The 55,790-nt window shown below is 54.0% G+C and overlaps 2 protein-coding genes across 5 annotated transcripts; both read right to left on the bottom strand.

Moving 5' to 3' along the window:
- Nucleotides 1–11,060: 11,060 nt before the first annotated feature.
- On the bottom strand, nucleotides 11,061–24,820 carry CARD19 (caspase recruitment domain family member 19). 3 transcript variants are annotated; one of them, XM_081151169.1, is made up of 6 exons: nucleotides 24,743–24,820; nucleotides 14,869–15,006; nucleotides 13,417–13,570; nucleotides 12,269–12,328; nucleotides 11,955–12,026; nucleotides 11,061–11,346 (listed from the first exon to the last, which is right to left on the bottom strand). In XM_081151169.1, the coding sequence occupies exons 2-6, from the start codon at nucleotides 14,965–14,967 to the stop codon at nucleotides 11,234–11,236; spliced, it is 498 nt and encodes a 165-aa protein (XP_081007295.1). In that variant the 5' UTR covers nucleotides 14,968–15,006; nucleotides 24,743–24,820; the 3' UTR covers nucleotides 11,061–11,233. The 3 variants fall into 3 exon arrangements, with proteins under 3 accessions (XP_081007295.1, XP_081007294.1, XP_081007296.1); XM_081151168.1 differs by having other exon boundaries at nucleotides 14,869–15,011; nucleotides 24,743–24,814; XM_081151170.1 differs by lacking the exon at nucleotides 12,269–12,328 and having other exon boundaries at nucleotides 14,869–15,011; nucleotides 24,743–24,814.
- An 8,750-nt stretch (nucleotides 24,821–33,570) lies between these two features.
- SUSD3 (sushi domain containing 3) lies at nucleotides 33,571–54,924 on the bottom strand. 2 transcript variants are annotated; one of them, XM_081151180.1, is made up of 6 exons: nucleotides 54,820–54,924; nucleotides 42,208–42,396; nucleotides 40,474–40,621; nucleotides 38,632–38,778; nucleotides 34,226–34,316; nucleotides 33,571–33,756 (listed from the first exon to the last, which is right to left on the bottom strand). In XM_081151180.1, exons 1-6 carry the CDS (start codon nucleotides 54,905–54,907, stop codon nucleotides 33,703–33,705), a joined length of 717 nt encoding a protein of 238 aa, XP_081007306.1. In that variant the 5' UTR covers nucleotides 54,908–54,924; the 3' UTR covers nucleotides 33,571–33,702. The 2 variants fall into 2 exon arrangements, with proteins under 2 accessions (XP_081007306.1, XP_081007305.1); XM_081151179.1 differs by having other exon boundaries at nucleotides 34,027–34,316; nucleotides 54,820–54,923.
- Nucleotides 54,925–55,790: the final 866 nt, after the last annotated feature.

Genomic DNA, 55,790 nt, shown 5'->3' with positions numbered 1-55,790 from the left:
GTTGGTTGGAACATAATCCCGATACGCCAAGGTTACGGGTTCAATTCCCAGTCAGGGCATATACCCAGGTTGTGGGATCCATCCCTGGTCGGGGCGCATACAGGAGGCAACTGATTGATGTTTCTCTCACACATCGATGTTCCTCTCTCTCTAAAAATCAATAAACATATCCTCTGGTGAGGATTGAAAAAAAATTTTTTTAAACTTCGGTTGCAACCTAGAAACGAGTTCATGGACTGCACACGATGGCCGGGCCAGAAACCAGCCTGGACGCGCTGTTGCACGGCAGACCCACCCTGTGTCGCCAGGCTTACCACTGGCTCCTTTAGACCAGAACAGAACCTAAGGCCACCCCTCCTCTGGCTCTGGGGCTCCCGGCACTTCCTCAGACCTGGTTCAGGTGCTGCCTTTCTAAGGTGACTGGCCTGGGGTGCCTGTGTCAGGGCTGGGGAGGTGTGGCTGGTCCCCACATCACCTGTGGGGGCATTTGGGGTCAGAAGCCTAGGCTGAACCCTCCTCAGGGGTTGGGGGAAGAGGGGCAGGCAGGACAACCTTGTGGGGAGCCTCCACTGTCCTCAGGGCACTTCGCCTGGTGACCCCTGACCTGCCCCTCATGAAAGTCCCAGCACTCACCATTCCTGCAGCCTGTGTGCCACCCGTCTTCCCTCCATACCCACAGTCGTGACCCACCCCATGGTGCCTGGCACTGCCCTTCAGTCAAGCCTCATAGGCCAAGGAGAGCAGGGCTGGCGCCAGGTGGGCCGAGACCCTGCAGAGACCTCCAACAAGGGCCAGGCGCTGTCTCTGGGGTGTCTGGCCTGTCTCAGGCGTTCTCGCCTCACCCGGCTGGAATGTCCAGCTCCCTCCATACACTCCCAAAGGCCTCTAGGGCCTGAGCCCTCACGCTCTGCCCCATCCCCTCCACCAAGACCCTGCTGCCCAGCCCTGTCACCTGGAGGGGCAGGCCTGGCCTCATCTGGTACCCTCCAGGTGCCTGGGATGCCTGGAACCCCTGTGGCCTTTGTCCCTCCATCACTTCTCCTCCCCACACCCACCTGAGCCTGGGGTGGCTCCAACACCCTGTTCTCTCCATGTGGTCAGGTGACCCTGCCCTCTGGTCTGTGGGGCTAAAAGATCAACTGGGCACAAAATGATGGGTAAACAGAAGTCCTTGTGGCTGAGACATCCAGTCCTGGGCTTTGCTTTTAAATCTCCAGGAATAAGCACAGGAAATGGAGAACAGGGTTGAAAAAGTGCTGGTGACTGCGGAGTGGGCCACAGGGCGCTCCGCTCCGGTGAGCACCGAATGTCCCGAGAAGAGGGCTCTGAAAGGTGACCCCGCGTGGGATGAGGTCCAGGGAGAAGCAGGCGAGCGGAGCGGGCAGGGGGGACACAGGCTGCGGGCTGGGAGGGGCAGGCGCGCGTGTGGCAGCCGGCCGGGCCGAGGCGGCCCCAGACTCGCTGGCTCTCCTGCTGCGCCATGAGCACCCGTCCCCCCCTCGGTTCACAGGAGGCGGCGGGTGGGGCTCCCAGCTGTGAACTGCCCCACCCGGCCCCGCAGCCGCCTGATGTGCCCTGTGGCAGCCCCTCGCGCCCAGCTCTACCCAGGGCCTGGCACAGGCGGACGCCACCCGCGCCTCGTCCCTGGGGTGGCCTCTGGCCCACAGTGTGGCTGGCCAGCAGCCACGAGGGAGGGATGCCAGCCTGTGTGCTGGCCTCATGAGGCAGCGCCTCCCACGTGGCCAGCAGATGGCTTGGTTCCGTCTTCGGCCAGGACCGGAAGTCTGCCCGGACCAGCCGGGGGACCCCCAGAGATGGAGTGAGGACTGGCCACCACGCCCGGCTGGCTTGCATGGGTGCCGGGGGCACTGGGGACAGGTGGGGGCCGCTTCTGTCTCTAACAGCCCCCATCCCAAGGTGCCCCCACCAGGCACACCTCCCCACCCACTAGCTCCCAGGCTCAGCCTCAGTAGCTACACCAGCCCCCTAACCCTAACTCCAGGACTGTGCCCACCTTGAGCCTTAGAACGTGCTGCCACTTTCTGGGGACAGTGCTCAGCCCCGCTGTCCTCCCCATAGGCCCTTCGATCCCACTACTGGTCACTGTCACAGGAGGCCATTAGGGTTTACTTGGCCTTTAGTGCTGTGCGCTGGCCTCACTGACCACCATGACCCCTGGCGTTGTCTGAGCCCCACCCACCCTTGCTACACTAACCCAAGACCAGGCTGCACCCCAAGAAGGAAGGTCCAGCCCACCAGTCTCCCCAAGGGCAGAGGAGTTCTGCCAGTGAAGGGGGAGGTGGGCCCCCATTCATGCCTGTGCTTCTACTTACTTATGGACCTTGGTCTGGCCCTGGGTCTCCTCCCAGATACCACCACCCATGGCCTGTGTCCTTGGCACTGTGCCCCGCATACAGTAGGTCCTCAATAAATGTCTGAGGATTCTTACTCATTTGTGTGTACTAAGGCCCAGAGAGCGAGTCAGAGCAGAGCCAGCCACCCTGGTGTGACAACTCTCAGGGGCTCCTCCTGGACCCTAACTCTCCACTCCTGCCCAACTCCCCCCCGGGCCCCACCCTGAAGCTCAGCTCTGTCCTTTCAGGGGATATCAGAGACCCCAAGAGTGAGGGAGGGGCTTCAGGAGCAAGGAGATGCACACTCATGTTGGGGAGATGTCATGGAGGGACGCACACACAGAAGGGGGGCTTGGGGAGGTATCAAGAGCGATGCTTGATGCCCGATGACAAGAGGGAGCCTTGTGGGGGCATGAGCCCTGAGGCCTTGTGACCTGGGCCTGGCCTTGGGGAGCCAGGAGTGGTCCGGCAGGGGAGGAAGCCGTCCTGTGGAGCTTGAGGAGGGTGCTGAGTGAGACGGGGTGGGGATTGTATGCTTAACCTCCTCACTGTGAAAGATGGACGGTCGTGGATGAATGGAAGAAGAGATGGTGGATTACTCGATTGGCAGGTGATAGATACAGGGAGATAATTAATTGACTACTTGATCAACAGAGAAAAGAGAAATGGATAAATGATAGATGACAGTGATGGGTGATTGACAGATATAAATGATAAATAGATGGTGGACAGATAGGGGTAGGGGCGAGGAAGGGCTCTGCACCCATGAAGGCCCAGGCAGGGCCCTCCATCCCTCCCAGGACCCCTTGCTGGTGCCTCCTCGTGGCTCAGGCCCCCTGCACGCATCCCAGGGCACCGCAGCTTGTTCCCGCCTGGCCCAGGCTGGGCGTGTCCTCTGGGTCTGGTTCACTCTCCTGGCTCTTCACCCTCACTGGTCACGCTGAAACCCTAGCCCCCGACAGAAGGGGCAGGGCAGGCCCCCTCTCGCCGCCCTGGTAGCCAGGCAGGGAAGGGCCAGTGGCCGAGAAGGTGGCCCCTTGCTCCCAGGCCTGACCCTCTCTTGTTTGCCTCCCCCCTCCCTCAGGTGCCGTCCACCTGCCTTAAACTGACTCTGACTCCTCTCATTCCTTTTGAACATCAGGGAGCTAAGTGTTTTGTTTTTCTTCCCTTCCTCTCAAGCATTTATTTCAGGAGAAAGCTGACTAAGCTGCTGGATCTGTGTGGCACAAGGAGGCTGCCCCAGGCAGCAGGGCCCTCCCTAGGCCAGTGGCCCTGCCTCGGGGCTCTCAGCCGGGAGATGGGGCTGACGCTGGGTGGGATAAAGATCAGGGTCCCAGCTGCCACCTGGCCAGCGCTGAGGGCAGGCCCCCAATCCCTAAAAGGTGCCCCTTCTTGCTCCTATACAGGTGAGCTGACCTGGACTCCAGGGGCAGGCCTAGGGGCAGGCCGCTCTTCATCTCCTGAGCCCCCTGCAAGCCTGACCCCTCAGATGCTCATCTGTGAGTCTGTGAGTCCCAGGGCCCATCTGGCAGGAGCCTGACCCGGGGCCTAGTCAGGCCTGGGGTTTGTGCAGAAGTTTGGGGGGGATGCAGGGAGCATGGGTGGGCAGGGCTCCCGCTGAGCCCGGCCTCAGAGTGCTGACTCGGTGGGAGCTGTAAACACCAAGCCAGTTCCAGCAGTGTCAGCGCCCCTGCCCGGACCCCACGCCCGCAGAGGGTACACCACGCTCTCGCCAAGGGGAACCCTGTGTTGTGCAAGATGCAGCTGCATTTCAGGCTCTGGAAACAAGAGCTTGTAACTATATCTCTCCTGGGCAAGAGCCACTGGACCCAAACTCCCTCCCGCACAGGGACGCTCATTAATCAGACACAGGCCCTTCACAGAAGACGCTCCCAACGCCCCCAACTCCCCGCTACCCGGCTCCTCACCCGTCACCGAGGGCCTATGGTCGTTGATATCAATTCTACGGTGAAGAAGGAAACTTTATTCAGTGCAAACAGCTCACTTGTGGTACAGCAGGGCTGTGGAACAGCTCGGTGGGGTTCCAGCTCAATCACGCAGCTCGGCTGTGGGGCCCCAGGGTGGGGGGTCCCGGGGAGAACGCTCCGCTCCGGCCCAGCCGGGCCTGTGGGTGCTTCAGCTCCAGCGGGAAGACGCAGCCTTCGGAGGCCAGGCGGTGGGTCGGAGAGGCGCCGTCCTACAGAGCCGGGGCCTGCCCGGCCAGGACTGGCCCACCCTCACGCCGGGAGGGCTCTAAAGCCTCAGGGTTGATACGTCCAAAGTCACTGTCCAGACTGCTCAGGACGGAGCTGCCTGGTCGGTGAAGGTGTTGGCGGGGAATGTAGGTGCCAAGGTCGGACTGGATGGGGGAAGCCTCGGTCCTGCTGGCTGAAACAGGGCTGCTGCGAGGCTGGGCCGCGGGGGTGCCAGCGTGGGAGCGGGCGGCTCAGTGCAGGCCTCTCCCTCAAGTGCGGCTTCCCAGAGGCCCTGTGTAGAAAGGGAGCTCTGCGCTTTAAATCTGAGCCCGTTAGCAGCCAGGAGTCCCTCGGCAGGTGTCCTCTTTCTCAGGGCCCACGCCCCCTCCACACCCCACACCCTCGCCGCACTCCCTCCTTCCTCCCCTCCCTCCCTTCTGCTCCTGCGCCCTCCCCCGCTCCCTCCCTCCCGGTCCCCAGGGCGCCCTCACGCCCCCTCACCCACTCCTCCGCCCACACCCGGGGGCGAGACCTCCCCCACCCAGGACCTCTCCAGCCTCTGCACAGCTCTGGAGGCGGGAAAGGCCTCCCGACACTGTGGCAGCCACGAGGAGCTGGTCGTGGGTAGCTGGAGGACCAGGGCCGCCCGTGGCTGGGTGAACGTGGCAGACTGGCTGGCGCGGACCCGGGAGCACAGCCCGCGGCACAGCCAGGCCGCAGGGCACAGCCTGCTCTGCGACTGTAGCACAGCGGTAAGCATTTGTGTGTCTAAACCTCGCTAAACGCAGAGAATGAACAGCGAAAATGCGGTATAGAAGATTAAAAACGGGCCCTGGCCTGGGGGCTCAGTGGACTGCACACCAGAAGACTGCAAGTTCGATTCCTGGTCAGGGCGCTGCTCCGGGGGGGGTGAGTGGAGTGTGTGCACTTCTGCAGACGTGACGAACACACCTAGGCTGCACTAAGCTGATCGATAATAAACAACCTGAGCTCACCATAACTTTTTTACTTTATAAACTTTTTAATTTTTTTAATTTTTTGACTCTTGTATAACATTTAGCTTAAAACACATTGTACAAACATTTTCTTTTTTTATATCCCTGTTCATAAGCTTTCTTTTATTTTAAAATTTTTAAATTTGCTTTACTTTTTAACCTTTGTTGTTAAAAACTGGGGCAAACACACACGTTAGCCTAGGCCTGCGCAGGGGCAGGGCCGCCAGCGTCACTGCCGGCCGCTCCGCACGCCGTCCGGCTGGGAGGCTCCCGGGCAGGGGCCGGAGCGGAGCCGCCCGCCCGTGACGACCCTCCTCCCGGAACAGGTCCTGAAGGACCCGCCTGAGGCTCTGGTCCAGGAAGGAGGGGTCGCTCTCTTCAGAACTATGTCCACGGTGCTTTGCTTCCTGTCGCTGTTTTTTAATCGTAGATTTGGTTACAAGCGGATCATGTGCCACGAGCGTTCCTCTCTATCGTGAAAGGTTTTCGCCTTGGGGTTCGCGGTTTTGAACTTTTTAAGGAGCTCGCTGAGGTCTGCAAAGGCTCCTGCTAAGCCCTTCACTGAATTTCCTTGGGGCTTTTCTTTCCTCCTGCAGGTTCCTTTCTCCTGCCTCTCCTTCAGCTCTGCATTCCTGCCCAGGTCCAGCAGCCCCCCATGGTCAGCTCCTCAGGACCCACCTCCAGGGGCCCCATGTCATCCGCTTCGCCCAGGTTAAGGGTGTTTGCCATCTCACCACAGCCTTGCGGGACTTCGCAGCCTCCGCATCCTGGGCAAATCCTTTGAAGTCCCGGATGAACCTCTTCTGTGTCTCCTTCTTGATGACACCATCTGCTTCTTGGTGACATCACCCCGAGTCAAAGCAAGGTTCTCGGTGCCGCCACAGACGCTGGAATCCTTCCGGAACTGCATCAGCGCCTTCCTGGGTTGCAGCAGCCAGGGCAGCGGTGCCTCAGGTGGTGCCTCTTAAAAGCTGCTGGTTGAGTCAAAGAGGTGCTGCCAGGGGCATAAACTCCACGTGGACGTGGTATGAAGGTCACCAACGAGAGGCAGATGTCGAGGAGCATCATCAACAAGAAAAGGCTTGGAAAGTATGTCCCTCCAAACAGCACTTCTCCATTTCGCCGGCGTAGCAATTCAGGAGGGCATCGTGGAGGAGGCTGGGTCCCCAGGACTTCTCGTTGCTGCTGTAGGGCCTGGTGGTGCACGCTTCCCGCAGCGCGTGAAGGCCCTGGGCTCTCCCTGGGCCAGATCACAGAGGGTTTCAGCTTGTAGCCTGTGACACTGCCCCCAAGCAGGACTGTCTCCTGTTCATAAAAGCCTCGAAACCTCACACTGGCGTGGCCTCCGTAAGACGCAAGTCCTTTCAGGCATTCTTTACAGAATAGGGAGTTTTCACCCATATGGAATATTTTCTCTGGCAAGTAAGTTTTCTTTACAATCGGCTTCTCTGGAGTTTCCAAAACTTCCTCAGCTGCCTTCCCGTGAGCACTCACGCTCCCAGCTCGCCCTCACATTACGGGGTGAACGTGACTTGAACTGTGTCCTCCACCCAGGGGGGCAGTGAAGTCCACGTCAGCGTCAGGCCGGCCTATCTTTCAACATCGCCTACATTTCCCTTTGGCCCGGAGCGTGGTGCCGGGAGGGATGCGCTTCTGCGCCTGGTCTTCAGCCCAGGCCATCGGGAGTGTCCCCGTGGCTGACAGAGGCCTTCCAGAATCTTCATGAGCCTCGCTGCTCATGGAGCAGGAGCTTCAGCAGCTTCCGTCACTGTTCTTGCTCCTCGAGGTCGTGGCTGTGGAGGTGCCTGACCGGCCAGCAGTAGCATCACTGCCTTCCCCCTCTGCGATCCTCATCAACCCCCTGTAACTCCATCTCCAGGTCACCCACTCGACGCGGCCTCTCACTGGCAACCCTGTGGCACATGTGTTTGCTTAGCAGTCACGGTGACCAAAACAACATGAGATTTAACCCAGCGCCCGAGAAAACGATGCAGTCAAGAGACGTAGACAAGATGCACGAGGCTGCCTCTGGCTTAACTTGGCACGTTGCTTTACGGCCAACTTTCCTAAGCAGAAAGACCATACTCTAAGATAACAATAAAAAGTATAATATAATATATAAACCAGTAACGGTCCTTTGCTATCAGTACCAGATACTACGTGCTGTACTTCCCACGTGACGGCCGCGCCGGTCTGTTCAACCAGCGCCGCCGCGAACTCGTGAGGACGGCGCCGCTCGCCGATGCTGCAATGGCTACGGCATCACTAGGCGGCGGGAGCCTTGCAGCCCCATTACAATCTTATGGGGCCACCGCTGTTGACGGAAATGTAGTTCTGCGGCAGATGACAGTATTCTTACTGGAATGTTAGGAAGGGCTTCCTGGAGGAGGTGGCATTTCCCCGCGATCTGAAGTGTGAGCAGATGGGTGGAGGGATAGTAAGGCATGTTCCCGCCAAGGGAACAGCGTGCTCAAAGGCGCAGAGGCATGGATCATGCACAGTTAACGTCTTTGGAGTGCGGAGGTGGGAAGCTGGGGATGGACGACGAGGTCCTTGAGGGAGGGGGGGTCAACAGGAAAGGCTGTGGCCTGTGGTGCTTTCCACGCCCTGATAGACTCAATTCATCCCGCTCACAAGCACTGACTGACTCGGCTGGCAGGGTGGGGCCTCCTGGGAGGAAGTGCTGAGCCTAGAACAGCTGCCACGGTTTTCCCTCCTCAAGTCGCAGCCTAGGAGAGGCCTTGTGGGCTCTGACCAGCGCAGGGTGAGAGGGGCCTGGCCAGTGGTCTGGGCCACTGCAGGTCTCAGGTCCAGGCACAGAGTCCCGGCACCGTCAGGGAAGGTCCATCAAGGCTGAGGAAGGGTCCAAGAACAGCCTGGGTTCAAGGGCTGGCTTTGGACCTCAAGGGCAGGACCTTGGTGGGTCATGGATAAAAGAAAAAGTCAGCAGGTCACAGAAAGTCCAGCCCAAGCCGGAGACAAGCGCCCTGGATCATCACAGCTCATCAGATGGGTCCCGAGGCCCTGGGATAGGCACTGAGCATGCTCGCTCGGGGAGGGAACCTTGCACAGGGCGCTAAAGAGTCATGGTCTCAGAGGTCTCAGGCGAAGGACAGCTGGGCCCACTTGTCGGTTGGACACTGCCTTAGTCCGTCCAGGCTGCTATAGGAGTCCATAGTCTGGATCGCTTAAAACAAGGACATTTGTTTCCGTCTGGAGCCTGCAAGTGTGAGATCAAGGAGCCTGCAGGCCTGGTGTCTGTTACCTACACTCAGGTGTCTGTCACATTCACCCCGTCTCCTTGTCTTTACCTAGCATATCATTCTCCTTTACCCGGGGGCCTCTGTCACCTTCACTTAGGACTCTGTCAGCTTCACAGGGCATCTCATCCCTGCCACATTTACCCAGGCGTGTCTGTCACCTTTCCCCAGCTGTCTCTCTCGGTAGCACAAGCATGGAGAACACCTCAGAGCTCCTGCCCACAAGATCTTTATCCAGGAACCAGGGTCTTGCCTGATCATGGCAGGTGGAGGGGCTGAAGACTGGACAGGACATGCCAGGCTGAGCCACAGAGGTCCGCCGACCTTGAGAATCTCTGCTGCACCCCGCACCCCGCCGAGCTCGCCCTTGAAGTGGCACAGGGACTAGTACCCAGTCTCGCCACTGTAGCGATGGGAGATGGTCTACGTGGGGCCTCGATGGCTGCAAGGGATCTGAGCACCACTCATCTTCCCAGCCCAGCGCCACGCCCACTTCCCAGGCTGCAGGGAGTGGGCAGGTTCACAGCATCCCTCACCCCAGGCCCTGAGCAAGTCCTGAGGGCGTTGGCCTGCGGCACAGCCAGCAGGACTTCATTCGGCCGGCCCAGCTCAGGGCGGTAACTGCTCTCGGAGCACCAGAAACCTGCGTGCTGTGCCTTCCAGCAAGGCGGTCCATCAGTGGCGCGGTTTCCAGGGACAGCCCTTGTACTGAGCAGTGCTATCCAGCTGGGATCAGGGAGCAGTTCCCAGGTCAGGCACCCACTGCACAGGTGCCAAAGGCCTGCAGCCCGGGAGTGCTGGAGCCAGTGGTCGCCGCTGTCCCAGCTGCCTGGCAAGTGGAGGGCTCCTGAGCAGGACTCTCTCTTGCCCTCACCCTCACCCTCACTTCCCCGAGGGGCACACGAATGAGTGACATGTCATCTGCGCTGGCCACACAGGGCCAAGCACCATGTCCTGGAGCTGGTTCCTCTGTGCCCATCTTACTTCCCACCCCCTTGTGCCCAGAGCCCCATGACATCATTCCTGGAGTCAGCCTGCCTAGTGCTTCCGGAAACCTTTGTGGAAAACACAAACTCATGATTCTCTGGTTGACAAATATGCTTGTTTCCCCAAAAAGACGCTTGGGGGGGGGGGGGCTGACAGAGGGAAGCAAGCAAAAGAGGAACCCTGGGGGCCAGGCTGAGGCCCAGCAGCATGTGTGTCTGTGAACATGTGGGAGGGCGGTGGAACCCCACTCCTGGCTGCTGTGGTCCTGGCTCCGAGTCTCATGTCCCTCACCTGCAAGGAGGGTGCTGACAAGGCACTGAAAGAGGAAAGGTGCTGCTTGGCCAGGCCTGCGGCAGAGCAGGTGGTATTCATGGCAACGTGGCCGCTCGGCCAGCTCCCAGGGCCCCAGGGGCCCGACAGTGAACACCAAGGGCAGCACCAGACCCTCTAGAGGGGGGCCCAGCACTAAAGAGGTGGGGAGGGTGCCGTGGACTGAGGAGGAGGAGAACAGCTGTGGCCAACCCCAGCAGTGCGAGGAGCCAGAGCTCAGGGCCTGGGAAAGCACCATGTTTCCATCTCTAAAATTCCTAGAATGTTCCTTGGGCTGTTTTCAGTCTGGGTTCCCTTTCTCCTGGAACCCCAGACAAGACTCTGTTCGTCTCCAGGCTCCGAAATACTAAGGAACCTGCCATCACCTCCTGTGTGGGGGGAGAAGGGGCCCGTCCCAAAGGGGGTCTAGGGGGCCAGGCAGGGGCGTAGTCAGAGGAAACGGGGCCGAAGGGGGGTCTCCTCAGGACAGGTCATGGAACGGGAAGAGAATGGGGTTCAGCTTGCACCCCTTCAGGTGCAGGGCTCCTCTCCTGGCTGAACTGCCTCCCGCCTTGGCTTGTCTCCTCAGGAAAGCAGCTCCCACCTGCTGGGGTGGCACTGGGGCAGCGCAGGCCCCGCAGAGCCCAGGGCTGGGCTCAGAGGCTGGTGGAGTGCCCATCCAACCCGCCTGGGGCTGGGGCTGGGGCCAGGAGGCAGAGGTGAGGCAGGGGTGGCTGGGGGAGGCGGAGAGCTGTGGAGCCGTGGAGGGGAGGGGATTCACAGCAGGGACACGCCTGGCAAGGCTGCGGGTGGGGCTGGAGCGGGCAGCCAGGTGGGGCGGTGAGGCCCGGGCCACAGTGCTGGGGAGTGTGCCCGAGGACTTCCCCCAGCTCCAGGAGCCCTCAGGGTCAGCTTCTGCTAGAGGCATGTGCAGTCTCGTCAGAATCATGCAGAAACCACTCCTGAGAAAAGGGAGGAGACTCCCACATTTAATATCACCGAGTACCTTTGTAAGGATCAGGTGAGGTGCTTTACAGGAACTGAGGTGAAAATAGTGACTGTGGAGTGACAGACGCATTTAGAAAAGGCGAGGTTATGGGGGCTCTTTGGTGGCGATGGGCGGGGCTGGTCCGTCAGAGGCCCCCCAGGTCCGTCAGGAAGGCCAGCAGGAAGCGGCTAACGTGCCTGTCCACGATGACAGGGCTGAAGCCCAGGACGCGCCGGGCCCTTGGCAGCACCTTGGGGTCTGGAACACAAGGGGGGGCGGCTCAGAACCCACCAAAGATGCCTTCCTCTCAGCCTCATGGCACTGCAGCCCCACACCCGAGTGACGTCACCAAGCAGGCCTGCCAGGCATGGACCCCAAATAACCGTGGCAATCTCAACATGGCCAGAAGGAACAATGGGGACGTCATGCTGGTACTCGAGGGGCCTCAGCCATGGGCCTCTGGTCCATCCATCATGGCCATGACACTGGAGGGGGCCCCAGACTGTGGGGGATGCTCTGCTCCAGGACCCACCAGGCAGGGCTTTCTAACCCCTGGGCCCTGCTGCACTCCTCCTCCCACAAGATGCCATCATTCTCTGATCCCTGGGGGTGGGTGGGTCAGTCACTGAGGGTCAAACGTAGGAATTGGGGCCTATCACCACTGGGCCTGGTGGGCTCAAGCCCCACACTCCCTGTTTCTCCTGAGCTGGGCCACTGTCCCATTACAGGTGAGAACACTGAGGACTGGAGAAGCCGGGGACTGGTGCCTTCCCGCAGACCTGAGTGGGCAGTGTGCGGACGTGTGCGCGTGGGAGCCCCCTCTGCCCTGTCTCACGGGGGTTGGGCTGAGGCTGAGCAGCACCCACCTGGAGGGCAGCAGTAGATGAGGAGTGCCAGCCCCGCGGCCAGGCCGAGACAGGCCAGGAAGGCCACGGGTCCTGGGGGAAACACAAGTGTCAGCGGCTGCTCACATCTCAGAGGGTGGGGAGGGGCCCTCAGACCATGAGGGACAGGCTAGTGCCCCATGCTGGGGTCAGCTGGGTGTGAACATCCCCCCAGTGAGCAACCTGGGGGGTATGTCCACGGGAAGCCAGGAATAGAGCCCAGCTTGGAGAAGAGAAGCTGCCAGGTGGAGAGGGAGCCCTGGGTGGGGCAGAGGGAGACAGGAGGAGGCGGTTACCCCTGTCACTGAGCTCATGGCCCGCGGTGCCCGAGTCCAGCTCTGTGCAATCTGAGTTCTCTGGAAACAAAAGCACAGGGTGCAGTTAGTTGTGGATGAGCCAGGCAGGAAAGTGGACATCTGCCCTCAGGAAACCAAGGGAGCTGCCGAGGTCCCTCACTCTGGGACAGCCTGGCTGAGCTGGAACAGGCTGTGGTGTCACTGAGCCCTCCAACCCAATTGGTGGAGTCAGTGCCCGGAAGGGGAACTAGCACAGTTTGGGGTCCTTCCCTTTTGTCCACTTCCAGGGACCTTGAGGGTCATGTAGTGGCAGAGGGCACTGTTCCCCAGTGGTCATGAGGCACCAAATGCAGCTGGTGCCAGTCAAAGGTCAGACCATGTCCATGTGTTAGCAGGGTGCTTTCTCTCCCCAGGCCTCCCCTGCCAGATGGCCCTTGAGGGCACCGATGAGCCGGGATGTGCTTGACTCCCAGCAGGGCTGGAGGACTATGACGGCTGGTGTGAGAGGACCATCTGGCGCCAGAGCTCAGAGTCAGTCCTGCGGGCCTGTCTTTGGGGTCAGAGACATCAGCCCAGGGTCATGGCTGAGTGGCCTTGGGGCCTCTGACCTCTCCTACGAATCCAGGGCGAGCAGCTCCTCCTCCTGGGGACTGGGGTGCAGAAGCCTCAGGACTGAGCTGCCGTCCTTGCCTGCACCTTCCCCATCCTGGTCCCGTGTCACAGGGACACCCACACACCTCCTGAAACATACGTGCCCTGAACTGGCCATCTGGGCCAAGGACTGTTCTATAGAAAAACACACATTGGGGTCCACCTAGATGAAGGGTGGACACAAGCTCCAGGTCTACCGTGGGGGCCAGTTCACTCAGGCTGGTACAACCCTGAGACATTTTGGTCAAAAAGGGTTCCCACAGTGCACTGGGATGCAGATGGAAGAGGCAGATGCTACCTTTTGTGTAAAAACTGGCACAAAAGGGACAGAGAGAGACAGAGACAGGGAGAGAGAGACAGGAAGACAGAGAGATCTGTGCTACCAGAAATACTCTCCCTACACTTGGGCCACACGAGGTGAGATGTGGCCAGGGGCGGTGTCTGGAGAGGGGCTGAGCAAGTTGGTGCTGAGGCCTGGGACTGGGACATGCACTTACGTAAGGTGTTCCTGCTGGGCAGGTGGCTGTGCAGGGGCTGGGCATGGATGTACAGGGCTCGATAGAACTCCTGGCAATCCCGCTCGCTGCTCCGCTGCAGGTGGCCCAGGAGGTCACAGAGTCGCAGGCGCAGGGATGCTTTGGGGTTCCGGAACTGGGGGCATAAGATACACAAAGGAAAGTCAGGCTGCAGGGGCCTGGGCCAAGGGCAGCTGTGGGACCGGGGTAGGTGGGCTCCAAGGTCAGCCCCGGCACCCCCTCTGGCTCCAGCTTTCTCATGGGTGGGTGACTCTGCCCAGGTGCTCCAAGCACCCCTGTACAAGTAGTGCCCAAGGATGTGCTGGGGTCCCAGCAGGGCTGCTAATCCTCGTACTCCCTGTGAAGGGGAAACAAGTCACCAAGAAAGGCAGCGGTGACAGCAGCAGTGAACAATGAGCCCACACTGCAGGGTTGTTGCAGGGAATCAATGGGGTGATGGCACCGTAACTTCTAGTAATTACAGTCTACAGGAATGTGATTGACGTATTAAAATGACCACGGGTTAAGGAGAAAAGAACTGGCTTTTTTGATGTATCTGATGGAGAAATGTCTGGTTCTAAAGGTCAGGGGACAGGGCACGTGACACTGGCCGCCAGGACCTGGAGGCTGTGGCCTGGTGCTGCCACCTAGTGGCATCATGCCGGTCCACATGGAGGGACCGCAGATGAAAGCACAGGTGCTGAGGAGTTTCCTCTTCCCCGCACAAACGTGGAAAACTTTTCAAATTGTTTTTACAATGAATGCGTATTAGACTTTTAATTATGATAGTAATCCAAACCTGAGCTCCTACTTTTTAACTTCCTGTACTACTTTCATAACCTGAGAAGTGTCTGAGCCAGTAGCAGGTCCATGTGCGTTCCGATTCTGTCGGGGATCACCTTGTCCCCAGGAGAGGTCACAACCCTCCAGACAGCCCTACATGCAGCCCCATTTACCTTGCCAAGGCAGGAAGCTGCCGCTCCAGGGGAAGGGCTCACTCAGTCACCTAGCTGGGAGGTAGGCCCTGTACCCCAAAGCCCTGCAGGTATAGCAGCAGGCAAGGTTACCTACTCTTACCCAGTGTCCACAAACAGGATGGGCCAGGTTGCATCTAAAATGTTTGTCCATTTTGAACTTTTGGAAGAGGCAAATTGAAGAGCCTGGCCAGTATCCCTGCTCCCTTCCCCTTGCCCCATTCCCAGGTTTGTCACTTTGTGGCATGTTGTCACCTCTCCTGTGATACTCCCAGCATTTCTGGAAGGGGTCAGCAAGCACAGTAACATATAAAGAGACGAAGACTGAGAGAGTTGATGTTCTGGGTCCAAGGTCATTCTAAAGAGACAGGTTTTCACGTCCAGGCTCTCCTTCCTCCCACTTTCTCCCAGGCCAAAGAGGAAGGAACAGGGAGGACATGTCAGGCCCACCCCTCAGCACCTTTTCCGCATCCTTGTTGCTGAGGATCTGGGGGTAGTAGCGGTTCAGCTGGAGGATGATCCTGTCCACCTGCTGCTCACTCAAGCGCCCACGGCCCATCAGGAAAGGTGTGTCCTGAACCAGCCGGTCACAGTAGGTCTGCTCTGAAACAGAGGCAGAGAGCACGGAGGGCCTGAGTCAGCATGGCCAGAGGAGGGGCAGCAGGCCCCGCCACCAAGATGCAGCCTTGGCTCGAACTCCTCACAGCAAGGCCTCCATGCTCAAGAGAGACACACCAGCTGTAAGCACCTGGACAACTATTGACATCCCAGCCTGTATGGGCCTCATGCACAGCCCAGAGCCCTCCATGTCTTGCCAGCCCCTTGGCCTGAAGACAGGTTGGGGAGCAGGTGTGGTGAGACCTATCCAGAATGCTGAAATGCGGGACAGAGCCTCTGCCCATCTCTTCTATGAAAATAAACACAGGGGCTAAGGGTCTGCTGTAGACAGGCCCCCAAAAGGCCCTCTGGAAATATACAGGCCTGGGGAAGGACATGGGCAGCCTGGAAAAGGCCCGACCCACAGCTTCCACAGGCATCACTGTCATACGGACAGAAGCACAGGGCTCAGGGTGGCCTGTAATGGCGTGGCCACAGGATCATGTGAGTAACAGGTAGATAGGATCACCCCTCAGCCTGTCTGCAAGGCCTTGAGAAGCTGCCAACAGCAAACCAGTGTGCTTGCCCAGGGTGCTAGTGAAGGGTTTGCCTTTTGTCTTTTCTTTCAGGATCACCATTAAAACATCACTGTGTGCCCGGCCAGTGTGGCTCAGTGGTTGAGCGTTGACCCATGAACCAGGAGGTCATGGTTTGATTCCTGGTCAGGGCACATGCCTAGGTTGTGGGCTCGATCCCCAGTAGGGGGCGTGCAGGAGGCAGCTGATCAGTGACTCTCATCATTGATGTTTCTATCTCTCTCTCCCTCTCCCTCTCTCTAAAATCAATAAAAAACATATCAAAAAAACACACATCATTGTTGTACCTTCTTTCCCACTATAAACGTTCTTTAAAATAAGCCTTTAAAGAAAAAGGGTGGGGTAGAGGTCGGCAGGTGGGGGACACAGGGTGTCCAAGGGAGGATCCCAAGTCCCTGTGGAACCAGCTGCCTGAGCAGGTGCACCACCTTATTTACCTACCTGTGGCAGCTTGTCCCATTTCCCAGTGGACATGGGCGGGGGGCGAGGGGAGCAGGCAGAACTGTATAGAAGAGTTTTTATGTGATTGGAGTTAAGTTAGTATCAATTCAAATTAGATTATTATAACTTTAGGAGGTTATGTGTGATCTCATGGTAACCACAAAGAAAATATCCACACAATACGCTCAAAATGTGTTACTACAAAAAATCAGCTAAACAAAAAAGAAGGCAGTAATGAAAGAAATGAAGGGCAAGAATGCTACAAGACATGCAGAAAAGAAATAGCAAAAGGCAGAAACAAGTTATTCCTATCAGTAATTACTTTAAATGTAAATTAATTAAAATCTCCAATCAAAAGGCAGAGGTTGACAAAATGGACCTGTGATGTTGTGATTTGTAAGAAATACCTATTTGGTCTTTGTCCTGCTTCCTGGCACACAGCTCCTGAAACCCTGGAACTTCTTAAATAGTGAACCATGAAGTTTTTTGTTACTCATAACAAGACATTTCAGTCTCACCTGAATTAGTATTAATGACGTGACTTTTGAAAGCCCTGAATAACCAGAGTGTGGCAGCTGGTTGCCAGGAGAACCAACCAAGTAAGCAGAGGGTTGAAACTTTCAGTCCCACTCTCTGGGGAGGGGAGAGGAGCTGGCAGTTGAATCATATACCACTGGCCAGTGATTTCATTAATCATGCCTATGTATTGAAGCGTCTATAAAACCCCAAAAGGATAGAGTTTGGAGAGCTTCTGAGGTGCTGGGAGGATGGCCCACCCAGCAGGGGCATGGAAGCTCTACACCCCTTCCCACATGCATTGCCCTACATATCTCTTCCATTTGACTGTTCATTGGTATCCTTTGAAATACCTTTTGTAATTAATTGGCAGTCATAAGTAAAATGTTTCCCCTAAGTTCTGTGAGCCAATCTAGCAAATAATCAAACCCAAGGAGGGGGTGGTGGGAAATCCGATTTATAACCAGTTAGTCAGAAGCTCAGGTGAAAACCTGGACTTATGATTGGCATCTGAACTGTGGGCAGTGTTCTGGGACTGAGCCCTTAACCTATGGGATCTGATACTGTGTCCAGGTAGATGGTGTGGGAGTTGAGTTAAATTATAAGACACCCAGTTGGTGTCCACCACAGAACTGGATAACTGTTGGAGGTGGGGACAAATCCCATACATTTGATGACCAGAAGTGTCAGAAGTATTGAGAAGTTGAGGGTTTTGTGTAGAAGTAGAGAAGAAACTGTGTTTTTTCCTCAGGATTAAAAATATATATGACTCAACTATATGCTGTCTTCAAAAGACTCACTTTAGATCTAAAGACATAAATAGGGTTAAAATGAAATGGGAAAAGACATTCCATGCAAAGAGTAACCAAGAGAAATTAGGTGCTATACTAGTATGAGAAAAAAGACTTAAGTAAAAAATTATTATATGAGACAAAGAAGTATATTATATAAAAGGGATATTCACCAAGAAGATATAACAAACATATATGCACCAAATATCAGAGCCCCCAAATATATGAATCATTGGCAGAATTGAAGGAAGAAATAGGCAGCTTTATAATAATAGCTTGAGACTTCAATACACCACTTTCAATAATAGACACAACAACCACACAGAAGATCAATAAGTAAACAGAGGATGTGAACAGCTCCATAAACCAATGATACCTAACAGACATATATAAACAGTACTCCACCATACAATAACAGAATATACATTCTTCTCAAGTGCACATGGAACATTCTTCAGGATAGACCTCAAAACAAGTTTGGCCACAAAACAAATCTTAATTGATTTAAAAACACTGAAATTATACAAAGGATATTTTCTGATCACATGGAATAAAACTAGAAATCAATAACAAAAGGAACACTGAAAAATTTACAAATATGTGAAAATTAAATAACAGATCAAAAAAGAAGTCACAAGGGAAATTAGAAAATTCCTTGAAACAAAGGAAAATAAAAACACAGCATATCAAAACTTAAGGGATGTAGCGAAAACAGTACTGAGAAGGGAATTTATAGCTGTAAATGCACACAATAAAATAGAAGAAATATCTTAAATCAATAACCTAATGCTACACCTCAAGGACTAGAAAAAGAGCAAACTAAACCCAAAGCAGCAAGAGGAAGGAAATAATAAAGATGAGAGTGCAGGTAAATGAAATAGAGAAAAAATAGTAGAAAAAATCAACAAAACCCTAAGTTGGTTCTTTGAAAAGGTCAACAAAATTTATAAACCTTTAGCTAGACTGACAAAGAAAAAAAGACTCAAATTACTAACATCAGAATTTAAAGTGGGGACATTACTACCAATTTTACAGAAATAAAAAGGATTATAAGAGAGCACTATAAACATTTGTATAAACAAGTTAGACAACCTAGACGAAATGAACAAATTCCTAAAAACACACAATCTACCAAAGCTGAATTATGAAGATATAGAAAATCTGAATAGATGTATAACTAGTAAGGAGGTTAAATCAGTAATCAAAATTGTCCCAGGACCAGATGGCTCCACTAGTGAATTCTACCAACACTTAAATCCTTCTCAAACTCTTCCAAACAAAGAGAGGAGGGAACACTTCACAACTCACTCTTTGAATCCAACATTACCTTGATACCAAAACTAGACAAAAACACTACAAGAAAGCTATAGACCAGTGTCGCTTATGAATAGTGATGCAAATTCCTCAACAAAATACTAGCAAAATGAATTCAGCAGCACACTTAAAGGATTTATTCCCAAAATGCAAGGATGGTTCAACATATGAAAATCCATTAATATAATAGATCACATTAATGGAAGAAAAACAAAAGATCATCTCAAGTGATGCAAAAAAAGCATTTGACAAAATTTAATACTCTTTCTTGATTTAAAAAAAAAATCAATAAATTAGAAATAGAAGATAAGTTCCTCAACATAAAAAAGGTCATATAGGAAAAGTCTACAGCAAACATCATACTCAATAGTGAAAGACTAAAGCTTTTCCCATAAGATCAGAAATAAGACTAGGATGCCCACTCTCACCATTTTATTCAACATAGTGCTAGAAGTCCTAATCAGAGCAATTAGGCAAGGAAAGGAAATAAAATGCATTCAGTTAGAAAGGAAGAAGTAAAATGATCTCTGTTTACAGATGACATACCTTATATTTAGAAAACTTCAAAGTTTAAAAAAAAGACACCTGTTAGAACTAAAATATTCACAGCAAAGTTGCAAGATACAAAATCAACACAAAAATCAGTTGCATTTCTATACACTAACAATGAACAACCAAAAAAGAACAAAATTCCATTTATAGGAGCAGCAAAAAGAATAAAACTAAGGAATAAGTTTAACCAATGGGGCAAAAGACTTGTACACTGACAACTACAAAAAATTGCTGAATGAAATGAAATAGAAACAAATAAATGAAAAGATATCCCATGTTCATGGATTGGAAGACTTAATATTGTGAAGATGACAATACTACCCAAAATGATATACAAATTCAATATAATCCCTATCCAAATACCAATGATGATTTTTGCAGAAACAGAAAAAGCATCATAAAATTCATATACCAAGGAAACTTCATAGCAAAAACAATCCTCAAAAATAACAAAGTTGGAGGACTCACACTTCCTAATTTCAAAACTTACTACAAAACTACAAGTCAGAACAGTGTGGTAGTGGCATAAGAACAGACATATAGACCAATGGACTAGAATAAGGCGTCCAGAAATAAACAGTATTTTGAGTGGAAAAAACAGAGTGAAAAGATAACCCACAGAATAGGAGAAAATATCTGCAAAGCATATATCTAATAAGAGAAAAATATTCAGAATATATAAAGAACTCCTACTTAATTCAACAACAAAAAACTCACAAACAATCCAATTAAAAAATGGGCAAAGTACTTGAATAGGAATTTCTCCAAACATATACAAATGGCTACTAAGCACATGAAAAGATGCTCATATTGTTAGTCAATAGTGAAATGCAAATCAGACCACTATTAGATATCATTTCATCCTTATTAGGGTGATAATATATATACATAATTTTATATATATTAATGTGATCTATTATATTGATGGATTTTCATATGTTGAACTATCTTTGCATTATAGGAATAAATCCTTTAAATGTGCTGCTGAGTTCAGTTTGAATATGTGTGTGTGTATGTATGTGTGTGTATATGTATGTATACATACACACACACATACACATATATATATATATATATACATATATATATATAGAGAGAGAGAGAGAGAATATGAGGGTGTAAAAACTGGAATTTCTCATGCTTTGCTGGTGGGTATGTAAAATGCTGCAGCCGCTGTGGAAAAATAGTATGATAGTTTCTCAAAGAGTTAAACATACAGTTGTCATATAATTGACCAATTCCACTTATAGGTATATACCAAAAAGAACTGGGCCCTGGCTAAGTAGCTCAGCTGCTTAGAATGCCATCCTGATACACCAAGGTTGCAGGTTTGATCCCCAGCCAAGCACATACAAAAATCAACCAATGATGCATAAATAAGTGGAACAACCAACTGATGTTTCCCTATTTCTCTCTTTCTCTCTCTCTCCCTTCCTTTCTCTCTAAAATAAATAATTAAATAAAATGAAAGAAAGGATTGAAAGCAGAGACTCAGATGGACACTTGTACATACGTCAATGTTCAGAGTAGTATCATTCACAGTAGCCAAAAGGTGGAAACCACCAATGGATGAGTAAACAAAATGTGGTGTATATATGAACGTTATTCAGCCTTAAAAAGGAAGGAAATGCTGACACATGCTACAGCTAGGCATTGAAAACACTGTGCTAAGTTTAAGTAAGTCAGGCACAAAAGGACAAATATTGTATGATTCCACTTATATGACATATCCAGAATAGTCAAATTCTAGAAACAGAAAGTAGAATGGCAATTATCAGGAGCTGGGGGCATGAAAGGAAGGGGCGTTATTGTTTATTGGGGATAAAGTTTCTAAGACGATAAAAAAGCTCTGGAAATGGATGGTGGTGATGGTTTCAGATTCTGAATATATTTAATGCCACTGAGATAGTTAAAATGTTACCCCCCCCACACACACACAAAGGTCGATGGATAATTAAACTATGGTTCATCCATACAATGAAATATAATTCAGTGATAAAAAGACCTATGAAATCATGAAAAGACATGGAGGAAACTTAAATGCGTATTTCTAAAAGTGGAAGAAGCTAATGTGAAAAGGCTACATACTGCATAATTCCAACAGAAAATGCAAAACTATGGAGACATAAAAAGATCAGTGGCTGCCAAGGTTTAGACAAAGGGAGGGGCGAATTGATGGAGCAAAGGATTTTTAGAGCAGTGAAACTACTCTGTATGACACTGTAATGGTGAATACAGGACATTATACATTTTCAAAACTCAAAGAATGTACAACACAAGGAGTGAATCATAATGTAAACTATAGTTAGTATTAATCTATCAAATTGGTTTTATCAAGTGCAAAAAATGCACCGCACTAATGCAAGATGTCCATACTAGAAACTGAAGTGGGGGCAGGAGGATCCTCTGTACTATTTGTTCAATTTTCTACAAACTAAAATTGCTCTAAAATAAAACCTAGTAATTAAAAAGAAATCCTCTTTGGAAATTCCAGTGTTGAATTTTAAAGAAAAGAGGTGGGGTGTTCACAGAAAGCAGATGAACCCGATTGGATGGGGTTACCTGGGAAGCAGCGCAAAGAAACTTTCTGGAGTGATGGAAATGTGCTGATATGGTTGGTTCCATGGTGTATACACTTGTCCAAACTTAATCTAATTATTCACTAAAAATGAGTGCATTTACTTGTAAGTAATTTATATTTCAGTAAAGTTGATTTTTTTAAATGGGGTCATTGTGTTGGAACAAGAGGATCTCATCCCTGATTTCCTTTGTGGGGCTGACTAAATAGACCATTTGTCTTCCTCATCTTGCTCTCCCTGTGCCAGCTCATACGGGTTGGTTTTTTTATCCTAGAATACAATTTTCTAACTTCTAAGTTCTCCCAGCCCCTGAAAATCTACCTGAAAGACAGACTTGTCAGCAGCCCCATCATGGTGAGAAAGCTGCACACAGGATGCTGAGGGACCTGCCACAGCCACAGGAGCAGGGCCCTCCTGCCATCTGGCTTCAGCACTCTCTGATTACAGAGTTAGGGACACCAGCCAGAGTATGCCCCACAGCTCGGCACTCTGTGGGCTCTGTGGGACAGATAATCTTCATCCTTCCATCAGCCCAAGCAGAACCACCACCTCTATTTCAGACAGGGAAACTGAGGCAGTGAGTATACCTCAGCCAGCTAGGGAGTGATAGATCAAGATAGGGATCCAGGCATAATGTCGGGGCCAACTCTTGACATCCAAATTTTTTGCCCCACTAATTGACTTACTAATGGTACACTCAGCTGCATCATGTCTGTTCCTCACCAGGCCCACAAGGGAAGGCCCAAAGCTGTCCTGTCCAGTATGTGCAGCTGTGCACTGGGACAGCACACAGTGGGCACTCACTAAAGAGTTCTGCAATGAATGGATGGAGGTCTGAGACCCAAGGGCGAGAGCTGTTGGTGGACCTAGGCCAGCACCCTACAGCAGCTCCTCCAGCCCTGTGGGCCAGTCGCCAGGCGGGACTCCTGCTGCTGCCAGCTCTGAATCACCTGGCACAGTGGCACAGCCTGTGGGATGAGGGTCCAGGTTCTGCCACACCTGGTGCTTCCTATAATCGCTGCCATAAACTGTGCATGCAAACCACACCCAAGCGGCCACTCAGAGGCATGAAAAGGCACAGGAAAAGGAAACCACTTTGGTCTCAGGTCTTGATAAACAGTCCCAGATGGGTTTTACAGGATAGGGGAAGAAAAAGGTTCTGGCACAAAATTCACCAGGACTTTGCCACTCCCTCTGCCAAGCCCCACCTTTGTGCCCAGTCGGCACTAGTACTACAGACTTCCAACTCATTACCCCTGCCTGCACTAGTGGCCTGGTGGGAGCCGGCCCCATCTGCTCTCACCTGGTCCCCCAGGCCCCTAAGCCTTCCCACATGGCAGCCCCCCACTGCACCACGCTGCCCAGGAACCCTGCCCCAGGTCAAGAGCACTGTCCCTGTGGTTTCCACCTGGCTAACTCATGCTCAGCTCACTGTCCTCCCCCTGGAGGCCTTCCTGAGTTTCCCTGGCCCTGCCCACTGTAATTCAGATGCTTGGACCTCAACCTCCCCTCCTGAATGGAATCTCCTATCGCAAAAGTCCAACCTGGCCTTGGGCATGGAAGAGCTGAGACTGCGCACTCTCCGGCACACCACAAGGCAGGGAATGGTTCCACAGCCGCAATAACATCTGCAGTAACATTCTGCCAGTCCCTGCCCTGTGCAGACACAGCAGGTCCCACCCACTCACTCCAGAGCCTGTCACAGAGGCCCCGGAACCAGCATGAGGCAGGCCCCTGTCAGTGCACAGGGGCACTGAGCCATGGATGACAGGCCTACAGTCTTGCAGGGCTGCCCATTTGATGCTCCCAGACCTGTGCTCTCTGGGTCTCAGTTCCTCATCCCAAAAATGAAGGGCTGTGTGGGGAGGGGTCTCTAGAAGTCCAGCACACAGAGACAGAAGGAGAGAGGGCATCAGGGGGCTTGGGAAGACACAGGCCTAGTCCCAGTTCTGCCACTGGCACTTGGCACCTGCCCAATCTGAGCTTTTGTTTCCCTTACCCATACACAGATATAATATTCCACATGTCTCCACATGGTGCTGCTGGGTGGGAAGTGCCCACTGCAGGGCCAAGAGCACGTTAGGTGCTCAGAAATGGAAGCCACAATAGAAAGGGTTCAGAGGAATGACAGGGCAGCGGGTGGCAGGTGGCGTCTCTTCTGGCCTAGACTGGGACACTGGTGTCCTGGAAGTCACCAGGTTCCAGCCCATGAAACCCTACCTGTGCAAGATCCATTCTGAGACTCCAGCGAGTTCTGGGGAAGAAGGACAGGGACTGCTAGGGTCTGCCTGACCCCCTGGTGCACCTCTAAGTGACTTGTCCCATGAGGCAGAAGAGTGGGTTCCTCAGGGATGAGGTGTGGCTTCTGGGCGCCCCCACATCCCCTGACCACTCTGCCATGGGTCCGCGACGGCGCATCACTCCTGGGGCTTCTCCAACAGGGGAAGGTCCCACTGGGCTGGGCTCAGGAGGGTTCGGAGAGGCACCGGGGGACTCTGGGCTGGAAGAAGCTGAGGGGCGGGGGCAGCCCAGCGTGGAGCACCAAGCCTTGGGGGGCGACGCCTGTGTCCCCCATTCCCGGAGCCTGTCCTGGGCTAAGGGGGCAGACAGGCGCCAGGGCCTGGGTCCCGCACCGCCCGAGAACGCAGCGCCGCTCGGGCTCCGGGCGGCGGAGGACGCGTGTGAACGAGGCCCGGACCCGCCCGCCGGCGCCCAGCCGCTCGCTCCCGCCCCGTCGGGCGGCGGCCTCACCCGGCACCCCCGGCCCAGAGCGCCCCGGCCCCGGAGTCCCGCCGGCCCAGGGGGCGGCCCCGGCGCGTGGTCACGGGCAAGGTCACTGGCCCACGCGGCCGGAGGGCCCTCGGGCCACCTGGGCGGCCGCGCCCTGAGGACCACCGGGCGGCGTGCGCGTCCGGACTGCGGGCGCGGCCCGCCGGGCCCACACTCACCCGTCATGCCGGCGGCGCAGGTCCACCCGGGGCACCGGCCCGCCCCGCAGCCGCCAGCCCAGGGCGTCCGACCGTCCGACAGCCCGCCGCCCGCTCGCCCGTCCGCCCCGAGCGACCTCCGCCCACCGGCCCGACGCCGCCCGCCCTTCCCGGAAGGCCCCGCCCCAGCGTCACCGCGTCGTCCCGCAACCCTGGCCCCGCCCCCCGGGCCCGCGCTCCCCTCGCTCCGCCAGAGGGCGCCGGAGCCTGCGGAAGCTCCAAGTGCCAATCTCCCTTGAGCCCCGCCCCCCCCACAGACCCCGCCCCGGCCCCCGCCCTCCAGGCCCCGCCCCGCGCTCCTATTGGCTCCGGCCCCGTATGGGTCCCGCCCCCGGCCCCACCCCGCCCCCGGCCCCACCCCGCCCCCGGCCCCACCCCGCCCCCGGCCCCACCCCGCCCCCGGCCCCACCCCGCCCCCGGCCCCACCCCGCCCCCGGCCCCACCCCGCCCCCGGCCCCACCCCGCCCCCGGCCCCACCCCGCCCCCGGCCCCACCCCGCCGGGCTGCCGGACGGGGTCCACCCCGCTAGGCGCTGCGGGCAGCGAGCCGCCCAGCCCGGCGCCCCGCGCCCCGCGCCCCGCGCCCCGACGGGAGCCCTGAGGCCCAGAGCCCTGGCCGGTGTGGCTCAGTGGTTGAGCCTCATCCCGTCGCCAAGAGGTTGCGGGTTGGAGCCCCCATCGGGGCGCATGCGCGGCGGGGCGTGCCGGAGGCAGCGGATGGATGTTACTCTCTCAGGCTGAGGTTTCTTTCTCTACTTTCCTCTCTCTCTAAAAATCAATTAAAAACACATTTTAAAAAACTGAGGCTCTGAGAGAGGAAGTGACTTACCTGATGTCATGCAAAAGGTCATATCGGGGGAGGGGGGTTAGGGGTGGGGCACAGGGCCAGGCCCTGAGAAAAAGGTTAATGAGCATCCAGTGCCCCAAAGGGATCAACCGAAGAGGGCTGCCCAGTGGCGCCCCGGCCCAGGGGAGGAGCCAGACCCAGCGGTGTGCCCGAGCGGAGCACTGCCCTCTCCCGGGCCCTCGTCTGCAAAAGTGTGCCCTGACTAGGAGTCGGTTAAGTTGCCTGAGCCTCAGTTTTTCTGTCTGTAAAATGGGTGACCTTGGGCAAACATCTCCTTCCCCAGAGTCCACTCCCCTTCTGTCACAGGCTCTGGCACCCATCCAGGAAGCTTCGGGCCTCAGGGCTGGTGCAAAGGCCAGGCAGGGCCTTCCCAGAGCCATTACAGACAGTTTTGGTTTTGTACCTGATTCCTTTGCCTGTGCCGGCTGTTCCCCATGAGCATGTTCCCCATTTGAGATGCTGGGGCTGGACCTGGAGTGGGGCCCAAGCTCAGTATTCACTTCTTGGACAGCACAGGATGCTCAGGTGCCCACTTCCATGCACCCCCCCCCCCCCCATATCTGTGCCTCAGGTGTCCCCTGTAAAATAGAGCTAGGGCTGACCATCAAAGGTTTGGGCAGTTGGGGCATCCAGAGAATGGGTGCACTGTCTCCTGGAAACCCCAAAACCCCTAGGCCAAGTCGTGGTGGTCACTACCTGGGAGCTACCCACTCCCCAAATACTGAAGGTGCATCTGGCCTGGCTTCCCCACAAGGCCCAGCCTGAGCCCTCACTCCTTAGAGAACCCTGCACAGGCCTTTCTCAAGCGCAGTAGAACCAGCCTGAACTCTATTACCCCACACTTGTCACCCTGTGTCATGGCTGCTAGCATTTACCTTTCAGTTCATTTCACCCTCTAGAAGTACTGTCAGTGCCATAAGGGTGGGATCTGGATGGAAAGGGGACACAGTGGGATCAGCGAGGGTGGCAGGCTCCCAGGCCCATCCAACTCAGGGAGCCCAGACCCCTTTCTGGTGGCCAGCATTCCACCATCACGGCTTCTTCTGCCATCAGATGGAAGGGGAAACAGGCATGGAGAGGTGGAGCTCCTGGCAGGACTGGACCTCCCAGGGGCAGGAGTTGCTCTAAGGGCCCCAGAGCTCACAGATAGAGACCAGTGCCTCTCAGATGGGCACTCAAAGCCAGCAGGGGCAGAAGCCTGTGGCACAGCTAGGCTACCAGTCTGGATCCCTACCCCGGGTGGCAGGTGGGCATATGCAGCACCCCCAGGGTCAAAGGGCGGTCCCCAGACATTCCCCTCCTTAGCTAAGGGGCACAGAGTCCTCCCCCCTCATTTGCTCCCTGCCCCACTCCCTCTGCCACAGAAGTGAGTGCTTGGGCCTGGAGGCCCAGCCATTCACAGTGGGAGGGTGTGTGGATCCTGGGGACCCTCACCTGTTCCACTGAGCACTGTGGGTCTCACACGTGGAGGGAACCAGATGGCCCTGTGTGCTGTACAAACTGAGGTTGCTCCCCACCTGTCCTTGGATGTCACAGATGCACTGGCCCTGACCCTCAGCCTGACAGCTTCCACCTGTCTTTTGCTTCTTTCAAATTTTGTAACCACGGCATGCTTTATATGATCAGAAAATAAATACAGTTTTAAACCACCAGGGAAAGCTTATGCAACATGGTGTCTGCACTTGCGATTCCCCTGACTTTCTCAGGGCCTGCTCCCTTACTCAGGCCTGTTTTCAGCCTCCCCTCCAACAGATCATCAGTCAAATAGCAAAGAAACCAGGGAAATGTTGGCAGCTCATCTCTCAAATTAATAAAGAGCTCCTAGAAACCAGAAAGAAAGAGGTCAACACTCCTGTGTTCAGAGAAAAAGGAAACACACCATACTAAACTGCTCAATTCCATTCATAAGAATTTCATGGTTCATAGATCCATCTGGCACAAATCCAAGGGCCTGATTAGCTGCTGGGGAACACTCTGCCACAGGGCTCCTCCCCAGTTTCCTAAATCTCTCCCTGGGCAATTTTTGCTATCCCTCTCCTCACTAGAACATCAGCTCCCAAGGATAGGGTCCATGTGGGCCTCAGTCATACTCCAAGATGGCCCCACAATTGTCACATCCTGGGTCACACTTTTCTGCAAACTCTTATGGCAAATCAGGCTGGTCTGTGCAACTGGTGAAATGTGGCAGCGGTGATGGAGTGCAACTTCTGAGGCTGGGTCACAAAGCTCACTGTGGCTTTGGCCTTTCTCTCCACTTGCTCTGGGGACACAGAGCAGAGCCCCACGTGGGGAGGAGGCGCCCAGCCATTGGCCAGCACCAGCTGGCCGTGAGGGAGTGAATCCCATGGAAGTGGACCCCCGGTCCCAGTGAAGCCTTCAGATGAGAGCACAGCCCCAGCCAGCCTCACCTCGGTTTCACAAGAGACCCCAAGCTACAGTCAACCTGCCAAGCCTCACCCAAAACTGTGTAAGACTATAAATGATTATTGTTTTTGAGCCACTACATTTGGGAGCAGAGGCCTAGCTGAAGTCAGGGAGCAAGTCACATGATAGCTGGGGAAAGTATTCCAGAGGAAACATGCACACAGGAGCCCCAGGCGTGGATGAGCTCTCTGTGCTTGAGTGGCAGCCAGTGTGGATGGAGTGGAGTGAGCAAGGGGATAAAGTCAGGTGGCGAGGGGTGGGTCATGCAGGCAAGGAAGCCAGGAGCCCCTAGTCTGAGGGATATGAGCTGAGGGAACAGCATGTGATCTGCTCTGATTTATGTTTTTAAAACGCCTTCTGTCCACACAAAAGAATTAAAAGCATGGTCTCAAAAAGATATTTGCACACTCATGTTCACAGGAGCACCATTCACAGGAGCCAGGAGGTGGGAACAACCCAAGTATCGTCAACAGTGATGGGATAAACTGTGGTATATCCACACACTGAAATATTATTCAGCCTTAAAAAAGAAAGGAAATTCTGACCCATACTACAAGGACCAACCTAAGGACATTATATTCAGTGAAATAATCCAGTCAGAAAAGGATTAAGCACTGTGTGATTCCGCTCATACGAGCAGTCGATTCAGAGAGACAGACAGTAGAATGGTGATTGCAGGCTGGGGAGGTGGGAGCAGTTATTGCTCATCGGACAGTTTCTGTCTGGGAAGCTGAGCACGCCCTGGAAGTGAATGGTGGGGAAGGCTGTACAACAGTGAGCATGTGCTTAATGCCACTGACCTTTACACGGAAAAACGGTTACGATGGAAACTTTATGTTATATATATTTTACTACAAAAAAAAGCAATCCTTTGATGGCTGTGTGGAAATTGACTGTGTGTGGGGGGGGCTTGAATGGAGGCGGGGTACCAAGGGGAGACCAGGAAGAGGCTCCTGCAATGGCCCAGGCAAGGGGAGACAGAGGCTGGACCCAGAGCGGTGGTTGTGGAGGAGGGAAGACGGGATGGGTTCCAGGTGAATTCTGAGGTTGAGCCAAAAGGACTTGCTGTAGGGTTGGATGTGGGGTTTGAGAGCAAGCGGAGTCAGGGTGTTTGGCCTGGGAGGGAGCATCCCCAGATCCTCCCTGGCAGGCTGGATTTGGAAGTCTGAGTGCACCCACATCTCTGACTGCTCAGCCAACAGGGCTCAGGCCTTAGGAAGCCTATAGCCCCCTTCCTGTTTCTTGGGACACTTACTCTTGAATCCCAGCCACCATGCAGGAAGGATGCTGAAGCCCCATGTGTTCCGACTGAGCACCCCAGCTGAGGCCCCAGACAGCTGGTGAGTGGACACGCCCATGGAAGATTCCAGTCCCAGCCTCTGCTAACTGCACGAGTAGGGGAGAAGTGCCCGCAAGAACCAACAGAAACAGAAGCGTGAACGGTAACATGGCAGCCGCGGCTTTCGGCCACTGAGTCAGGGTGGCTCACTATCTGGCAGTGGATGAATGGGACACTTGGGGAACCAACTGCTGAGGAATGAACTCATGAAGCACACTCGTTCCTAACCACTATCCCCCAACTGAGGATGGTCTGCCTGGTAATGAGGGCTCCTTTGTGATGTCCCAGCCTGATTCTGCTCAGCCTCTTTTGGGTACAGGAAGGCCGCCGCTCCAGTAGTTAAGGCTGATTGGTGTTTTCTCTGGTAACTTAGCTGTCCCAGCCACTGAAAACCGTGGGTCTCATCAGAGCCCTATGTAAAAGCAGCAGATGCAGGCCTCAGAGGGGACATGTTCGTAATGGTGTTGTTCTTGTCTAGCTGTTCCCTTTCCCTTCCCACACCCCAGAGAGGCACCCTGCTTCTCGTGAGGTCAATGCAGTCAATGCATCGCGGACAGTGAGGTGTGTCCCCTCCAGATCAGATGTGGTGTTGCTGGCACAAGCCCCTGGGCATCCCTTCCCTCCCAGAGACTTGCAAGTGTGACCCTGTCGACACTTCATTTCTTGAATGTGACCTCTCTCTGTTCTTTCCTTTTGATTCAGACTGGCCTCATATAGCACCTGCCTCACCTGCCTCCTCTCCCTCCCATGACCACTCCTTCAGTAGTAAGCTCTCAGGACGAGAAGGTTCTGATGGGCATCCAATCACCTTAGGAGCAAAGCCTCAGGCCAGTTGACCGCAGAGACAGAGTTTCAGTCAAACTAGAGATGACATCTAGGCCTCAGTTGTGTTTTAGCTCCAGGCTCTGAAAAGCAGCCAAATGATGCCATAGCTGACCTCGGGACCAGCTACACTGATCAGCTACCCCCTACCCTAGGGCTGACCAATCAGTAGTGACCATGACCCTGACCATGGCTCTAACTCTCCCAGTCACCATGAGTAATGATTTTCCCCTATATAACCCGTGCCCTGGAGGCCACTGGGGAGCCAGGCCTTTGAGCATTATTAGCTCACCTGTCTCCAGGCGTGGGCCCATTCCTGAAAATAAACCCTTGCTTTCTTTGCTGCAAACTCCTGTTTGTGTCTTATTGGGCTTTGATGTGTGCAGGCAAACGGACCCCTTATTCCAGTGACAGAGGCGTGTGTTGGCACGGACTGCTCCACAGCCTCCACTGCGCAAAGCCCCTGCCTATCTCACTGCACATGCAAGGAATAAATCAGGTTGTTTGAGCCTTTGAGACTGGTAGGGAGAGGGGAGTTGTCATGGACTGAATGTTCATGTGCCCCCAAAATCCATGTAACCGGAGCCCTAACCTCCCATGTGGTTGTATTTGAAGATGGGCCTCTAAAGAAGTGATTAGAGCCCAGCCAGTGTGGCTCAGAGGTTGAGCGTTGACCTATGAACCAGGAGATCGAGGTTTGATTCCCAGTCAGGGCACATGCCGGGGTTGTGGGCTCAACCCCCAGTAGGGTATGTGTAGGAGGCAACTAATCAATAACTCTCTCATCACTGATCTCTCTCTCTCTCTCTCCCTCTCTCTAAGATCAATGAAAACATTAAAAAAAAAAATAGTAATTAGGGGGCGAGGTCTTACGGGTTGGGCCCTGATCCCATAGGGTTAGTGTCCTTATAAGAGACATTAGAGCTCACTCTCATCTCCTCTCCTTCTCTCTGTACATGAACCAAGAAAAGGCTATGTGAGGACACAGGGAGGAGGCGGCCATCTGCAGGCCAGTAAAAGGGCCCTCACCAGAAACCAAATGGGCCAGCACCTTGATGTTGAACTTCTACCCTCCAGAACTGTGAGATAGAAATGGCTGTTGCATTTGCTATGGCCGCCTGAACTGACTGAGGGGCTGTTTGCTTCAGCAGCATAACCTCACTGATCCTAAATGTTATAACAGCAACAGAAGTTCATGTTTCTCAAGTGGAGAAGGCAAGTGTAGGGTGAGCCATTTGGGCTGCAAGGGCAATGCTGCAGGAAGGAGGAACATCAGGCGCTAAAGCCCCTTGGTGAGGCAGGGATTTCAAGAAACAGCAAGAAGAGGGTTTCTCGCTCTTCCCAGCACAAGTTGGAATTGGTTTAGTGGGAATTTGGGGCTCCCTCCCTCACCCCCTTCTCATCTGTGACTGGGTGAAGCCACTGTGCCCTGAAATGTCTGTGGGAAGACACAGCTCTCTCCCTGCTCCTCAGTGGGGTCATCTCCCAGTCCAGCTGAGACGCCCAGGCCACAGCCCAGCCAGGGGTCCAGCATGCTGCACTGCCGAGGCCTCTTGCCCCCGCTCTCCTGGGCAATGGCTCTGCGTCCAGGCTGTACCCTTCCAGCTAGGCACCATAGTCTTGCCTGTCCTCCTGGCCCTGCCCTTGCAACCCCCTTGTGGCCATCCGGACACCTATCTCTGTAACTTTCAGGTCCTGAGAGATGGAGTGGAATGGGGCTGGCCTCTATTTGTCAGTTCACCCAAACCTCCTGTTTTCTGATCCAGCAGCCCAGGGTCAGGCACCTGGGACAAAACACCGCCCTCCCCTTGAAGGCATCCACAAACCCTCATGGAAGACGTCTTGCCCCCCAGATTCCCACCACTTCCTCCCAACGAGGGCTGGGCCTGGCGGGGCTTGCTCACACCGAGCACTGAGGACGAGGGCAACTCAGAGCCTTTTCTCATCAGCGCTGACCCCTGGCAGAGTGGCTGAGCCCTGTAAGGAGCCAATCAGCTTATGACAGTTTTGACAGCCATGTATGCCACCCTCTACAAGATCAAGAAAGCAGGGTTGGCTGTCCACCTCTGCCTGGCTCGCAAGACCCTTCTAGACATGTGGCTAAGGAGCCTTGCTTGCCTCTGGGACAAGCTGGGAGAGCCGGGTCTGTGGGGACCCCGGGATGCGAACCCTGTGCTGCTCTGACGAGGGAGCTCTGACCTGCCAACATGGAGTGCCAGTGGGCCCGTCTCCGGGAGCCTGAGGGAAAGCCACTGCATGCCTGAGCAAGCGCCACACCCACTCTCTGGCCTCAGGATCCCACTTTGGAACCCATCCCACACCACCCCACAACAGAAAGGAGGTCAGCACCAAGCATAACAGCTGAACACATGGAGACACCCAGGGGCCCCTGAGGGCATCCTCATGGGTCCCAGGGCAGATGGCTGCTCCATGCAGCCTGTGTCAGAGCGTGCTTCTCAGTGATGGAAAACATGACAAATGTGGCTTCGGGGGCAGTGCAGGCCCCTGTAGGACTGCCCGCTGTCTTCATCAGACTCCCCTCCACTGGCCCCCGACGGCTGCGAGAAGCCTCCAGGCAGTGGCCTCATAGGGCCATTCGGAGAGTCAGCTCTAGTCAGTGCAGCTCCAGGCAGGAAACAGGGAAGGTCAGGGGGCAAACCTTAGTGAGTTTCCTCAATGGCCGGACAGGTGACACCCCAAAGAGCAGAAGGCTGGGTGTCAGATTTTACTGGCCTAGGAAAGATGTGGGCTCTGCTGGTGAGAGATGTGGAGGGTGGGGCCATTCAGAAGAAGAGGGTGTGTATTGAGCTCCAAGGTCACCTTAGATGAAGCAAATGTCTAGAGTCACACCTGAGGGCTCCCACCAACCAACCCCTTGGGACTGGGGGGCAAGATATGTGGTGTCTTTTTATCTAACTGCTTTGACAGGGACCGCGATGGCTCTAAAGGGCCTGGTGGAGCCCGTGACCAGTACTCCCTCCAGCCAAAAGCGGGGTCTGTCTCCCATGTTGACCAGCAGTGAACCAGCATGACTTCCTGGGCCTTGAAAGGCATGGCTCGCACATGGTACGCTCACCATGAAAACCAACTGCCCTGTGTGAGGAGGCCCAGGTCACTCGAGGTGCCGCCACCCCATGAAGTCTCTGCTTACAGCCAGCCAGCCACCAGCCAGCCGGCCTTCACATGACCGAAGCCACCAGCAGCAGACTACAGCCACCACGGGAGAGGCTCCCTACAAGAGGTACCCTGCTGAGCCCTGGCTGCCCTAGTGGTAATAAAAAGGGACTGTAGTTTTAGACCACTCTACTTGAGGTTTTGTTTTGCAGGGATTGAAAACTGAGCCAGTGACTTTACTTTTGCAATTTTCAGCATCAGAATTGTTTACTTCACGCTCCTCACCCCAACTTTACAGATACTGGATGGAGCACTCGGCTGGGTCCCCGCAACTTTACAGAGACTGGATGGAGCACTCGGCTGGGTCCCCGCAACTTTACAGATACTGGATGGAGCACTCGGTTGGGTCCCTGCCCTCAGGCAGCCGGCCCTGCAGAGGAAGATTCATCGCTGTGATTGCTGAGAATTTGGCTGTGCTCTTCCTCCTTCCTCTAAGCAAAACTAGATGTGCTTAAAATGTCCCCAGTCTCTTTAAAGGTACCTGGCTGGAGTGGGGCTGCACCCGCATCTGTAAACCTCAGAGGTGGTTTCAAGGAAGCCCATCTATAAAAGTTGCTACAGCTGAGCTCCAGGGGCAGGACACTCCCAGCCTTCAGAGTCAGGCATATACCCTTAAGAATCCCTAAACCCAGACGCTTACTTCACTGACCAATCTCGAGCTGGACACATGTCGAGACATAGGTGGCCAGCTGATGGGTTGGCCTGGTCCCCTCAGTGTGGAGGGCAGCTCTGGCCTGGCCCTTGGCCATCCTGGGACACAGACCGTGGGCTGCCTGGGCATTCCAGCAGTGGGCCTGGGGGCAGGCAGGGTCTGCCCTGGGTTCACTGTGCACCATCACCTGGGCCCAAGGTGAACTGCTGCAGATCTGGGGGTCCTTGTTCACACTGCAGGACATACCAGCCAGTTGTCTGGTGCGCTCACCAAGGTCTCTGCAGAGAGAGGAAGTGTAAGCTGCTGAAAGAGCCAGGAATCCATTTAACTCCAATTGGGCCCCAGTTCTCCCTAGTCATGGCCTTCAGTGGGCCTGGGCAGACCACTGCCCCAAGGTTGGGGAACCCCATTTCTCCTGCTGGAGCTGCCCTGAACCTGAGGCCCCTCCATCAGTGCCTTGCCTTGAGCCTCAGGCCCCTCAGTTGTATGAGGGGAATGATCCAAAGAGAGGCCCAGGTCTTGGGGACCTTGCATCTATCAAGCTGTTCCAAGGGTTGGGGGGGGTGGTGTCCCAAGGCTGCGTCAAGGAAGGGACTTATTCAGAGTATGCCACCAGGGTAAGGCTGCCTCCCGAGGCTAGGACACTCCACGGCTGTCCAAGGAGACACCTCTGCTCTTGCCAGGTGGTCTAGGGACCAGATCACCTACCTTCTACATCTTCTGTTCCCTTGTGGTTCCCCTACCCCCAAACCATAAACCAACCCATTCTTCAGGCTGATAAAACCTTGGCCTGACCGTCACCTGGCTCATCCTGTCTCCCCCTTACACTGGCCTCTGCTCCCTGAAAGCTGCCAGGCTGCTCCACCTCCAGCCTTTTGCAGGGCTGTTTTCTCCCCTTAAGATGCTGTTTCTCTCTTTCCCCAAAATTCAGGCTTTCCCAATCTGTTCACTTCAGGCACCATCTCCTCCAGGAAGCTTTCCTGGTTCTCTATTCCCACCCACAGCTAATTCCCAAAAAAGCTCTAGGAAGTAGCAGGAATTAAGAAGTTATCTGGCCTGGCCGGGCGTGGCTCAGCGGTTGAGTGTCGACCTAGGATCCGGGCGATCGGGGTTCGATTCCCGGTCAGGGCACATGCCCGGGTTGTGGGCCCAATCAATGACTCTCTCATCATTGATGTTTCCATCTCTCTCTCCCTCTCCTTTCCTCTCTCTGAAATCAATAAAGATATATTAAAAAAAAAAAAAAGTTATCTGTTGGTTTGATGGATAAGTGAATGAATCAATTAATCAACTGGTGAAGAGGAAAGACAGCTTAGTGGGCAAGTCCAGGCACTTTGGAGCCAAACAGCCTGAGTTCAAACATAGCTTCATGCTTAAGCTGTGCGTGATTCTGGACAAGTTTCTTAAAATGGAATAAGAGCAGTGCTTACCCCTAAGTTAGAACAGGGAATATCTGAAACAGCTTAGGACAGTGCCTGGCACATTTTGAGTCCTGGGAAGTATTTATGAAGTAAAAGCAAGGTTGAGGCAAACCTCACCTTGCTGATGACAATTTCACTACGGATTAGTGGGAGAATAGAGTACCTGGGCCTTAGCTAGGATGGCACAGAGGCCCCTGGGCTGCAGTCAGAGGGTCCCTGCCTGGGAGCCAGAGGCCCCGGGGCTCAGGGAGCTTGCTTCCTTCATCAAGCTGCGAGGTCCTGGGCAGGAGCCACCTTCCCTGGATCCCCATTGAGCTGGGCTCAGAACTGGGGCCTGGGGGATATGTGGGAGAGCTCAGGGAAGGGGCTCTGACCCCAATGCTCCTCCAGCCTCACCTCCTACTTCTTGCCTTCAGCTGCACTGACTAGAGCTGACACTGAGTGCCCCCCACCTCTGAGGAGGTGGCCACACAGTTCCCTACACAGCTCTGTGCTGACCATCAGAGGGAGAAAGAACAAGTCCCTCAGGTCGAAGAGCAGGCGCCTGGGGGGCAGGCACAGGCTCCCAGCAGCACCCCTCCCCGGGGGATCCAAAGCTTCACTGCAGCCAACGAAGCCCCTGCAGCAGCAGCACCGGCCTTGTCGGGACACCATGCACTTTCCCCATCCTGCTGGTGCTCTTCCCAACCGAGACCCAGGACAACCCGCACGGCCCACACTGGGGAGGGCTGCCATCAGGGGGGCTGAAAGGAAATCTGTGTGAGGAGGAGAGGCGCGAGCAGGAACACCCCAACATGACTGAAATGAGGAGGAAGGTGCTTGCGCCAGCCCTGAGTAAGGCTCGCTTCCACATGGTGCACAGAGCTCCTTGCGTTTATGAGAAAGCCTCAGCAGGCCATTCAGCAGAGCAAATGGAAACGGCTAAAACCAGGAATGCGACTGTAAGCAAAGGGCTGGGGAAAAGCTCTTCCTCACTGTTAATCAGAAGGATGATGAAATGCTGATGAAGCCACCGGTGTGAGTGACACCTGCCGTGTCAACCGGGAGAAACAGCATCACTCTGAGTGACGTGCGGCTGTGGGCCGCCTCCACTCCCTTGTGTCGGGTCCCTGGACAAAGAACTTGGTAATAAAAATATTGAGACTATTTGGCCTAAAGAGCCTGTTCCTGGGATCACCCCAAAATGTCATCTCAAAAAAGAAAAGCAGTCTGGCTGGCGTGGCTCGGGCTGAGCATCAAACTATTAACGGAGGTCACAGTTCGATTCCCGGTCAGGGCACAGGCCCGGGTTGTGGGCTCGATCCCCAGCAGGGGGCGTGCAGGAGGCAGCCGATCAATGACTCTCATCATTGACGTTTCTATCTCTCTCCCCCTCTCCCTTCCTCTCTCTGAAATCAATAAAAGTATATTTAAAAAAAAGGAAAGCAGCTCTAAGCACCAACATCTGCCCAAACCTGAGCACAGTCAGGGAGGGTCCCACAAGTACTGGAGGGTCTGGAGCAAGGCTCCGGGGTCTCTGACCACCAGGGAAGCATGGCGACCTGTCACATCACATGCAAAGTGCTTGAAGCAGCGTGACTGCTGTGGCCACCAAGAGGCAGGCCTAATGTCTGAGGCTCAGGGGAGGGAGATGGGGATCAGCGCCTCCTGCAGGGCATGCCGAGTGCTGTATGCAGACCTGGGACCAGGCAGGCCAACGCCAGGCCCCCCTGTGTCTGTTTCCTCACTTGTGCAGCAAGAACAAGAGCAGAATTAATAACTGCGGCTGGCGCTCACTACACCCTCACCAGACCCCAATCTCAACAGGGGTGGGGGTTGAGCACTGCCAAGATCCTCGCTGTACAAATGAGGAAACTGAGGCAGGCGTGGTCTCCCACCCTGGAGCAAGCACCTGGCTCCTGGGAGGGTTTCTGGGGGACAGGTCCTCTGCCTCCATAAGGCAGTCTGGTTTCTGAGCACTGCCCTCCACCCAACTCGTGAAGGGGCGGCCAGCCTGGACCCGGGCAGAGAACGCACTGGCCGGGCTGGGTTGTGTTGGGAGAAAGGAGCAAGAGGGCATGAGCGGGTGCAGCCAGCCTGGTAGGGCTCCACCAGGGAAGGGCAGGGGCCCACAGGAATTACATCCAGGCGATGCGGGGACAGTGACTGCTGAGGACGAGGCGGGACAGGAGACCTGACACACTAGGCTCTGCTCCCGGGCATTCATGAAATTTCCCCAAAATGAAGCTTTAGAGAAGAATATCCCTGAGTTCATAGTGATACAAAAACAACAGCAAAGTAAAATGAAAAGGGAAGAAAAACAGAGCCCATCCTCATTCCTCAGAGGAAAAAATGACAGAACAACAGAATTAAAGTCACTATTTCATAAGCCCAGGGGAAAGAAAGGATTCCAGCAGGATTCCCTGGACTCCGAGGCCCGAGAAAGAGGCCGTGGGGCAGCAGTGACCCCCTTCAGAGTCCCTTTTTCATCAGCTGACCTGAACTTGCCTTGGCCAAAAGACCCCAGTCTGCATGCCGTGGGGGCATCTGACCCACACCAGCACCACCTACGGCACCTGCGACAGACACAGCCAGAGTGCCAATGCCCAGCAGTCCAGAACATGGTCTCTGTGGGGGACTGCTGGCCACCAAGACAAAAAGCCTGCCCCCATTTAAGGAGCCTAGAGACCTGGCTGCTGGTGCCAGGGGGATCTGGGGTGAGAGGGTGCACACTCAAAGCTGGTAACTACACTGGGAGACGCATCACAGTCCACATTCAGCCAGATTCGATTCCCTGAGCCAGAAAAGGGTGCATAAGAGAATATCCTGTGTGTGCTGAAAGGGAGCAGGGCGGGGGGAGGACAGAGCGAGTCCACAAGCACTGTGGAGCCCCGCTGGGTCTGGGTGAAGGGAATACTCATGCTCAGAAGCTTCACCTTCTCCATAAGTTTGAATTCTCAAGATAAAGTCATTGGGGGGTGTCTCTGGGTGCTAGGGTGTGGGGTCAGGACTGGGTGCTAACAGGACCATCAGCCTGTCTTTGGGCCAGGACTTCAAGCCCAGATGAGCCTGCACAGCGTGTGGAGGCAGCCAGTACCTCCGGGGTCCTGGTTCTCTGGTCCTGTCCTGACCAAACCAGGGCTCCACCCTCATCCCCTGCCCCCCTGCCCCCTGCCCCCAGGCCCATGCCCACGTGGTGAAGCTGTGGTTGTCATGTGCCTGGCCAGGCTGGCTCCTGGGTTCCACGCCGCTGTTGTTACTCAAGCCCCTGAGGCCCAGGTAGGGAGCCTGCAGAGTGTCCAGGTCTTCACCCCTGGGCTGGAGCCACAGCTGGGCAGTTCTGTGGAGAGAAGAGATGCGGAGGACATTCAGCTGTGCAAGTGTCCAGGCTGCCACCCTGAGCAGCTGCATGCTCGACTGTGAGCATTTCATGGCCCTGTCGCCACTCCTCAGCTCTGCTGCTAGAGGGTGGAAGCAGTCACCGGTGATCAGAAAATACCAGAACGCTCTACTGCAAAGGCAGGCAGCGGAAAGTTTTAGAGATGAATCACATCAACGGCGGCAGTGTTGTGAATGGAACTAATGCCCCTGAATTCTAGTCTTAAAGATAGTTAAAATGGTAACTTTATGTTATAAACATTTTACCACAATTTATTTACTTTTTTAATATGTCTTTATTGATTTCAGAGAGAGGAAGGGAAAGGGAGAGAGAGAAACATCAATGATGAGAGAGACTCATTGATCGGCTGCCTCCTGCACGCCCCCTGCTGGGGATCGAGCCTGCAACCCGGGCATGTGCCTTGACCGGGAATCGAACCAAGATCTCCCGGATCCTAGGTCGATGCTCAACCGCTGAGCCACGCCAACAGGGCATTTTCTTACAATTAAAAAAAATACAGTCAAACCTCAGTTCTCGAATATCTCCCATCTCGAACAATTCAGTTCTCTACTAAGTTGTTCTTGGAAAAAATGCCTCGGTTATTGAACAAAACTTTGGTTCTCGACCTGACAACCCTTTCAAGCTGATACTTACATGATCAGTCACGTGTGTCTCAGGTGACAAAGAAAATGAGCTGTAGAGTCAGTTTACTGCTAACGCTTGCATTATTAACACCTCAGGAAATTTTGCTGTGAATATTTCTGTGTGCTTTTGCTTTTGTTGCTCCGTATTATTATTAAATATATACAGTAAGTCATCCTGGGTCCTAAGAAGGTTAATGATAGCTACAAAGTGCTAAGGAAAGTTGGAAGAACAATGATAGATTTTAAAAAAGAAATAATCGCAAAGGATGGTAGAGGTGTTCGCCTGTCTGACTTGGCTACAGAGTATGGCGTGGGGAAATCAATGATTAGCACAATTTTAAAACATCAAGAGGCCACCAATGTGCTGAGGTTGCTAAGGGTGTGAAGGTGCTCACAAAACAACAATCACAGGCAATTAAGAGAGGTTAACACAGGGGAATCATTTAGGGGTCTGGAGCGGGTTAATTAAATTTACATTATTTCTAATGGGGAGAAATGATTTGGTTTACGAACAAATCACTTCTCAAACAGCCTTCTGGAAGGAATAAGTTCAAGAACAGAGGTTCCCCTGTACTCCAACAAAGGACACACTACAGTGAAAAGGCAGCTGGTGGAGCCAGAGTCCACCTGTGGGCTGTAGATAACCATAACCCCACAGCCCTGCACACCCAACACGCAGAGCACACACTGCGCGCAGGTGGACAGCACTGCAGGGTGACAAAATCCCATTGTACCTGCAGCCCAGTGCCCTCCAGGGCCGCGATGCTCCATGACCAGAATGCCAAGCCCCACTGCAGTGGGGAGACCCTGACTGACCTTGCCTGCAGCCATCCTGAGCTGTGAGGGCAGCTCCTGGCAGGGTGACCACGCTGCTCATTCCCCTGGACACCCTTAGGAGGCCTGGAATGGCCTCAGGTGTTGGCACCCCTTGGGTGGTGCTCCTGGCTCCAGGGAGTGGTCAGGCCTCAAGGCCATAGGCTTACCTCCAGCAACGATGTTGTGTCCACCATACCTGTCAAAGCGCCGCTGCTCGGTCCTCTTCAAGCACTTCAAGAGGCAGCAGGTGAGGAAGGCCATGGACATGAGCAGGATGATGGCACAGCTGACGATGGAGGCGATCACAGCCACCCTGAAGCCGAAGGTCTCCTGGGGCATCACGGCTATGACAGAGACAAGACCAGCTCTTGGGCGTGGCTCAGGTACAGCGGGGTCACCCAGTCTGCCCTTAGTGAGCCCCATTCTACAGGGGAGGCAGGGAGGTGCAGGCTGCTAAGGTAAAGGTCTGTGCAAACTATTGTAGGAGTGAGGCTATCAGGGAAGACTGCCTCCCAGGAAGGAGGTGTTTGAATAGGGTTTTGGAGTGTGTGTAAGAGTCCATGGTGGCACACTGGGGGAAGCTCTGACAGGGGCTCAGTGAGGCCCCACTGGCTCTCACCCACTGCAGCCTGGGCCCCTAAGGCCAGATGACAGCAGAGAGCTCTCGGTCTCTTTTCGCAGTGCCTCAAACTAGCAAAACTCTTCAGGGGTCACTTTAAAGGAGGCAAAAAGCAGGGAAAATTGCGATGTTTGGGGTCAAAGGGCCTTTACCACATATCAGCAATGTGACCTCAGCTATGGGTCAAGAACTAGTTCTTTCAGGGTGTTCTGGGAAAACAAGGCCCAGGATCCTAACTTGATCAATGTCACCTGCTTTCCCCTATAGCAGACACTGCTCACATCCCTAGCACTCTGCCCTAGCTGGACGCTGGCCATTCAGACTGAAGACTATATCTCCCAGCCTCCTTTGCAGCTGCATGTGGTCACATGGCCATGTTCTGGCCCGTAGGGAATAAGAGGAAGGGGTACAAGACAACTTCTAAGAGCTTTCTTTGCTCTGCCCCATAACAACTGCCTAGAACACAGTTGCCACTATCCTGGATCATACAGTTGAGGTCAAACCCAACAGAGCCACAACATGGAAGGGGCCTGGGTCCCCAATGTGAGGCACCATATGCACCTACGGCTGCCCAATTTGAGGGCTATGGATAAGAGAAATCTCCCATAGCCATGTTATTTCATTTAACTTCTGTTATCCTGGGTTTTGTATTTCTAAGAATCTAATCCTACCTAACAGATACCCTCCTTCTCAGAGATTCACCCAGCACATGAGTGTTTTAAAGACTCTGAGAAGTCCTGCAGTCTATTAACGTGGCCTTTTCCTAAATGTCTTGACTACTGAGCCCTTTTTTTCACACAATACACGTGGCCTCCCTTTGAAAACTGATGTGCTGGGTATTATCCTTAACATTCTGTACTACAAATACAAATAGAAAACCATCTCCTCCCCTAGACTGAGGATCCAGGGCCAGATGCATCCTCGCCCTCAGTGTCCCCAGTTCTAGAATTCTTGCCATATGTAATATCCTATTAAGGCTTGCCACGTGCATGCTTAGAAATTGAATGAATGAACAAATGTGGAACAGGTAAGTGCTAGCTCAGACAGCACAAGTAACCTCTCGGAAGTGGCAGGCCAAGTCGGTGGCAGATCTAGGATTTGTCGCAGCTGGTAAGACTTGAATTCACTATGGACGTGAAGCGACCAGGGGCCACCAGCACTGGGAGCAGGACCCTACACAGAGGCCCAGCCAGGACTTGGCATCTACTGCACCTTCTCTGTGGACACCATGTTGTCAACATGACAGCATCAGGCTCCCTCCCACCCCGGGCAACAGCTTATCTGGAGGCAGCTCAGGGAAGCAGGCCTCACACTTGCACACAGGGGTCCCTGAAGACCACTTGGCGATGCTCCCCTTCCAGGTACAGGTGAGGAGGCCGGATCCCATCATCTGGTGTCCTAAGGGGCAGTGGAACACGATGACAGACCCCACAGAAGTGCCATCACCGCGAAGGACTTGGAGGGTACCCCTTGGGGGCGGCTGCACTTGGGTGCATATGCCTAGGGAGAGAGAGGGGAGACAGCATGAGGACCCCATTCTGGAAGGCAGGGGCTCGGCAGGAGCCGCAGCCTGGGACGGGCACGCTGCCCCGGCGGCTGTGCGATTGGTGCTCTGGAGATCATCCAGCCACCCAGACCAGGAGTGGCATCCACAGAGCCAGTGGCGTAGGAAGAAATGCAGAACTGATCCCTACATTAAGTAAACTCTCAATGTTCTGAGGACCACAGTGTTGGAAAAAGAAACATGCTGGAATATTACTCAGCAATAAAAACGATAAAATCTTGCCACTTGCAATAACACAGATGGATCTAGAGAGGATTATGTTAAATGATATAAGTCAGGTAGAGAAAGACAAATACCATATGATTTTTCTTATATGTGAATCTAAAAAACAAAACAAATTAATAAATGAAAAACAGAAATAGACCTACAGATACAGAGAACAAGCTGATGGTGGCCAAAGGGGAGAGGGGTGGGAAGATGGGTGAATTCTTTTTTTTTTAAAGAGACAAATTGATGTTAAAAAAAATAATTCTGAGCACAAACCTACTAATCAAACAGTTGATTTTATAGTTATAGGGGAAAATTAAAAAATAAAATGCGTGTGCAAAGCTTGGCACACAGAGAAAAGGAAAAGAGAAGAGAAACACGTATCAGGAGAGAATGAAGGCAAACGTCCAACGGTAGCAAATACTCAGGATCAGGAGCTCACGTCCAGGCTGCTTACCAAGTGCTATTCTTGCTAAATGTTAAAAGGTAGCACAATATTTTGCAGACCAGCTGTAAACAGAGTGGCCTTTTCAGGAACCCAACCAGATAAGTGTACCAACTGTAAAGAAGAAATCAAAGCATAATTAACCAACTAGTGAACGTCAGCAATGGCTACCTAAGCCTTTCCTTAGGAGACAGAGCTTTGATATGAATCTGGTCTCCTTCACTTGCTCCAGTAAAAACTACCTTGTGCCAGGACAACCACGTCCTGTTCTTGAGTAGAGCACCCTGAAAACCTTGGGTTTGATCACACAACCATAGCTCCAAAGGCAGAGTCAAGCGGGGGAAACGCGGGAGATGGACAGATGAGACTGCATGAGAGGCAAAAACTTTTGTTACTCCCTAATAATTGGAAAACAAACTCAGATACAAAAATTAGAAAAGGTATTTGGAGAACATAGGACAAGGTTTCAACACCTAAGTTTATAAAGAGATCTTACACATCAATAAAAGTTGAACATCCAAATGAAAAAGAATGGATGGTGTGCGGGCAAAAACTTCACGGGAGAGAAAAATGGCCAACGCACATGACAAAAAGCTTGCCTTTACAGCAACTGAAGAAACGCTAATTAAAATGAATGCTAATCTTTTACTCCTCAACTTGGCAAAAAGTTAAAAAAAAAAAAAGAAAAAAGCCAAGTGTCAAGTGAGCCGGGTCTGGGAGCAACTCCTTTGGGACTTGGCTGATGGGTGCAGATCCCAACCCCTGGAAGGAGTTTGGTAAATGAATTAAGAGCCTTATGTTGTATATGCATCTGAGGATTTAGCCAAAGGAAATATTATTAACCTGCTGCCAGAATTTCTACACCAGATGTTCAACTCAGAACAGTGAGAGTGGAGACCACCCACGTCTCCCGCTGTGGGGATTGGTGCAGTAGGTCCAGGTTCATCCTGAGATGTCAGCAAGGCCGTCCGAAAATTTTACAACAGCATCTTCACAGAAGGACAGATACACTCCGGGTGAAGTGGCAATCACAGCGTGTTTACAACACAGTCATGACAACAGCTGCAGGTGCCCTGCCTGCCAGGTCCCCGCCGGGGCGGGGGCGGGCGGTGAGCGGCCCGGCCCGCCCGGCCCGTGTTGGAGTACACGGAACGCAGCTGTGTGGACGCTCCTGGCCTGCCTCCCGGCCCAGGCAAGAGGCCCTGCCTTCTGCTTTTCCAGAAGGTCCTGATTTTGAGCATGGCCTGTGTACTACCAGTGCAGGAAGGCACAGTGGCTTGTCTTGGAGAACAGGGACACTGGCTGTGCTGGTGTGTGGCCTGCGCCAGTGGACACACCAACCCTGAGGTGCCCTGCAGGGGTCCAGCGCCCAGCGTCCTCTGTGGGGGGGAGGGGACAGAGGCAGCCGACCAGGGACATTTACCTGTCCTTGTGATGCTCCAGCCAGGACCGCCCCTGCACACCAGGCACAGATGCCCTGCTGCCCACTCGGCCTGCCACACCCCAGCCAGGCTCTTGTGCTCCAACCAGCTTCTCCTGTGCCCTCCACCCCCATTTTAACTTTGGTTACCAAACCCTCTATTCTTTACTTGCTTTGGCTCCAAATCTTATAACTTAACTGGACTGTTAACTCCACAACCAACCTATCAGTGTACACAAGACATCTGTACTGCGCTGCAGTGTCTCTCAAAACCCACAAAGCCCTGGAAGCAGCTATGGAGGCTCCACTGTGGATCACAAAGCACCTGCCCCACACAGGGTGGGGCCAGAGCACCCCCAGGACTGCCCGAGCAGGGGATGCTACTCTGAGGACGCACACATGCCCTTGTACTCCCCATGCCGGTGCTTCACACTTTAGCTCACAACGAGCCCTGGCCCGGCCACGCAGCCCTGCCCCGCAGGGTGAGGGGTTAACGGGGCAGCCGCAGAGCCAGGCTGCAGCTTCGACCGTGTATTCTGCCCAAGCCCCTCACTGTGGGTGGTAGCAAGGAGGGCCAGGCTTGGCTGTGCTTGGCCGCGCTGCATGAGTCCACCCCGCCTCTGGCCCGCGAGGAACCTGGAAGGCCGTGCGCCCTGGGGGCCCCAGTGGTTTGTGCAGTCGCAGGGGAGCTGACCTCCGGGTCAGCACAGACACCAGTGGGCACCTAAGGGATGTCTGCTCAGTTACAGCCCCATGAGGAAGGTGGCCATCGCCGCCTCACAGGTGGGGAGACTAGGCATGGCAGAGCCGGATGATACACCGGAGTCACCAGCCGGAAGGCGGCAGGGGAACTGCGCCGGGCCCTGGTGCACGGAAGCAGCGTGTCCCAGCACGGCTCCGTCTGCAGACACTCGCCATCACCACCACCAGCGGCACTGCTGCTGAGCACGGGCTCTGCGCCCACATTCCTGACCACAGCGGGCACTCGGGACGACAGGGAAGCAATCATTATCATCCCCACTTTAACACGGGGAAACGGGCTCAGAGAGGTGGCTGGCATGCCCCATGCCCACGATAGAGAGGGGGCAGCTGGCAACAGGTGCAACTTAAGATTCCCACAGTAACAGAATAAGAGGTAGATTTGGGGGCACTCCAGCCTACTACAGGTGTATGGGAATTTGCAGCAGAGAGTGTCCCTCCCATATAAACAGCATTTACATGTTAATAAGACACAGCAAAATTCACAACAGAGCCCTGGTCGGGTGGCTCAGTTGGGTACGTCATCCTGTGCACCAAAAGCCTGCGGGCTTGGTTCCCGGTCAGGGCACACACCTAGGTGCAGGTTCGATCCTCAGTCGGGGCACATACAGGAGGCAACCAATTGATGTTTCTCTCTTTCTCTGTCTCCCTTCCTCTCTCTCTAAAATCCATGAGCAGCTTGGTCAGTGTTGCTCACTGGTTAGAGCAACGGCCCATGGAACAAAGGGTGGCGGGTTCGATTTCCAGTCAAGGGCACGTACCTGGGCTGCAGGTTCAAACCCTGGCCCCAGGAGGGGCGCATGCAGGAGGCAGGCAATCGATGTGTCTGTCTCACATCCATGTTTCTCTCTCCCCCTCCCCCTCCCACTCTCTCTTTGGGTTAGGATGAAAAAAATTCACAACAAAAGAAAGGTTAAGTTAGGAAAAAAGGTAAACAGCCCCAAACAAGGGTGCAGGATAATTACTTAAGAAAATTAAATAAACAACATCCAAATCAGAAAGGAAGAAGCAAAACTTCTCTATTAGATAACATGGTCTTATGTCTGGAAAATCCCCAGGAACCTGCTGAAAATCTATGGGAACTAATCAGCGAGTCCAGCAAGGTTGCAGGGCACAAGGTCAACGTGCGAAAGCCTGTGGCATTTCAGTACAGCGCCAGGAACAAACTGAAAATGAAATTAAGAAAACAATTCCACTGACAAGAGCATCAAGAAAAATATATTACTTATACTTTTTAGAAATAAATTTAACAAAAGAAGTACAAAACTTAAAACTCTGAAAACAACATAACGTTGTTAAGGAAATTAAAGACCTAAATATGGGAACATGCCCACGCTCAGGGCTCGGAAGATGGCAACTGTCTGGTTCTGCTGATGCTCAGATTCAACGCCACCCCTAGCAGAGTCCCAGCGGCTGCCTTTGCAGAAATTTTCCTAAAATTCACAGGGAAATGCAAAAGACCTAGAACAGCCAAAACAAAAATCAGCTTGAAAAAGAAGAACAAAGTTGGAGGGCTCACACTTCCGTATTTCAAAACCTACCACAGAGTATGGGGGTCGAAACAGAGTGGTCCTGGCAGAGAGACAGACAGGCGGCGAACAGAACAGACCTCGCCACAGCCACACGACCTCTGACGAGGGTGCCAGGGCAACTCAGTGGGCAGGGGACTAGTTTCCAGCAACCGTGCTGGGACATGCAAAAGAATAAAGTTGGACGGCTCCTCACATCATATACAGAAATTAACTAAAAATGAGTCAAAGACAGAAATATGAAAGCTAAAACTCTAAAACTCTTAGAAGAAAGCATAGGGATAAGTCTTCCTGACCTTGGATTAGGCAATGGTTCTTTAGATATACCAATAGCCAAACCACAAAAAAAAATAAACTGGATTTCATGAAATTAAAAACATTTGTACTTCAAAGGACACGATCAAGAAAGTAAAAAGGTTTGCAAATCATATATCTGATAAGGAACTTATATCTGGAATGTATAAATTATTACAACTGAATTATAAAAACACACATAACCCAATTTTTAAATGGCCAACATTGCTGAATGGACATTTCTCTGAAGGTTTTCCAATGGACAACAATACCCACATAAAAAGATGCTCAACATCATCAGCTTCAGAGAAATGCAACTCGAATCCCCAGGGAGGACCCTGCCGAGCCAGCTACACACAAAGACCAGGGATGTGCCGAGACTGGAGCCTCGCAGGTGGTGGGGTGGGAAGGCAAACTGGGGCAGCTGCTTAGACAGTTTCTCCAACAGTTACACGGGCATTACCACAGAACACAGCAACCCCTCCTAGAAATATAAGCAAAAGAAATGAAAACACATGTCCACACAAAAACTTGTACACAAATGTTCCCAGCAGCATCATTCACAGTAGCCAAGAAGTAGAAACAACCCAAATGTCCAGCAACAGATTAAAATACAGTCCATCCACACAATGGAATATTATTTGGCAATGAAAAGGAATGAAGCGCTGACACACACTACACTGTGGAGGAAACTTCCAATTGCTACGGCCAGTGCATGAAGCCAGTCACAGAAGACCACACAGTGCATGGTCCTGCTTATGGGAAATGTCCAGAAAAGGTGAATCCACAGAGACAGACAGTTGCTGGGGGGAGGGGGGAGGGGATGGGGAGTGACTGTGCTAAGGGGGGTCTTCTTTCTGGGGTGATGACAATGTCCTAAAATTAATGGTTGCACATATCAACAAATGTCCTAAAAGCCATTGAGTTGTACACATTAAATGTACATATGACATGTGATTTACACCTCTGTAAAGTTATTACAAAACTCCAGGGAAAATATATATGTCAAAGAAATACAAATTTGAAACCTAAAACACTATTTTTGGCCTCTAAGCTTGGTCAAGATTAAAAAGACCAACAGTCCAACAGACTGCTGATGCTTCATGGGGGGATGGTACATACCCCAGGGGTGAGGGCAGGGTGGGCCTGACAGGCTGTCTTGCACTACAGCAGGGGGCTGAGATGGGAGCCCCAGGGAGGCCAAGTGAGGAGGACCCCTGTGCCCCCATCTAGACATTCCCAGGAAACTTGGGCTTACCCTCGCTGGCCCTGGGTCACCAGGGCTCAGACGTGCACTGGGATGCCAACTCTGAGCTGCGTCTGGGCTCTTAATCAGCCACACTGTCTCCACGGGGCCAAAGCAGGAGTGAACACATGCAGAGTGAACGGACGGGCGGATGGACCTAATGCACGAGAGCTATGATTAGCACTGCCCCAGGAAGAACCTCCTTTGTTCTCCAGGACTGTGTACTTGCACATGTGCTGTCCTTCCGGCCAGGAAGGTGGACATGGGTTTTGGAACAGGGCAGCCACAGGCTGGCCATGTGGCCCTCCCCCAGGATCCTCAGGCAGGCATCACTTCCCAGTCCTCAATTTAGAGCTGTGACTTCTCCATTTTTCTGTAACTAAGCACCTTTTATTTCCTTTAGTGTACACTTAAAATTTATTTAAGTATAGTTGGTATACAATATTGGTTATATTAGTTATATTGGTTATATTAGTTTCAGGTGTATAATATAGTGATTTGACATTTTTCTACCTTACAACGTGATCACCCCATTAATTCTAGTACTTCTCTGTCACTGTGCCAACTTATCACAATACAACTGACTATATTCCCTTCCTCTCCTACCCACTCTCCTTTCTGGTAACCATCCCTTTGGTCTGTTTCTATGAGTCTGTTTTTGTTGTTTTTAGATTCCACATATACATGAAATCATATGGCATTTGTCTTTCTCTGGTGTATTTCACTTAGCATAATAACCTCTAGATTCATCCATGTTGTCACAGATGGCAAGGTTTCATTCCTTTTTATTGCTATAAAATATTCCATTGTATATCTGTATCATCCCTTCTTTATCCATTCACCTATTGATGAACATGTAGGTTGCTTCCATAACTTGGCTGTTTTATTAAATAATCCTGCAGTGAACATAGAGGTGCATATATCTTTTTGAATTAGTGTTTTCATTTTCTTTGGATAAATACCCAGAATGGAATTTCTGGGTCGTACGTTATATCCATTTTTAGTTTTTTGAGGAATACCCATACTGTTTTCCATAGTGGCTGCACCAATTTACCATCACACCAACAACATACAATGGTTCCCTTTCTCCACACCCTCGCCAACACTTGTTGTTTGTTGATTTGTTGATGGTAGCCATTCTGACTGATATGAGGTGGTACCTCAAAGTGGTTTAAAATTGCATCTCTTTGAGGATTAGTGACATTAAACATCTTCTCATACGTCTATTAGAATCTGTATGTCCGTTTTGAAGAGGTAGCTATTCAGGTCCTCTGTCCAATTTTCAGGTTATTTTTGGGTTATTGAGTTGTACAAGTTTCTTATACATTTTGGATACCAACCCCTTATTGAATGTATCATTTGCAAATATATTTTCCCATTCAGTGGGTTGCCTTTTTGTTTTGTTGAAGGTTTTTAGCTGTAAGCACCTTCTTTCTTTCTTCCCAGTCCCATGCGGGCCTCAGGGAGGGGCGACCCTGTGGGGGAGGTTGTCAGTAAGGGTGAGAATTCTGGGGTCGATTGCGGCTGTCTGCCAAGGCCCACACCAGCACCTGGTGAATAAAAGATACTGTACAACCAGCACTTGATAAAAAAAAGTAAGAAGCCTTGAGGGATGGAAAGAGAGATGGCCAGAGATGTGGGGAAGCAGGCTTAGTGATGTTAAAGGTAGGACCGAGCTGGGGGGTGTGGTTACAAAAATGATGGAGAAAGCCTTGCCCTGACTACCTGATATGCCCACACTCACAGGTCCCAGGTGGTGGCGTCCTGATCCCCCCCAGGGCCCAGCCCAGACCCCTCCAACCTCTGCTGAACTGGTGCTACCTGACCTCCCATCCTAAAGAGGGCGTTCTTCTACCCAAGTCACAGATGGCAGCAGAGGCTCCAGGAACCCAAGCATGCCTGCTGGGTGACTGGCATGTGCAGCTCTGGGCCTGTGACCCACCTGCAGGTGTTGCAGTGAGCAGGCTGCGATGGAGGCTGACCCAGGTGATGTGCAGCCCAGGCCCCAGCGAAGAAACTACCACTGTCATCTTAGAAAGAGCGCCTGGAGTGTGCAAGGCAGTGGGAGAGGGCTGGCTGGCACTGGGAGGCGCTGCAGGCGGTTCCCCACCCATGGAGGCCACTCATCTGAAAGGACACAGCTAACCCTCCCCAAGACGCTCGGAGCCAGTCCCGCTTCTTAGAGGCCACCCCAAGGCTATGCCCCTTCAGGAGCTGGGCATGGAGCCAGCCTCTCGGCAGTGCTGGGGGTGGAGGGTACTTCCACCCCCTCCCCTTTTCTGCGCCTCCATCCGAGGCAGGAGCCCCTGGTTCCTAGCAGAAGTATGTTGTTTGAACCAGTCTTCCCAGAAAAAGGAAACCAGAGGTCTAAGAAAACGACCCTGTAAAGAAGGGTAGAGGGAGAGAGGGGAGCCCTTGCCTAGGGCCACCTTGTGCTGAGTATTACCTTCTGGAACCTTCCCCCAACCTGGGAGGCCAGAGTTGAACTCCACTATGGTGGGTCTGCTCAGAACACCCCCCAACCCCCCTCCACACAGGGTCTGACCCTGGTTCAACCACCTCCTGGCTGCAAGTCCTGGACCTGGCCCTCACCTTGCTCAGACTCAATTTCCCCATCTATAAAATGGGATGACCTGCCCCTCAGGGTCATGGAGGAGTGGGACCACCCCATGGAGACCTCAGAGCAGTGCCAGGAGCACAGAAATGCTCCCCAGGAGAGTGATTAAGGCCATGTCACAACCCACCCAGTCCACGGCACCAAGGAGACCTCCCTCCACCTGCTCCCCCACACAGGCGCTGATGGTACCTCCTGCATCCCCCCCTGGGCCTGGAAGGTCAGCAATGACTCCTCTAGGCTGAGCCCATTTTCCAGATAAGAGATTCAGACCCACAGGCCTATCTGAGGCCTTGGATATACTCTGACAGCACCTCCACCAGACCTTTCCACAGAACTCATGACCCGTGCCAGGATAGGCAAGGAGGTGGCATAGTGCCAGGGGCCTATGTGGGCTTCAGTCATGTCTACTCGGGCTCCCTGGAGACCTCAACACCCTCACTGCCCTCTCCTTGGCCTGGAGTCCTGAAGTTCCCTTGCTGGCCCCCTCCCAGCCCACCTGAGGATCCAGCCCATCCCTCGCTGAGCCCCTGATATCCTCACTGTACCCCTTCCTCAGCCTGGGGTCCCCTGGGCCCTCAGACACCCCTTGCTGGCCCCAACAGCCCCTCCCACACTTGGTACCTAAAAAGCAAATCCCATCTCCTCCCTCCCCTGCTGAAAACCCTCACAGATACTCGGCTGCGCCTGGACACCCTTCCTAGCTCCCCCACCCCCTAGCTGTCATTTCCCCAGCCCCACCTGCCTGGCGCTGGCCTACCCACCTGTACTCCATGCTGTAGGACACAAGATGCTGCATTTCCCCCAGCACTCCTGGGCTGGACCAACACACCCCTCAGCCTTGGCTGAATTTTTCCTGGGCACCCTTTATGACCCTCTTTTTTTATTATGTGAAAATAAACTTCGAATGAGAAGAAACAGAAAAAACAAAAGGAATGAATTTGATGCAAACAAGAGGCGAACCAGAAAAAACCCCATGGGCTCACCGAACAGTGAGAAGCGCAGACCCACCCATCAGGCAGCCCTGGCAGGCCTAACACCCCCTCTCCCTTCAACCCCTCTCCCTCCCAGCCCCAGCCTCCCCCAGCCAGCCTGACCGGTGGAGGTGAGAGCGAATCTTGCTTGTTAGTCTTTTATCTAGGAACCTGGACCACAGGCCTGCTCCTCTAGTCCTCCCTCCTAGAGCTCACATGGTCCCCAAACCTTGACCTTATCAGCTGGGTAAATAAGTTACTTCTTACACTGGCCACAGCAGGGCAGAGGCAGGCCACTGACCAGCCCACCCAGGGCTTGGTGCCTAGCCTTGTCCCTGTGAGACCAGAGAGTCACTTCCTCCCTCTGAGCCTCAGTTTCCCCAAATGGAAAGAACCCTCAGAAGGAATTTCTCAGACAGAAAGTATGACATGTGCACACACAGGTGCTCTATAGAGAGTGGAACCCCCAAGATCCCTGCAGTATGGAGAGCCACAAGCAGGAGGCCCACAGCCTAATTGTGTGTCCTTAGGCAAGACACTTGCCCTCTTTCAGCCTGTCTCCTCTACCTATGGAGGGTGGGCATGGGGTTCAGAGCCACTGCAGGCCTGGATTTTGGCCAAAGCCCAGACCTGGGCCTCCCAAGAACAGAACTAGACTAATTACAAGTCAGGAAGAGTATGCCTCCAAATCTCCCAGGGGAGAGTACTAAGGCTCCGGCAGCTGCCTGCATTCAGTAGGTCTGCCTCTACCCTGGCCGGAGGACAGAGCCGGCCTTGGGGCACATACGTTTTGTCTGGATTCCCTATGCTCCCTCTGGGCCTCAGTGTCCCCTCTGTGAAATGGGGCCAGGCCAGCTGTGTGGCAGGGCTGCAGGAGTGAAGCCAAGAGGATACCCAGAGCATGCCCTCGCCATCCGCAGTCCTGATGCTGCCTCCTTTCTGGGCCCTTCCCCCACGGTCCTTCCAGGGTACAGGGTGAGGGGGATTCATCCCTGGCCACTGGAACCCTGTGTTCCTCCTCCCACCGGGCCACATTCCTGGACAATCTCCCAGATCAGGGAGTGCTGGAGCTGCCCTGGGAGCAGGGCCGGGTGCCTGTGGGCAGTGGGAGGCTGGTCTCTACAATGGGTCGGGCAGCTAGCCCCTCCCAGGCATCCATTCAACAAACATTTAAAACCCTGCTCTGAGCCAGCCTTCCACCCCACTCCCTGCCCCCAACCCCTTATCAGCCTCACATGGGAGATGAAGGAAGGACACAGACCCCACGACATCACATCCATCTGGCTGGACTTTCAGGAAGAGCAGAGCAATGTGCCCATTTTACAGACTGTAGAAAAAACACACAGCCCATTTCTGTGTTTTAGACAGTGCCAAACTGTCTCCAAAAGATGCCATTCCTTCACAGCCCCACAGGGAGAGGAGGGTGTCCATTTCACAGCCCAAGAGCCTGGGGCCACAGGGTAGGGGAGCGGTAGAGTCCTAAGGATGGTGTTAGCCCAGAGCAGAACCACCATGGCCTGTCCAACAGCCTGGGGGCAGGTAGGTAGTGCCCACCACTTAGCACACCTGGAAACTGAGGCACAGGGGCTGAGATGCACCCCAGGTAAAAGGGGGGATCCAACCTCAAATTTCAGGGAAGGGCTCATGGGTTGGGGCCCCAGGGCTCCTGCCTGGCAGGAAGCTGAGCTGCACAGGTCAGAAGTAGGCCTGGGGCTAGGCTGGCAGTCCAGAGGGCAGGGACTGGACTCTGAGTCCCTCTTTCCCCCAGGAGAGTCCTCTGAAAACAGCCTTTTGTATGCAAACATTTGAGACCCCCCCATGTCCTTGGCTGACCTTGGGCAAGTCCCTGCGCCTCTGGTCCACACCCACCCCCCAGCATGCCAGCATACACAGGGTATTCCTCACACACATTGGGCAAAGCACCCAGTTCTGGCCTGGGCATCAAGCTGCCCTGGGGTGTCAAACAGTGAAACAAAATAAACTTACCCCACCCACCAGGGCAGGTCTTTGCTTCCACTTGGTGACTTAATTCCCTGGGCCTCAGTTTCCCCATCTGAGAGGCAGCCGGCCCCCCACTGCCTCCTGGTGACAGGCGTCGTTTTAAGCAGGACTGGCTGCATGCTGGGTGCGACCTGGGCCAGCTTCCACCTGCGCAGAGCCCAATCCTGCACCTGGCCTCAGGCCCTCGGGCTTAAGTGTCCACCAAAGCGGGCCTCCAGGGCAGCTGGGGCACATGGTGCAGGTTCGGGTCGGTCTGTAAAAGGGTTAGGTTTTAGGCGCGTTCAGGGAGCAGAGCCGGCCTTGGATCGGGACTTCAGACCGTTTCCTACGCGAACCAGGGCGCGAAGGTGAGCCGCGTTCGGAGCCCTGCCCCCTTCCCGAGCCCCGAGCCTCCGCCCGGCCCGGCGCCCCGGGGCCTCGGGTGTCGCCCCGGCCAGGCTCAGTTTCCCCGCCGGGGAAGCCGGGCCGGAGCCAGACGGGAACCAGAACCAGAGCCCCTGCCGCCCGCCGCCCGCGCCGACCTCCCCGCGCCGAGGGGGCGCCCGCGGGCCGGGCCGCAGGGGAGGCACCTGGGCGCCCGGGAGGTCGCCTCCGCCCGGTTTCAGGCCGCCGGCCGCCGGCCTTGGGCCCCCGCGGGCGCCCGCTGGACGGGGCGGGCGGGAGGTTCGCCCTCGGGCTGGTCTCCCCCCGGCTGTGCGCCCCACCCCATCCTGGTCCCCCGGGGTGCGTTCCCCACCCGCTGCGCGCCCTCCCGGCAGCGCGCCCCGCGCCCCGCGCCCCCCGCGCCCCGCGCCCCGCGCCCCCCGCGCCCCGCGCCGCCCGTCCAGGAAAGGGCGCGGCGCCCGCCCGCGCCCCGCGGGGAGCCTTCACCTGTGCCGTCCCCGGGGGCGGGGGGGGCGTCCGGCGAGCGGCCCCCAGGCCTGGCGGGGCCACGGAGGGTCGCGGCCGCCCGACGCATCCCTGCGCTGCCCGCGGTCCTCGGGCGGCCCGGCGGCGGGGGGCGGGGCGGGGCGCGCCCCCGGGAACCCCGCCCCCTTCCCGTGAGCCGGGGCCGACCCGCCGCGCGGGAGCCCGAAAGCGCCCGGGGCGAACGGGCGCGGGCGGCCACCTCTGCGCCCCTCGGCCGGGCGTCGGCCCCGCGCGTCCGCTGTGGGCCGGGGCCGGGGAGTGCGGGCAGCGGGCCTCGCGGAGGGGCGCCTGGGGCAGGGCGGACCCCGGGGCCCACGGGCACGCGCACGGGCCCAGCCCCGCGAGCTGGGTGCGCGGCCCTGCCGAGGGAACAGCCCGCAAAGGCCCCGAGGCCTGAGCACGGGCCCTGGGGGCGGCCTGGTGTGGCTGGCGCTGGAGCCTGGGAAGGCGGCCCTGCCACGGCAGTGAAGAGGTGAGTGTTCTCCGGGGCCACCGGGCAGTGTCCCAGCAGGGCCGCACCCCCTCTGCTCTGAGCCCCGTGGAGGTGAGGTTCCACAGGGTGAGTGAGTCAGGGCTGGTCTCACTCCATAATGCCTCAGTCCCGCTTCAGACTTGTGGACCACGCCTGAGGACATTCCTCAGTTTCCTTGATGTGAAACCAAGCATGTGCGTCCCATCTGCCACTCTGGGATGCCAGGTGAGTCTACAGGCCCACAGTGACCAGTTAACCCCCCCACCGGACCACAGTTGGGGACCCAGGACCCCAGAATTCCCTGCCAAATGGCCCCGAGCCCATCTCTAGGGACTTGTGACCTCCCTGGGTCTGACCCCTGTGCACAGGGCTGTGCTGAGGGCGGCTGCCTGTAGGCAGGGGACAGGGCTGGGAGGGGAGGGCCGGGTGGCCCTTGAATTGTAGGATGGAGCTGGTAGGA

The sequence above is a fragment of the Miniopterus schreibersii genome (genome assembly GCF_964146895.1).
Source record: "Miniopterus schreibersii genome assembly, chromosome: 11".
Classification (NCBI taxonomy): Eukaryota; Metazoa; Chordata; class Mammalia; order Chiroptera; family Miniopteridae; genus Miniopterus; species Miniopterus schreibersii.
The sequence above is the reverse complement of the archived record's forward strand: the minus strand, read 5'-3'. Positions and strand labels throughout refer to the sequence as shown.

Coding starts and splice junctions, on each gene's coding strand:
- CARD19 (XM_081151168.1), bottom strand. Junction 12,329..13,416: donor GCCCAGCAGGAACACCTTAC/GTAAGTGCATGT, acceptor TTTTGTTTCCAG/AGAACTCAGATTGCACAGAG. Junction 11,347..11,954: donor CATCTACTGCTGCCCTCCAG/GTGGGTGCTGCT, acceptor CTTGTGTTCCAG/ACCCCAAGGTGCTGCCAAGG.
- SUSD3 (XM_081151179.1), bottom strand. CDS start 54,907: ATGCGTCGGGCGGCCGCGACCCTCCGTGGCCCCGCCAGGCCTGGGGGC. Junction 42,397..54,819: donor CGCCCCCGGGGACGGCACAG/GTGAAGGCTCCC, acceptor CTCTCTCCCTAG/GCATATGCACCCAAGTGCAG. Junction 38,779..40,473: donor GAGCAGCGGCGCTTTGACAG/GTATGGTGGACA, acceptor TTCTCTCCACAG/AACTGCCCAGCTGTGGCTCC.